Source organism: Aotus nancymaae, unplaced genomic scaffold (assembly GCF_030222135.1).
Source record: "Aotus nancymaae isolate 86718 unplaced genomic scaffold, 86718_ANA_hifiasm-v0.15.2.pri h1tg000032l_1, whole genome shotgun sequence".
NCBI classification, from domain to species: Eukaryota; Metazoa; Chordata; class Mammalia; order Primates; family Aotidae; genus Aotus; species Aotus nancymaae.
In genome coordinates, this window is record NW_026988446.1 from 159,810 (window position 1) to 222,920 (window position 63,111).

A 63,111-nucleotide genomic window follows, 5' to 3' on the forward strand; every position below is an offset into this window, starting at 1 on the left:
CCCCATCTTACCCCACAATAGCTTTTAGCTGACCCTTCTCACCTCCCCTCACCACAGCCCGCAAGATTAACAAGATAATGCACCTAATAAAAGCGTGTGGAGCCCAGAGCTCAGGGCTAACGTGGTCCCTGCTCTCGTGTTGGTCCCCTGGACCCTCCTGTGGAACTCAACCCTTATCTTTATCACCCCTCGTCACTGCCAGGACTAAGGGCACCCACGTACAGGGCTGGGCTGGCACCCAACAGTTACTCTTTTGTAATTGTGTTTACAATTCCGTGGAGATGAGTAAATAGATCAGCACTGAACACACACACAACCCACGTATTTCTGAGAAGATTAAGGGATTTTAAAATTGCTTATCTAGGTAATGCAAATCCTGGATACGCTGGAGTCTCTGCTGATGACAAAAAAGAAACTGATGGTTGGGAAACCCGCACTGGTTACTGCAGAGATGTTCACCGTGAACAGGGTGGGATTATTTAAAAAGAACCCAAAGCCAAAAGAGACAGCGCAAAAAGATACAAAGGCAATCACTAGAAAACAAGATGGTTTTGGTAGCCTGGATTCAGGGAGGGATCCAGGGAGACATGAGTCCGTGTATGTCCTGGACCTGTTCACTGTGCCTGTAGAGATGAAAACCATGAAGCCACTGGCCCAGGGCATGATCCTCAAGCACAAAACACCAGGGAATGGCGACAATGCTGCCTGTGGCATTCAGGTTGCGTCAGGATAAACAGAACAGTATCCCAAATATTTTGTTTCTGTGTGATGTTACTTTGTTTGCTAGTCAAGTACACAGAAAAAAAAGTATCAAAATTTGGAGCATCTACCACAGACATATGTACTCAGGGGCTTTCACATTAAGCTCTGCCCATGGGGAGTTCCTGGTACTGATCGGGGTCACCTGGAAGACACTGAAGAGACAGGTGATGCCAGTAAACAGCCGCGCTCACTCCGCGAGCAGGTCAGCATCTGAAATCACCGAGGAAATGTTTCCATCCCAAATCTGTCACTGTCTGCGGAACTCCTCCAGAGAGGAGTAAGGAGGTGACTACAGTCAGGCGCTTGGTAATCAGCTCTGTGGAACTTAACCTGCACCCAGTGAAATACAGGAAGAGACAATGGTAAAGGGACAAAAATTCTCCAGGAGGCCAAGTGCCACCTGTGCTAAGACTATTCCTAGTGTCAAGTCCTTGGCAGCCATTCTGTCAGTTCCCGCAGACTGACACTCACCCTCAGAGCCACGGGATCCTGCAGGACAACAGGAGACATGAGCTACATTTAAAATGTCAAAGTCCAACGTTCTGCGCTGACCAGTTTCACCATTAGAAATGTCACTTGATGTTTTTCAATGAGTAAAAGGTTTCCAATATGTAAATGTACACATTTAAAGTGTCCCTGCAATGTACTCAGCACTTATGATGAGCACCCACGTGCTAACTTTCTATTCTCCACAAATCTAGGAGGTAGGTGCTGCCATTATCATGCTGAGAACTTAATCATCGAGACGGTAAGTGATTTGTCTAAATTCAGACACTGGATGAGAGTGGGGACTTGATCCTGTCTGAAGCCAAGGAGTGCCTTTAAATGACGTGCTCCATCATGATTTGTGAATCATCTGCTATTAGGTTTTCAGACGCGAGCACATCACATACTGTTTCCTTTCTCACTGTAAAAATTACCTTATAACATTTTAGATTTCTACGTATGTAAAGTTACAGGTTTCAGGTGCTATCTCTACCTGGTAACAGGCAGTGTTGACTATCTGTGTGGTTAAGGGAAAGTGTTAAGAAACCCAGCAACTCACAGTAAAAAAGACCACTTGAGCCTACAGTGAGTGCAACTAAACCATGCTGACGTTAGCGTCCATATGAATCCGGGAAAGGGAAGCAGAAATTAAATTATTCTTCTATAAGCAAACTTCCCTGAGTCCTTCCCCCTCCTGTGGAATGGTATCCTGCTTTACAAGTTTTGTAAGTTTATAAATTCTCATTTTCCATAGCTGATAACTCTTAAGTTTCTGTAACACAGCAAAGATCATGACAAATGCCTAAACAGACCAACTCCCGCCTTCTAGGCACTGTAATGGAGCGCAGCAGGTAAGGCCCGTGTTAGAACCCGTGAGCTCTGCACATAAGCATCAGTGCTGCACAGCAAAAGTCACATGGAAGCCCGTTATGTGCCTGTCATTGCTTAATAAGCTGTCTTTGTTCTGCACCTGCAAACTTGTTTTCCCATCACTGTGTACTTCATGTATAAAAGGCGAAGCCCTGTCTTTGTTCAGCACTCAGCCATTTTGGATTCGAATCCGAGCTGAGCCGGTGTGCACCCTAAAATTAAATCCTTCTGCAACCTCACTGGTCTCTTCGGTCTCTTGAATTCTGCAACAATATGACGGTCATATTGTCTAAGTTCATCAAGCCTTGTGATCACAGGATTTTATCTCTAGCTTGCCGGTAAGCAGTAATGCTGAGGAAAGCCCACTCTGGCTAGGAGTTTTGCGTTGGGGAGGGGATAATATAAAATGATTATTTCCCTTCTCTTTGCTCATCTGCACCTAAACCGTGAGGATCTATGGATATGCACCTCATTAGAAGAGTGCACATAACAGCAGCAAGAAAAAAAGTCCCATAGAAAACACAAGGATACTGTTTCCTACACAACAGTCACTTGTCAGGCAACTGTGTAAGATTCCCAATTCTCTCCAGAATGGAAGTCTCCTTGCGCGCACACACACGTGCACACGCGCACACACACACACACAAACACACCGTGTCCTCACCCAAATCTCACCGACTTGTAATAATCCCCATGTGTCAAGGGCAAGACCAGGTGGAGGTAACTGAATCATGGGGGCGATTTCCCCCATGCGGTTCTCATGATAATGAGTCTCATGAGATCTGATGGTTTTATAAGCATCTGGCATTTCCCCTGCTTGAACTTCTTCCTGCCACCTTATGAAGGTACCTTGCGTTCCCTTCACCTTCTGCCAGAATTTTAAATTTCCTGAGGCCTCCTCAGCCATGCTGAACTGTGAGTCAATTAAGCCTCTTCCCTTTATAAATTGCCCAGTCTCAAAAATTTCTTCATGGAGTGAGAATGAACTAATACACTGTATATATACAAAATAACACTATATATTATGCAGCACTATAAACGAACTAGGGTACCCAAATTTCTTTCAACATAGATGCAAAAAGTCTCAAAAGATACAAAACTGAATTTACCAATATATAAAAAAAGTATTTTTCATTACCAAAAGAGATTTAACCCCCCAAAAAAGCAATGTTGTTTTTGCATATAAAGTCAATTTGACTGGGCACAGCGGCTCACATCTGTAATCACAACACTTTGAGAGGCCAAGGCAGGAGAATCACTGGAGCCCAGGAGTTTGAGACCAGCCTGGGTGACAAAGTTAGATGCCATCTCTTATTTAAAAAGTCAGTTAATGTAATATACCATGTTCACAGAATAAATTTCAAAACCACAAGATCAAATAGATGCACAGAAGCCAAGAGACAAACTTCAACACTTGACAATAAAATATTCAATAAATAACGAACAGCAGAAAACTTTCTCAAACCCTCAGCTAACATCATACATAATGGGAAGACTGGATGCTTTCCTTCTCAGATTAGACACAAGACACTCATCACAGGTCTCTCTCCTTAAGCAAATATGACCTGTGCAAATCGCCAAAAATAATGACACTGTAAAGAACATGAAAATAATTCATGAGAATATACTCTATAATAAACTTTACACACTTACAAATTGACAGCAACTCTTTATTAGCAAAGAAAATAAACTTTTTTTTTTACACCAAGAGAATAGTTATTGTCAACTAAAGTATGGAACATATATATAGTGGTTGAAAATATACAAATCCTGCCATATAAATCCAGTAAAAAAATCTCAGCAATTAGCAAAGACTCATTTATCAATGTCCAATTAACCAAACAACTACACAGAAGTTAAACTTACACATCATGTTACAAATACATTTCACACACCTAATATGTAACCCACAACATTTTTTAAAAATGGCTATGCAAGAAAAAAAGGAAAAGAATGGAAAAAAGGAAAATGAACATGTCCAACACACTTTAAAATAGGTAGAAAAATAAAATTTATTTACTAGCTTTAAAATAAAAACACATATTTAACTCTTTACCTCTATGTTTGTTTGCAAAGTGAAAATCTATATTCTAGAGACTCTCTTTAAAAATGAACAATTGATAAATTCAACTTATTTATACACATTTATATGTATAATAAAAATACATATTTAACTCTTGTAGTATTGCTTGAAAAGTACTTACAGAAGTCTCACCTCTCTGTCTGCAAAGTAAGTGAAAATCTATATTCTAGAGACTCTCTTTAAAAATGAGCAATTGATAAATTCAACTTATTTATAGCTCCTAAAACATCTCATTCATGTAGTGAATTTTCTTGAGAATTGTACTATAATTAATTTGCATAAGGCTTTCCATATTACTTATATTTACAGAATTTATTTCCAGCAGGACTTTTCACATGACTTTTAAAGTAACCGTTAAAATTCACAATTTTCTGTATTTCCCAAGCTACTAGGGTTTCAATCTGTGGGCATTCGTTTATTTATAAGGCCAATGTGGAGTATGTGTTACCATAGGTCTTTGAGTGAGTTACAGGATAAATGCAGGCATTCCCACATTCAAGACATTCATAAAGTTTTTCTCTAGAATGCAGGCGTTTTTATACCATCAAACGCCTGCATTACCACATTTTATACATTCATAAGGATTTCCTTCAGTGTGAGTCCTTTCAAGTTTTTAGAAAGAAATGGAAAAACTGAAGGCTTTACCATACTGCTTGTAGGGTCACAGGGTTTATCTCCAGTTTGATTCCTTTCATGTATTTGAAGAAGTCTGGGAATGTTAAGTATTGTCCTACACCTTACATTCAGAGTTTCTCTCAAGCATGTGATCGTTCATGTTTTTGACAAGAACTGTAATGACTGAAACCTTCACGTTTTTTTACATTTATAGGGCTTTTCTCTAATATGAGTTTTTTTATGTCTCCAAAGGGTACTAGCACGACTAAAGGCTTTACCACATTTCTGACATTCATAGGGTTTCTCTCCAGTATGAGTTCTTTCATGGTTACGAAGGTAACTAGAACATCTGTAGACTTTACCACAATTCTTACACACATAGGGTTTCTGTGCAGTATGAGTTTTTTCATGTTTCTGAAGGGAACTGGAATATCTGAAGGCTTTCCCACATTTCTTACATGCATAGGGTTCTTCACCAGCATGAGCCTTTATATGTCCCTGCAAGGAACTGAGACAACGTAATGCTTTGCCACACTCCACACACACATAAGGTTTCTCTACAGTGTGGGTTCTTTCATGGTAGTGAAGGCCACTGGAATAGCGGAAGGTTTTCCCACACTGCTTACATTCATAGGGTCTCTCTCCAGTATGAGTTCTGTCATGGTCATGAAGGTGATTGGAACGACTGAAGGCTCTACCACATTTCTTACATTCATAGGGTTTTTCTCCAGTGTGAATCCTTTTATGTCTATTAAGAGAACGGGAAAACCCGAAGGCTTTCCCACATTCCATACATTCATTGGGTTTCTGTCCAGTGTGATTTCTCTGATGTATTTGAAATAAACTGGGAATATTAAAAACTTTCTCACATATTTTACAGCTATAAGGTCCATTTCCAGTGTGCACTACCATGTTTCTCTGAACCCTTGTGACAGAAAGGGAAGTTTTCTGACAATGTTTACATGTACATGGCTTCTCTCCGCATTCCTCACACCTATGTGGGTTGTTTCCAGAGTGAGATATGATGTGCCTATGAAGGGATGAATGACATGAAGAATTCTTCACACACATTGCATTCACGGGGTTTTACTCCAGTAGACACTTTTTCATTCAGGTTAAAATCTGGCATCTGGCTGAAGGTTTTTCTACACTAATTTATTTAATTTTACACAGTATCTCTATCAAATGACTTCTACAGAAAATGACAACCCCATCATTAATGGTTTATTATTTTCCTTTATTACTAAATCTGAACTGACATTGCTACCAATCAGAGAAAGTGCAAGTTTTCCACCATAAACAAACTGAACATAAATGGATTGATTAGTCTGCAACATGGCTCCCTCCCTTATAGCTATTAACAAAACAGTAATATTCTTATATGCAGTTTCTTACTATTGAACACAGTTTGGGTATCTACTCCCTTCAAATTTCATCCTGAAAGTTGATCCTAATGTTGGAGGTGTGACCTAGTGTGAGGTCTTTGGGTCATGGGAGCAGATTCCACATAAGTGGCACTGTTGTGGTCACAGTGACTTCTTACTCATGTAAGTGGCACTGTTGTGGTCATAGTGACTTCTTACTCACATAAGTGGTACTGTTGTGGTCATAGTGACTTCTTACATAAGTGGCACTGTTGTGGTCATAGTGACTTCTTATTCACGTAAGTGGCACTGTTGTGGTCATAGTGACTTCTTACTCACATAAGTGGCACTGTTGTGGTCATAGTGACTTCTTACATGTGGCACTGTTGTGGTCATAGTGACTTCTTACGTAAGTGGCACTGTTGTGGTCATAGTGACTTCTTACTCACATAAGTGGCACTGTTGTGGTCATAGTGACTTCTTACTCACGTAAGTGGCACTGTTGTGGTCATAGTGACTTCTTACATAAGTGGCACTGTTGTGGTCATAGTGACTTCTTACTCCATTAGTTCCTAAAAGATCAGATTGTTTAAAAAAAAAAAAAATGGCCGGCACAGTGGCTCATATCCGTAATCCCAGCATCTTGGGAGGCTGAGGTGGGTGGATCACTTGAGGTCAGGAGTTTGAGACCAGCCTGGCCAACATGGCAAAACCTCATTTCTACTAAAAATACAAAAATTAGCCAGGCATGGTGGCGTGTGCCTGTAATCCCAGCTACTTGAAAGGCTGAGGCAGGAGAATTGCCTGAACCTGGGAAGCAGAGGTTGCAGTGAGCTGAGACCACACCACTGCACTCCAGCCTGGATGACAGAGTGAGACTGTGTCTCAGAAAAAAAAAAAAAAAAATTTGGCACTTCCTCTCTCTTGCTCCTTCTCTCCTGATGGTGACATGTCATCTCCCCTTCCCCTTCTACCATGACTGGAAGCTGTCTGAGGTCCTCAGCAGAAGCAGACGTGGGTTCTATGCTGATAAAGCCTGGAGAACCATTAGCCAAATAAAACTCTTCATTATAAATTACTCAGCCTAGGTATTTTTTTATAGCAATGCAAGTAGACTAAAAACAGTTTCCAAGTGAACTATTTTGCAAACACTTATAACCCACATTACATTGAAGTAAGTGTTTTGGTAAAAACTTTGAGAATAAATTGATGTTCTCCTTGTTTGCTTCCCTCCCCGCACTCCCCAGACGGTGTTTTGGGGAGTTTCCCAGGCTGGAGTGCAATGATGCAACCTTGGCTCACTGCAACCTCTGCCTCGCAGATTCAAGCGATTCTCCTGCCTCAGCCTCCCAAGTAGCTGGGATTACAGGCATGCACCACCACGCCTGGCCTTGTTTGCTTGTTTTAAACATATGATTACAACACTACAATTGCCCCCAAGGCAGACTGCTGCTTCTTGTGAGTACAAATTACCTTAGATTTCTCCAGGACTTTTTGTACCGATCTTCAAATCTCTGGTCTTCCCCTTTGTTTCCTAAAATGTAGACCCAGAAATATATTACAAATTATTTGAAATTATAGAAAAGTTACTAGATTCTAGGTGCTATGGTGGGGATATGGTTTTTACCCACCAAAAGGAATGCTGTAATTTGGTCACCAATATGTCAACATCATTTGCGTTATGGGTACAGAGTCCTTATTAATAATTAATGTCCTTGCTTGGGAGTGAATGTTTTCTCTTACTCTTGCAAGACTGAATTAGTTACCAGAGGGCAGGCTGTCACAAAGGCAAGTTTAGCTTCCTAGAACTGCTCTTACTTTCTCGCCATGTGATCCCTTTGCACACGCCCACTCCCTTCTGCTTCATGTCATGAGGTCCTTTCCAGATGCAGCCTTAGACTTTCTAGCCACTAGAATCATAAAACAATATGAAATTATTTTTGTAAATTACGCAGGATCAGGTATTCTGCTATAACAATTAAAAATAGACTAAGAAACAAGAGTCCCTGCACGCTGGGTCCGTGCCTTATTCATTTACCAAAGTGTCCCCTTTGTACATTCCAAATACTGGAACAACACTGAAAACCATGAAACATCTACTCTCTGATTGACTAAAGAAATATTGTGATTCTTACCTATAGAAGCCAGGTTCCTGAAGGTTTCCTGCATCACATCTCTATAGAGATTCTTCTGAGAAAGATCCAACAAAGCCCACTCCTCCTGGGTGAAGTTCACAGCCACATCCTCAAAGGCAACAGAGTTCTAGAACAGTCCAGATTTTGGTAGGAGGATGGATGAGACTGAAAGCACTGGAAATCTACAGTCAATTCATAAGATGTTCACCTGCCTGTGGTAAACATGTATTTACTCCACAGCTTAGTCCTGAGAACCACGACTCTGTCTACATTACTTTCTCCACACAGCAGGTTAAAGTTGGACTAATCGGCAAGGCAGCAGCAAAGGAATACCCTTTTCGTTGGTGGATCCAGGGAGTAATATTTGCTGTTATAATTTTTCTTTATAGAATATACCTGTAGTACATATTACAACAAAGTCTTAGTATCTGGTATGTATAAGAGAGTTAATATAGCAGTCACGAGACTACTTCTCCTTAGAAATACCTGCTACAAAGTTCAACCTTTGCTGGTATCAAGGGAACTTAACCATCCCGACAACCTAAGTGATAACTGTGGCTCACTGTGGCTGAATAGTTTATCTGAGCAATCTGGTATTTGCTGAACTCCTATTTTCCTTCCAAAAGTCTATTATTTTGTTTTATTTTAGCAGTGGTGCCTAGGGGATCAGCCTCAATAAATAAACAAAAACACACTCTGAGCACCGAACATCTGACGAGCTTCCCTGTAGACAGCAGTTCATATATGATGTCACAACTTTTTAATTGGGAAATTGAGCCCGATCCACGTGGTTACACCAAGAGAAAACATGTACAAGCTTGCAGGTGGTTCACTCAAGACCAAATCTAACCAAGAGGTAATTAAAACTAATATTCAATAATCCCAAAAATCATTATTTTACAATTTCTACTGAAAAATGTCAAAGCAGAACAGACTAAGTGAAAAGTAAGCAAGTGTTCCGAGCAGAAACTCAGTGTCATCTAGATGTCACCTCTTACAGAAGATATTCATGTAAACTTTCAGAGATGCCTGAAACAGACTTTCCAGCAGTTCAGCAAAAACTACTTTTCGAAACCTACAAAAATAACAAATGTCTAACAACCATCACAGCCTTCTGAATAACAGTGGGATGGCCTGCCTAACACCCATCAATGATTTTCAAATATAATATTCAGGGCAGTGTAGCATAAGTAGAGAGATAAAGAAACAGGCCAAGAGAAAAGACTCTGGTCTTTAACGAGCTGGAATTGACATGGAAAGCTGACTAGTAACAGAGGAGGCACTGCAAAATAGTGAAGGACGTATCAAGGACTTTAAACACGGAATCAAGCTAACTGGTACTTAATTGAAAAAAAATGGATTGTACTGCCCTCTATCAGGTGGACAATTAGCACTCTGTTGTATATTCAAATATAAAAAGCACAGTTAGACCATTTGCAGAAGTCACAGACAAGGTTTTTTTTTGACAAATAGGAGAAAAGTAAACAACAGAGACTGACAAATTCAAATATATTAAAATTAGGGGAATTAAAACAAAAAATAGTAAAAAACCTGCAATACATGCAATATAAAAAAATTAGTAGGCAGAGTAAAAATGAATAAAATACGATTTAAAATGGGAAAATCAGCAAAAGATACATAAAAGGGAAAAAAGAAATCTCTTTCTATGGAAAGAGATCCATTTCCTTGGTAACGAAATAGCCAAATAATATGGCATGTAGATTACAGTTCACATTCTTTAGAAGAACGAAAATCAGAGAATCTCAAGTGGTGATCACCATACCAAGTAAACACACAGAAATTGAGGCAAAGGCAGCGGATATGCCCCACTGCTATTTCTAGTAATTTGAACTTTACCACAATCTACAGTCCAGGAATTTTTCTCTCATGTCCAGAAAATTTATTGTGCATTTTTGTAGAGTGGCATATAATGACAGAAGCAGTATTTTCCTCCAAAACAAAAAAAAAACAAACAAAAATCCTGAAAAAGCACAACCCACTGAAATGGATGAGTGAACGTGGACGGCAACAGCCTCAGATACTAACGTGTAAAACACACGGAGGCAAGGAAACCACGGACAAACACGTTTATTTTAATTTCATTGATATTTATTGAAAGTTCAAAGGCAAAACTAAAAACAAATGAATTGAAAAAATCTGAAAAACAGCCAAAGAATCAGTAGGGTAGTCATTTGAGAGGCAAGGGAGGTGACCAACGGTAAACTCTAAAGATTGTGCAAGGCTCAGGTATAATCATGATGACAATTCAGTGATTTATAAACCATGACGATAATTTCAACGATTTTTTTTTTGAGACAAGGTCTTGCTCTGTTGCCCACGTTGGAGTGTAGTGGCACGACCAGGGCTCAGTCCTGCCTCTCCTTCTCAGGCTCAAGCTATCCTCCCACCTTAGCCCCCAAAGTAGCTGGGACTACAGGCATGTGCCACCATTCCTGGCTAATTTTTTTACTTTTGTTGTAGAGATGAGATGTCACTACTTTGCCCAGGATGGTCTTAAACTCCTAGACTCAAGCAATCCTCCCATCTCAGTGTCCCAAAGTGCAGATGTTTCTAATTACTAAAAATTACGAAAAAGTTGTATTCATTCTTTCTTATATTTCATAAAAACTTGAATTGTTTTAAAAAACAACACTATTACAAACAGTGTCCTGTAATGTGGCAATCTGAGTTTTAACTCACGGATTTGGCACAAAGAAAGAAACAGAGCAAGGCGACACAACACTCCTCAGCAGGCAGTAGGTCAAGTGCACACTGGACATCTGGCGGCAGAGCAGGCTGCTAAGTCAGAGCGAAGGACGCAGATCTACAGGGTGACGGGCAATGTCTGGACATCCTGCTTCCGGTACCAACTGTTACGGTCACCTGCAGAGATGTGGCTTTGACTCTTACGGGGAGAGTAGCAGGCCTCTCAAGGTGGTTAAGTGAGGAAGAAAAAAGGCCAGGCACCGGTGTTTTTATTGAGGTTAGGTAAGAAGCTAGGATCAGAATTCACTTTTATGGGCAGGAGTTTGCATGGTTAAATCTGCTCCTGCCATTAAAGGAGGAAGCACTTAAGTTTTATTTTTTTTCTTAGCCAGATGTGGGTCCACAGGTGGAAGAAAAAGCGTTCAGTATCAAAATCTGTCAGCAGTTAGCCATTAAAAATTGGAGAGACACTTCCGGTTTCCAACCTCACAGATGAAGACATGGAAGGTGACGTTCACATCCGCAAAAGTAACAAGCAAACAAACTATAAACAAATCACTCTTAGGTTCATCTGAGAATCGAATTCACAGGCAAGCCATCCTCTCAAATTTGAGACATAGATGAATCCAGACAATCACAACTTACTAAACCAGAAAATCCTAAGAAATCCCTGTGGGAAGCAGTTCGTGTGTATCAAAACTAAACTGCAAGTGGTGAGTTGCTGAAGAATGAGACTTACAATCTCCAGGGTAGCCAGTCTTAGGCGTTCCTAAAAGTTTGTGAGTTTTACTTCCAAAAACTCTACTAGGCTCTTACAGTGAAGATCACAGAAAAATTGTTTTATGCTTCCAGCAAAAGAAAAATGTACTTGTTTGCAAATATGCCTGTAGAAGTATCTTCTTTTTAATAGTTCTGCCATAAGCAGAAATTACTTCTCAAAAGGCTAACCAGCTGAGATTTTTACTGGAGCCAAACCTCCAGGGTAAAGGAAATGCCCAATTCCATTACCCCTCTAACCTCCTGCTTCAATAACAGAGGGCTAAAAACAGAGAAGTGCTTGTAAAAGTCATAACCGAGGCACACAAAGGCTTTCTAAAAATGAAACTAAATCCTAAGTCAATGAAATGCTTCTCCTCACACCACACCTTACCAGCCCATCGATAAAAACAGAATATGTCAAGATGACTGACCAGATGCAGCCAAGAGGGACATCCATCACCGAGACCGGGACGCTGGGAAGACTGGTGTCTTCTGAGCAGATGTTCAGAAGGCAGGCCTTGAGAGTGGATGGAAGGAAACAGATGCTGGACTGAAGGGGACGGAAGCTGGGAACCCTGCCCAGGGCTACTGCACGGAAGCTCGTTCACGGCCCCAGTGACCCCTGAGGAGGGAGGAAGGTAAACAGGTAAGGAGTGAGCCACTCTCATCATGGGCTCCCGGAATCCTGGCAGCAGGGGACCCCAGGAACACCTGAGCTGGCATCACGAACTGCTTAGAGAGGTGGCAGGGCAGGACTCTAGGTTGCGCAGAACCCAGAGAGTCTGTGTCAAACACTGGCAGCAGAGCATGGCCAGGGCTGGCCATCCCTTAATACTGACCATGCACCTCTAGGGGACGTTAGTCTTAGGGGAACTGTTGCACCTGACAGAACAGGGCAGTCTTGCTCATGAGACAGGACCAGTCTGATCTCAGAGGCGTCCTGTCTGTGGTGCTCCCCGGGGACCCCCACCTGGCCATGCCCACTTGCAGTATAGCCTCAGACGCTCAACTGGGGTGCATCCTGGGGGCCCTTACCATAGCTTCTTCACTGGCAAACTGCACTGATCTTGCAGAGCTAAAGCAGAGCAGACCCCACTGACACAGCCCACCCGCAGCCTGTCCCCACCACACCCACCTCCAAGCTGTTTTGCCAGCACACACCTGCCCATGGCCACGCCCCCCAGCTTGCCGGCACACGCGTGTGGACCACTGCCCTCCCCTGCTGGCGTGTGCACGTGCACCTCACCATGCCCCTGCTGCCCACATAAGCATACTCCCTCTTGGCCATTCTGCCAATGCTGGTGCAAATTTATGCATGGGCACTGGCAAACCGAGCCCCCTGCACTTGCATGCAGCCACTCTGCCAGTGTGAATGCACACAGAGGCTGGCAGCCCCAGGCCCATCGGCGTACCACTCCCACCACTGCTGCTGATGTGATCACGGGCAGAAATTCTGCAGCCCCACTGCCACCAGTATCCCACCCAACACGCATGCACCCTGCCTCGTGGCTGCTGCTGCTGCTGGCACGTGTGGGTGAGCACGGGTCCTGCTGCCACCACTGGGTGAAGCACTTTGGCCAACACTACCCACTGAAGTGCCGTGCCCCATGCTCCAGGAACACGCCGGCCTCCGCTACCCACTGGAGTGCCGTGCCCCGTGCTCCAGGAACACGCCGGCCTCCGCTACCCACTGGAGTGCCGTGCCCCGTGCTCCAGGAACACGCCGGCCTCCGCTACCCACTGGAGTGCCGTGCCCCGTGCTCCAGGAACACGCCGGCCTCCACTACCCACTGGAGTGCCGTGCCCCGTGCTCCAGGAACACGCCGGCCTCCGCTACCCACTGGAGTGCCGTGCCCCGTGCTCCAGGAACACGCCGGCCTCTGCTACCCACTGGAGTGCTGTACCCCGTGCTCCAGGAACACGCCGGCCTCTGCAGTGCAGCAGGTTCCTAATCTCAAGGGGCCAGAGAACAAAGCCGGGGCCCGATACCAGCCCAGGAGTGGTAAACTGAGCCTTGGCTCCCAATCCAGGGATTCTAAGAAATATAATAAAATGATACAAAAGGCAGAAGATAAAATGGCCATTTTAAGAAAGAATAAAACTGGTCTGATAGGGCTGAAAATCTCATTTCAAGAATTTCGGAATACAATCACAAGTATCAGCAACAAAATCGACCAAGCTGGGGAAAGAATTTCACAGCTCAAAGACCGGTTCTCCAAAATAACTGAGAAAAAAATAAAGAAAAAATATTAAACAAGAATGAACAAAACCCCAGATAAATACAGGATCATGTAGGGTGACTGAATCTACATCTCGTTAGCATTCCTGAAAAAGAAAGGGAGAAAAAGCAAGCAGCCTGGAAGACATATTTGAGGATATCATCAATTAAAATTTTTGCAAGCTCACTAGAGAGGCCAACATGCAAATTCAGGAATTCCACAACCCCTCTGAGACGCAAGACAAAGTGACCCCAAGACACACAGTCAGACTCTGAGGCTGAAATAAAAGAAAAAATGTTAAAAGCAGTTAGAGAGAAGGGCTAGCCACCTATAAAGGGAAACTTATTTTGAATAACTTAAGGATAAGAAATTCCAACCATAAATTTCTTATCCGTAAGTTATCCAAAATAAGTTTCATAAGCAAAAGAGAAATAAGAGCATTTTCAGACAAGTAACTGCTAAGAGAATTTGTTACCACTAGATCTGCCTTATAAGAGGTCTTAAAGGGAGTGCTAACTACAGAAACAAAAGACCGTCACCAGCCACCACAAAAACATGCTTAAGTACACAGACCAGTGACACGGAAGCAACCACAGAAACAAGTCTGCATAACCAGCTAACAACACAGTAACAGATCAAATCCACACATGGAAACGGTAACCGTGAATGCAAACGGGCTAAATGGCCCAATTAAAAGGTGAATTGACAAGTTGGCTAGAGAAGCAAAATCCAATAGTATGCTGTCTTCAAGAGACACATCTCACATGCACTGACACCCACACGTTCCAAGTGAAGAGATACAGAAAATCTACAGCACAAATGGAAAAGTGAAAAGAGCAAATCTAGGAGCAACAGGCCACACCATACAGCCTAGGTGTGTAGGACATTATGCCATCTAGGTTTGCCTAAGTACATGCCATGATGTTAATCGCTTAATGTCTGCCTAACAACACATTAAGTAAAGATAATTACACAGAAATATATTAACCCTTAGCAATAAAAAAAAAAGAAGCAGGGGTTGCTACTCAAATTTCAGACAAAACAGACTTTAAACCAAAAACAATCAAAAAAGACAAAGAAGGGCATTACATAATGGTAAACGGTTCAATCCAACAAGCAGACCTAACTATCATAAATATGCATGCGCCCAACACAAGGGCACCCAGATTCATACAGCAAATTCTTACGCACCTACAAAGAGACTTAATCACACAGTAACAGTAGGAGGCTTCAATGCCCCACTGATGGTATTGTATCGTCAAGGCAGAAATAACAAAGATATTTGAGATCTGAACTCAGTGCTTCAGCAAATGGACCTACCAGACATCACAGAACTCTCCACCAAAAACAACAGAATAGACATTCCTCTCACCTGCACACGGCATGTACTCTAAAACCAACCACACCATCAGCCACAAAACAATCCTCAACAAATCCAAAGGGAAAAAAATGAAATTAAGGGAGAAATCAAGAAATTATTTGAAACTCATGAGAACAAAGCTACAGCACATGAGAATCTCTGGAACTGCTAAGGCAGTGCTAAGAGGAGAGTTCAGAGCACTAAATGGCCACATCAGAAACTGGAAGATCTGAAATTAGCAGCCTAACACTACACTTACAGGAACTAAAGAAACAAGAATGAACCAATCCCAAGGCCAACGGAAGACAAAAAAAACGAAATTAGAGATGAAATTTAAAAAGTGAGACCAAAAAAATGCAAAAGGTCAACAAGTTCAGGAGTCACTTTTCTGAAATAATAAAATAGACGGATTGCTAGCTAGACTAATAAAGGAAAGAAAAAGAGAGAAGATCCATATAAACACAATCAGAAGTGACAAAAAGGATGTCACCACCAGCCTCACAAAAACTTTTTTTAAAAACCCTTAGAGGCTATTACAAACTTCTCAATGCATACAGGCTAGAAAACCTAGAAAAATAAATTCCTGGAAACACAAAACCTCCCAAGATTGAACCAGGAAGAAACAGAATCCCTGAACAGAACATTTAATCAGTAGGCCAGGCATGGTAGCTGGCCGGGCACACTGGCTCACGCCTATAATCCCAGCACTTTGGGAGGTCAAGGTGGGCAGATCACCTGAAGTCAGGAGTTCAAGACCAGCCTGATCAACATGGAGAAACCCTGTCTCTACTAAAAATACAAAATTAGCCGGGTGTGGTGGCGCATGCCTGTAATCCCAGCTTCTCAGGAAACTGAGGCAGGAAAACTGCTTGAACCCGGGAGGCAGAGGTTTGCAGTGAGCTGAGGTTGCACCATTGCACTCCAGCCTGGGCAACAAGAGCGAAACTCTATCTCAAAAAAAAAAAAAAATTTTGATCAGTAATAATAAACCTATCAAACAGAGAAGCCAGGACCAGATGGTTTCACAGTTAAATTCTACCATATGTATTAAGAAGAGTCTACCAGGTGTATTAAGAAGTAATACATTTCTTCTGAAACTATTTCAAGAAACTAAAGAGGAGAAACTCCTTCCTCACTCATTCTATGAGACCAGCATCATCCTGAAATCAAAATGTGGCAGGCATATAACAAGGAAAAAGAAAACTTCAGGCCAATATCCTTGATGAACATAGATGTGAAAGTTCACAGAAGCAAAATACTAGCAAACCAAACCCAGCAACAAACCAAAAAGCTAATCCACACCATGATTAAGTAGGCATTGTCCCTGGGATGTAACAGTGCAGTATACGAAAGTCAGTAAATGTGATTCACAACATAAACAGAACTAAAAACAAAACCACATGTTCATCTCAATAGATGTAAAAAAAGCTCCTGATAAAATTTAACATCCCTTCATGTTAACCCTCAACAAACTAGGCATTGCAGAAGCATACTTCAAAATAGTAAGAGCTATATATGAAAAATGTTGGGGGGAGCAGCAGTGGAGGAAGGGTTTCCAGTGAGCCTACGTAAACTGGTTATAAGTAACGTATGAAAGAAATCAGGAACGATAAACTGCAGAAGCCACAGGAGGCCTCTGGGGAGGAAGGCCTCTCTACTGCCAGCATGTCCCCAGGAACAGAGTGACCTAAGCTCTGATATTCTAAACACAGTGCCCAAGGACATAACAGTCCCCTGAAGCACTGGAATACCAGGCATGTAGGCTCCTTGCTAAGCCCCTCCCACCAGCTGCACTGTCTATTGATAAGCATACGCTTTTAGTTCTTGAGAAACTCACAGAAACCACCACTGCTATCGATCTTATGTTTGATGCACAGCCTCCCTTTCACTGATTCACCCTGCCACCTAAGTGATTGTGTTCAACAAATATTGTAGAAACCAGAGCTCAGGGCCTTTGCAGCCTCCTTTTTGTGCTGGCCCCTGGTCCCACTTTATGCACTCTTAACCTCTTTTGGCTCATTCCTTTGTCACCACTGGACTCGAGGTACCCACGGGTGGAGAGTGGGGGCTGGCACCCTACAGAAAAATCTACAGCCAACATCACAGTGAATAGGCAATAGCTGGAAACATTCCTCTTGAAAACTGGAACACGGCAAGGATGCCCTCTTCTACCACTCCTAAAACATAGTGCTGAAAGTCTTAGCCAAAGCAATCAAGGAAGAGAAAAAAATCGAATAGAAGGAGAGGAAATCAAACTTCTCTGTTTGCAAATGATATGATCCTAAACCCCAAAAGACTCCACAGTCTCTGTTGAAAAGCTCCTGATAAATGACTTTGCCAAAGTTTCAGGATAAAAAAATTAATGTACAAAAATTAGTAGCATTTCTATACACCAACAATATCCATGCTGAGAGCCAAATCAGGAAGGCAATCCCATTCACAACAGCCACAAAAAGAATAAAATATCTAGGAATACAGCTATCCAGGAGATGAAAGATCTCTACAAGTTACAAGATGCTGCTGGAAAAAAAAAAAATCAGAGATGATATAAATGAATGGAAAAATATTCCATGCTCATTGATAGGAAGAATTAATATTGCTAAAATGGTCCAACTACCCAAAGCAATTTAGATTCAATGCTATTCCTATCAAACTACCAATGACACTGTTCACCAAATTAGATAAAACTATTTTAAAATTCATGTGGAACCAGTAAAGATCCTGCATAGCCAAGCAAAAAGAACTAAGTCTGGAGGCATCATATTAACCAACTTCAAACTATACTACAAAGCCACTGTAACCAAAACAGCACGGTACTGGTACAAAAACAGACACATAGACTGATGGAGCAGAATGGAAAGCCCAGAAATAATGCCACACACCTACAACCATCTGATCTTTGACAAACTCAACAAAAACAAGCAATGACGAAAGGACTCCCTATTTGATAATGGTGCTAGGATAACTGGCTAGCCATATGTAGCAGATTGAAACTGGACTCTTTACATCATATACAAATGTAAATTTAAGATGAATTAAAGACTTAAATGTAAAACCTAAAGATATAAAAACCCTGGAAGATAACCTAGGAAATACCATTCTGGACATAGGACCTGGCAAGTATCTCATGATGAAGATGCCTAAAGCAATTGCAACAAAAGAAAAAATTGACAAACAGGACCTAATAAAACTAAAGAACTTCTGCACAGCAAAAGAAACTAACAGAATAAATAGACAATCTACAAAGTGAGAGAAAATATCTGCAAACTATGCATCTTAACAAGGGTCTAATATCTAGAATATATAAGAAACTTAAATAAACAAGCAAAAAAAACCAAAAATGAAACATTAAAAAGTGGGCAAAGGACACAAACAGACACTTTTCAAAAGATATACAGCCAACAAACATGAAAAAAATAAACATTATCACTAAAGAAATGCAAATTAAAACCACGATGAGATACCAGCTCATACCAGTCAGAATGGCTATTACTGAAAACAAAAAATAGCCTGGGCATGGTGGTTCATGCCTGTAATCCCAGCAGTTAAGGAAGTTGAGGCAGGAGGATTAGCCCAGGAGTTCGAGACCAGCTTGGGCAATATAGTGAGACCCTGTCTCTACAAAACAATGAAAAAATTTGCTGGGCCCTGTTAGCTCACGCCCATAGTCCCAGCTACTCCTGAGGCTGAGGTGGGATGACTGCTTGAGCCCAGGAGACAGAGGCTGCAGTAAGCCAAGAAAATGCCACTGCACTCCATCCAGTCTGGGTAACAGAGCAAGACACTGCCTCAAAAAAAGTAATAAAGTTAAACAAAAACAAAATACAGATGCTGGTGAGGTTGTGGAGAAAAGGCTTGCAACAAAAGAAAAAATCAACAAATGGGACCTAATTAAACTAAAAAACTTCTGCACAGCAAAAGAAACTGAGTAAATGGACAACCTACCAAGTGAGAGAAAACATCTGCAAACTATGCATCTGACAAGGGTCTAATATCCCTAATGCTATACACTGCTGGCGGGAATTTAATTCACTCATTTTGGAAAGCAGCATGGCGATTTCACAAAGAAACTAAAACAGAACTACCATTCAACCCAGCAATCCCATTATTGAGTACATAGTCAAATAGAAATAGAAATCATTCGACCAAAAAGAAACACGCACGCACAGGTCCACTGCAGTGTACATACCACATTTTCTTTATCCAGTCTACTGCTGATGGGCATTTAGGTCAATTCCATGTGCTTGGTATTGTGTACAAGCACCCCTGAACTGAAGGTAAACATTTACAAGACAAGCGGAAGACACACACAATAAAGTAAAACACATATAAAAGAAATCTGTGTCTTAAATCTTATGTAAAAAGTCTCTGGCCAGCCGCGGTGGCTCACACTTGTAATCCCAGCACTTTGGGAGGCCAAGGCAAATGGATCACTTGAGGTCAGGAGTTGGAAACCAGCCTGGCCAACACAGTGAAACTCCATCTCTACGAAAAATACACAACAATTAGCTGGGCATGGTGGCGTGCACCTGTAATCCCAGCTACTTGGGAGGCTGAGGCAGGAGCACTGCTTGAACTGGGAGGTGGAGGTTGCAGTGAGCCGAGATCGCACCTCTGCACTCCAACCTGGGTGACGGAGCAAGGTTCCATCTCAAAAAAAAAAAAAAAAGTCTCTAAGGGCACATCAGCAAGTTGAGTAACACTGATGAGGTGAACAAATGTCTAGAAACACACAGTGACCAAGACTGAGTTATGAAGAATTAGAAAATATAAACAGACTTAGTTATATGACTTTGATGTAGTAATCAGAACCCCTAAATTATAAAAACCCAAGATCTGTTTTACTGACATCTACCCAACATTAAAAAAATTAACACCAAGCCTCTTCAAACTCTGCCAAAAAAAAAATGAAGAGAAAGGAATACTTCCAAACTCATTCTATGAGGCCAAAAAAATTTCACTTACACTAAAGACGGACAAGCCAGTACAAGAAAACAAGCTACAAATCTTCTTTATAACTGCTAACACAGAAATCCTCACTCAAGTACTAACGAACATATTTAGCAGCATAAAAGGATTACACACCAAAACCAAGTAAGATTTATCCCTAAAATGAAAGAATGGCTCAATATATGAAAATCAATCAATGTAATACATGACATTAGCAAAATGACTGAAACATCATAACCATTGCAACTGATGCAGAAAGTTTTCTGGCAAGTTATTAAGACCCACTCATGATAAGAACACAACAAACTAGGACTAAAAGGAAACTACAACATGAAAAAGGTTGTATGTGAAAAACCAACAATGGTGAAATGCCAAAACCGACAAACGAAACCCTCCTCCCAAGATCAGGAAGAGCTGTAGAGTACCTGCTTTTATCACGCCATTCAACACAGTATCGGAAATCCTAGCCACAGCGATCTGGTAAGGTTGTTTACAGATTTAGCATTAATGTGCGAAATGCAGATAACAGAAAATAGTGAAGACTTATCCAATCTAACAAATTATTCATCCTGCAAGAAAAAAACTGACGTTTTGGTGAATTTCTGTAATTCACCAATTTATATATACCGCACTTTCTTGTGTGGAAATGTCTGTTTTGTTTTGTTTTATAAAATGGGCTGTGGAGTTTTTAAATGCTATAGCCCAGGCCTGCAGCGTTGGAGGCAGCATCTGAGGGGAGGGGGATGTCCCACCAGGCTTGGGGCGCTTCTCCCCACTCCAGGGACTCCCTTTGCTCTAGCTCCTCCCCTTTTTCTAAGTGAAATTAAAATGCTGTAACTTTTTGGAACCTCAATTTCTTCGTGTTTTTGGGGGGTAGGTTTGAGGCTCTGGGCCATTTTTCACCCCGTGGGGAAAATAAGATGAGGGAGAAAGGAAAAGGGAGGAAACGTCTCCTCTCCCATCTTCAGCTTCAGCTTCTTAAAAATGGGCCCCTGTGGAATAAATTTGCCAGTTTTTATTTAAAAAAAAAACAAAAAAAAACAGATTGAGGAGAGAAAATCTGACTGTCCAAGACATTAGCTTCTTAAATGAAGGGCACAGCAGCTCCGAGGCATCCAGGTGATCCCCAGTGAGGCTCCACTCCGCCACCTAGCCTGTCCTCGGAGATGACGCGAGGCCTGACTTCACTGGATGCCTCACGAGTCATGGCCACTGTGGGCACGTGGGTCACGGCCAGGCAGTTCTGAAGCCCAGGACCATGAAAAGACAGAAGGGTGGTTTGGCTCTATCACCGTGTGAAAGCAACCCTCAACCCAAAGACATTCTGAAAAAGTATCTGCACTTAGTGAAGATGAAAGGAAGAAAGGCAAGTAGATCACCTTACAGACGAAGGGTGGGAGACGATTCTCCCTTCCCCATCACGTGCAACGTTCACAGCCAAAACACAGGCTTAAAACATGACATCCACGGCCAGGCGCGGTGGCTCACGCCTGTAATCCCAGCACTTTGGGAGGCCGAGGCGGGTGGATCACGAGGTCAGGAGTTCGAGACCAGCCTGGCCAACGTAGTGAAACCCCGTCTCTACTAGAAACAAAAATCAGCTGGTCATGTTGGCACACACCTGTAGTCCCAGCTACTCGGGAGGCTGAGGCAGGAGAATCACTTGAACCCAGGAGGTGGAGGCTGCAGTGAGCTGAGATCGCGCCACTGCACTTCAGACTGAGCAAGAGTGAGAAGACATCTCAAAAAAAAAAAAAAAAAAAAAAGGACATCCACTACTTATTGAAAAAATATTAAAACTATGTGTATGTTTGAAATGTATAATAAAGGACAAATAGTGGATAATGTGAGGTAATGAAGTCTAACTCAAATGCAACTCTTGTCAATAACTCACAAGAAAATACAGGTTTAACCAACCACAAACTTTCAATTAATCTCTGATTACATAACAAGAAAATCCCTAGGGAATGGTCCAAATAAGAGGACTATGTAACTGCAACCAATTGTTCAATTTCGTTTCTTTTTCTCATCCACTCTACAAAAGTCTTTCCATCAAGCCCTCACGTGGGCCTTCAAATCACAAACCATGGCAGGGTGCTCCCCGATTCAGGAATCACCATGTTCAAATAAACTCTTCACAATTTATAGGTGCCTCTGTTTAATTTTTAACAGTAGGGAGGACTGGGAAACGCAGGAACCACAAGCTCCTCCTGCATGAACACCCCTTCCCCAGCAAGTAGGAACTCTCCCGATGACCCTTCTGTTGTCCCTGCAGGATGCCTGGGTCCCAACTGCAGACCCAGTCCCACCCTACAGCCAGAGGGTGCTGCGGGCCAGGCTGCACCAGCTAGGACGAGGGGCTGCAGACTCCAGAGCTGACAGCAGGTGACCTGGGTCCTGCCAAAGCTGTTTCCAGCAGGTTTTACCCACACCTCACCCACTTCTTGGAAGGCTGGGCCCTGCACACTTCTGGCTCCTGGGGTATCCTAAATTTCTTCCTAGGGATCTGCCAGTACCTGCACGTCACAAGGTGACAGAGACCGCAGCAGTCACCTGGGGCCTCCTAGAGCCGAGGAAACAGCCATGGAGATCAGACCACAAGCTCAGTGGGTAGGCACAGAGACAGTGCCCAGATAGATCGTGGCAGGCCACCTCCTCATGACTGTGCAGCTGACTGGATTTGCCAACTCAGTGCCCCTGATTGTACAGGACTCCCAGCCCTGTCCCCTCCATCTGTGAGTGAGAGGGGATTCTACCAACCATGTGACTAAATCAGGTCAGAATCACAGGGTTTTGGCTACAGCCCTGTTCAGGCACAGCTCCGCCCAGAGAGCTGGGGGAAGGGCCCCCCGGGTGACATCTGCACAAAAGCCAAACTTGGTCTTGGCTTTCCACAGTGGGCCTTGTTGTCTTCCTGCAGTCCTTAAACTCTTCCCGCGTCTTCCTCCTGAACACAGGATCACAAATTTGCAAGGGGAAGTACAGACTCTGTGACCTAAGAAAAGGAGGGTTGCCCAGACCAGGCTTTGTAATCCGGGAGGAGGCTGTTGGCCCATAGCCACGGCTTCCTCAAACCCTATTCCTCAATCTACTCATATTCAACCAAAAAAATAAACACACACCGACAAAGAACTAAATTTATCAAATATATGGAAAAACTCCAGTTACATGGCAGCAACAGTCTATACAGAAAGTAAAAGAGAAGAAAAGCAAACGTTTAAACTGGCAGGAGAGGAGCCTGCTTCACCCACAGTTCACAATGAAAACCCACATTCGAAAAGTTAAATATAGTCCAGGCCTGGGAGCCAGACTCTGACTCCTGAAATACAGCTCCACTGGGGATTCGTCCCCGGTGATGAGACAGGGGACCCTGAGAGTTAACTCTGTGAGCTCAACATGCCCTCCTGCCTATCAGGTTCTTATGTGAGAAAATAAAGCAGCAAAGAAAAGACTGACAGGTTCAACAGTTCTAAAATTAAGAACTGTCCATCAACTTGTAGATTGCAGTGAAAAAACACAACCTGGAAGAAAATATTTACAGTCTTTACAAATGAATACGGATTAGCGCTTGGAGTATGTTTTACAAAACATATACACACACGAAGAGCTAAAGCAATAAACACGCAAACAGGTAAAATGTGAGAAAGCAATGAAAAACTATTTCAAAGAAGACGAAAGACCACACACAAAAACATGCTCAAAGCTAACGGTCATCAGTAAAAAGCAACATATAATCACACAGAAATAAACAAGAACAAGTTTTTTTTTTTAAAGATATCGGTGGCCGGGCGCGGTGGCTCACGCCTGTAATCCCAGCACTTTGGGAGGCCGAGGTGGGTGGATCACGAGGTCAAAAGATCGAGACTATCCTGGTCAACATGGTGAAACCCTGTCTCTACTAAAAATACAAAAAATTAGCTGGGCACGGTGGCACCTGCCTGTAATCCCAGCTACTCGGGAGGCTGAGGCAGGAGAATTGCCTGAACCCAGGAGGTGGAGCAGTTGCGGTGAGCCGAGACCGCGCCATTGCACTCCAGCCTGGGTAACAAGAGCGAAACTCCGTCTCAAAAAAAAAAATTAAAATAAAAATAAAGATAAGGTGTCTCTGTCACCCAGGATGGAATGCAGTGGCCCCTTTAAAGCTCGCTGTAACCTCCTAGACCCCAGGAGTCCTCCTCCTCAGCCGCCCAGTGGCTACCCACGCACAGCCATGCCCAACTGTTTTTTTGTAGAGATAGGGGTCTTGCTGTGTTGCCAGGCTGGTATCAAACTCCTGGCCTCGAGTGATCCTCCTACCTCAGTCTCCCAAAGCACTGAGGGGACAGGTGTGAGCCACCCCATGTAGCCTGAATAAATACTGAACAGTAAAGCAGCAAATCCATACATTCCCAGTAAATCTGAATTTATCCATCATCTACAACCCAGCAATGTTTTCCCGATAAGTAATAAATTTATAAACCGTTGGCACTTGGGGACAAAACCAGGAATGACATCATCAACCGCATCAAAAACAAACGAAACAGCTCGAGTCCTGCAAGCAGCAGAATGGGTGAGTGAACCGGGGGGCAGCACCCCGCACCACCAACCGCAGAAGCAGCACGTGTGCGACAGACTGAGGCAAAGAAAACATGAAATACAAAGAATAAATACAGAGGCCAGGTGCGATGGCTCATGCCTAGAGTCCCAGCACTTTGGGAGGCCAAGCCGGTGTATCACTTAAGGTCAGGAGTTCAAGACCAGCTTACCAACTTGGTGAAACCCCCAAAAATGCGCCAGACGTGGTGGCGGGCGCCTGTACTCTATGCTAGTCGGAGGCTGAAGCAGGAGAATTGTTTGAACCCAGGAGGTGCAGGTTGCAGTGAGCCAAGATCACACCACTGCCGTCCAGCCTGGGTGACAGAGCAAGACTCCCTCTCAAAAAAAAAAAAAAAGGAATCAGGACCATGATGACCTCCGTGGGCAGAAGACAGATGAGGTCGGGGAGGCACAGCAGAACTGCCCACGGCCTCTTTCTTCCCCTGCGTGGTAAATCCACGACTGTTCATATTCTTATTATTTGAATTTAGCAAAAAATAATTTATTTCCACAATTATCTTTGCTTTTTCAGATCACATCTATTAACCTGGATTTTCAAAGAAGAAAATAGGAATCTTATATTCAAAACACGGAATCAAATTCTCAAACACTCGGGCAAACTAGTTACACGGTAGCGAGAATTCATAAAAACAAAACAAAAACCAGCAGCTCAGCAAACAGCCTGTTTCATGCACAAGGACTCCACACTCAGCAACGGAAACACGCTCACAAGCTCAGGGATCGCCGTCACCGTGACGAGGTGGCTCGCTCCTATGTAGTGAAAGAAGAGAACCTCAGCAGCCAGGACGTTTAATTCTGGGAGCTCCACGCTCCTGACTGTCCCCCTCACAGGGTGAAACCTCCCCGTCCTCCAGGGTCTCAGTTCTCACCAGTGACCAGTCACTGGGGTCAGTCTGAGGTTCTGACATGTGATATCTCTTTCTCTGACACCAGATGTGTGGAGTTTGCTCAACACCAACCAATTCTCCAACACACCTGAACATACAACTCAATTCGGAACCACTGGGGTCAGAGCAGACGCCACATGTTCGGGGCTCAGTCCCACAACGCTGCCCCCGATACAGATGCTCGTCCCAAGCCCCGGGGCCATCTGTACCTCCGAGCAACTACCTCTGAACTACAGACTCCATAACCCCTCCTCAAGCTTAATAATTTGACAGAACTACTCACAGAACTCAGCAAATCACTTTATGTTTACCAGTTTATTACAAAGGATACAACTCAGAAACAGCCAGAGGGAAAAAATGCAAAGGGTGAGCAAAGTGGCTGGGAAAGGCAGGTGGGCGGTAACCCTGGCAAGCAGCTGTGATTAAAGAAATCCCCTGTCATCTGTGAGTATCAAGAGCAGCTCACTGCAGAGAAACTTCCTTTTCATTGTGACTTAAATGGTGCTTTCTTTTTTACCTCTCACAAAACCAGACACAAACTCTGCAAATTCTCATTTTTTTGCCTCTTAAACAATTAGGTGAGCACTTTTCTCTTCAGCAGTCAGAAGAAAATATCTGTTATTCAACTTTGCTTAAGTTTCTCTCCTTCCCTCAGGCTCCCGAACTCTGACTCACACTCAGCCTCAGCGGACATACGACCCCTAAGAACAGGGCCACCTGGAGGTGAAACGGTCTCTGATCCAGGATCTGATTTTGCCACCTCCATCCTGCTGTCTCCCTCCCAGCTCCTTTCTATCATGTCTGCTCCTCCCTATGAAGGAAAGCCCTTTTCTGCCTAAGCTTTGAGATGCTTACGGATCTCATATTTGGTCCTTTCCTATTGCAATACTCCTTTAGAATAAAGTTACTTTTAACCTAAATTTGAAATTATTTGATAAATAGTAATAATGTTGTAAACTGGAGAAGGGAAGTTGGAGTTTGAGTGTGTGAGGAAGTAACTGGAAATTCAGAATTTTCCTGCAATAGTCCCAGGACAATCCCAATTACACCCTTAGAAAGGGCATCACAATCCGCCTCCTATCCCAAGAGCAGCCACGTCGGCCTGTGGATCCTCAGCTCTCCAGGGCCTTGTAGCTTGTTGGTAAAAAGGGCTCCTTTCACGGCTGGTGTGAGCAGGACAGGCTCCCCAGGAAGAGCTAACAGGCTCTTCAATAGCCTCCTCCCACAGGCTCAAGGTTGGCCTCAGCTGTAAGTCACTAGGCTCATGTTTCTGCTTTCTAGTCAAGGTTATTCATTTTTTAAAACCATAATAATCATATTAATTATATTTAATATATTATTAAATCAATATTTATTATATTAATTATTTTAAAAGAGTAATTATGAGCCAGGCACAGTGGCTCACTCCTGTAATCCTAGCACTCTGGGAGCAGAGGTGGGCAGATCACATGGGCAGGAGTTCGATCCCAGCCTGACCAACATGGTGAAACCCTGCCTCTACTAAAAATACAAAAATTAGCTGGGCATGGTAGCAGGCACCTGCAATCCCAACTACTCAGGAGGCTGAGGCAGGAGAATCGCTTGAACCCAGGAAGCAGAGGTTGCAGTGAACCAAGATCACGTCTCTAGACTCCAGCCTGGGTGACACAGCAAGACTCCATGTCAAAAAAAAAAAAAAAAAAGGGCCGGGCGTGGTGGCTCACGCCTGTAATCCAAGCACTTTGGAGGCCAAGGCAGGTGGATCACCTGAGGTCGGGAGTTCAAGACCAGCCTGACCAACATGGTAAAACCCCGTCTTTATTAAAAAAAAAAAAAAAAAAAAGTATCATTTAAAATAATTGGTATTATTATTCTATTATTACTGTTATTACTATTTTTTTTTTTGAAGAGGAGTTTCAGTCTTGTTGCCCAGGCTGGAGTGCAATGGCACAATCTCAGCTCACCGCAACCTCTGCCTCCTGGGTTCAAGCGATTCTCTTGCCTCAGCCTCCTGAGTAGCTGGGATGACAGGCCTGCACCACCACGCCCAGCTAATTTTGTATTTTTAGTAGAGACAGGGTTTCTCCATGTTAGTCAGGCTGGCCTTGAACTCCCTACCTCAGGTGATCCGCCCGCCTCAGCCTCCCAAAGTGCTGGGATTACAGGTGTGAGTCACCACGCCCGGCCTATTACTATTATTCTTGAGACAGGGTTTCACCATCACCTAAACTGGATTGCAGTGGTGCAATCATGGCTCACTGCAACCTCAACCTCCTGGACCCAAGCAATCCTCCCACCTCAGCCTTCCAAGTAGCTGGGACTACACTCGTACGCCACCAAACCTGGCTTCTTTTCTACTTTTTGTAGAGACAGAATCTTGCTATGTTGCCTAGGCTGGTCTCAAACTCCTGGACTCAAGTGATCACTGCCTCAGCCTCCCAAAGTGGTAGGATTACGGGCATGAGCAACTACACCCAGCCCACATTTTATTCATTTTATTTTACTGAGACAGAGTCTTTCTTTGTCACCTAGGCTGGAGTGCAGTGTCACAATCTCACTGCACCCTTCGCCTCCAGGGTTCAAGTGATTTTCCTGCTTCAGACTCCCAAGTAGCTGGGATTACAGGCGTGTACCTTCACATTGGGCTAATTTTTGTATTTTTGGTAGAGACGGGGTTTCACCATGTTGGCCAGGCTGGTCTCGAACTCCTGACAAGTGATCTGCCCACCTTGGCCTCCCAAAGTGCTGGGATTACAGGCATGACCCACTGTGCCCGGCTCCCACTTTTAAATGCAAAAATAATCAGCAAAATCACACAAACTCAGTTTTTATGTTTATAGGATGGAATAAAATTGTAAGGCACGTTTCATACCCAACACGAAAAGCAGAAGTATTCCTTTCATCCAATAAACATGTCACTTAATTACTTCCATAACAAATTATTTCATAAGGAAATTATCTAAAAATGCCAAGTCCCACCTACGGAATTTACCATTAAACTCGGACATCCAGGTAACAGGGTCATCCACTGTCACAAAATCTCCGCTCTGCACACAGGTGGAACTGATGTTTTAGCGAGTCTTTGTTATTCACTAATTTATCTACCATACTTTCTTGTGAAAATGTATTTTTCTGCACCCATAATGGAAGACAGTGTCCCTATTTTGCCCTGGTAGCATTCCCAAAGCTAAGCCCTGGAATTAGGGTTGAAACCACTCCCAGAAAAGAACCAACCTGTGAAACTTATTACACTTCCTCTGGGGAAGAAAAAAATATAAGAATTTTTAATACATGAAATAGTTATCTAATATTTTTCTGATATACACCTCTTTCTTACACTTTAGAAAATATTTTCTTATCTCTCAAGTTGTACAGATAAAACATACTTTTCAATCAATGGAAAACTGAAGTTAAAATAAGTGATATTTTCAAGGTGACAAACACAAGGAGTAGCAGTACTGTGAGCAAGGACACGTCCGACTCGAGTGTCACGCCAGGCCATCTAATCACCTGAATCCTCCCACCCCCACCCGCTCGCCGAAGGACTCAGCGCCCAACGACTGCGCTGTGTCCTCACTGTGCCCCAAAGGCATTTCGCTTCTCAGGTTCCTGCCTCACTGTAGGGGGGGTTTCCTTGTTCTTTGAATAGCTGTTCTCCCTTCACAAGTATGAGAGAACGCAGAGGGCAGAAATTCCTTCTCCCCTCAATGCCAGTATCTGATTGCCCCAACAGCATTTTGTCTCTAAGGAGCGGCGACAGGGGTGAGAGAAAAAAATCTAAGTTCCAACTGCAGCAGGACAAGCCGCAGGCGAAACCTCCCGGACACCGGATTATTTAAAGGAAGTGGCTTTGTTCGGACGGGAGCGTCAGCAGACTTGCATCTCAAGAACCGAGCTTCCCAACAAAGAAAATCCTAGCCCTTTTAAAGGCTTACAGTTCTAGAAAGTACGTGAGAGGGTCATGAGGGATGAGGTAGGCGTGGGGCACGTGGCCAGGTGGGGCTCTGAGCGAGAACGGAGGGCGATTCTCCGCGTTACGCCTGCGATCTACAGAGGAGTGCGGTTACGGGTGGGGGTTAATCTTCAGCCTCCAGGCCTCATCAGCGGCGCCAGCCGACCTCGCCACTGACCTCATGCCTACTAGGTCTCAACTTTCATCTCCTCCTCCTCTGAGACACGAGACAGGAAAGAGGGGTCTCCTCCCCCACAATGGGTTAGCGTTTTAGAGGAAGGGGACAGAGGCGTATTCCAGGAGACTCAGTCCCAGGGGGTTCATCCATCCAGCTGCTCCTGAGAGGCTCCACCCCTAAACCTCACCTTGTCTTCTGGGAGAAGGGACCCAAGGGCTGACAATCACTATTTATGACACTCCCAGAGACACGGCCACTGTGGGCACATTGCGTCATCCTCAAACAGTTTTGAACCCAGGCCCCAGAAAAAGCAGGAGGGTGTCTGAGGACACATCACCATTTAAAGGTTCCAAAGGGAAACCTCCACTCAAAGGCTTTCTGCTAAAGTGCGTGAGCCTGGGGAGGCACAAAGAAGGTTCTACATGGACGAGGTCAGGTGATTATGCTTTCCCCTCAGGTTAAATGTTCAGAAGCAGCTGTCACTGCTCAATGAAAACATGATAAACAATTAAAATACTGCATCTGTTTCAAATGTACAATAAAGAACCAATAATCATGTAAATTGGAGAGAGGAGGTTGGGGTTTGAGAGCGTGAGGAAGAAACTTGAAATTTGGAATTTTACTCAAGTTTTAGAAGACTTAGGGTCATGGATTTGAGACCCTGCTTGCCACCCATCTGGAAAGTGCAGGGAAAACCGGCACCGCTGCGGAAATCACTCAACAGGAAGACACGTGGTGCCGAGCTCCTCGCCAAGAAAACCCAAATGTACGTCACGCCTTTCTTGTAAAGTCATAACTTGAACGCAAAGAAAACTTAACCCCAAATCAGCAATTTACTTCTGATTACATAACCGGGAACCAACCACCTAAATAGTCCGAATAACAGAACTACATAATTAACACTAATCAAGTATTCAATTGGGGTTGCTTTGGGCTGGGCGGGGTAATCCCAGCACACTGCGGGGCTGAGGCGGGAGCCTAAGACCAGGAGTTCAAGACCAGCCTGGGCAACATAGGGAGCCCCCTCCCCCATCACTAAAAGAAAAAATAAGTTTGCTTTGCTTCCCTACGCACTTTATAAAAGCCTTTCCACCGGGCCCGTCTGGTGGCCCGCAAACCAAAAACCAAAACCGTGGCTGGGTGCTCCCTACTCGTGAATCGCTGTTTGCGCAAACCGTAACGCTTTAATGAAACCTGAGTTTAATTTTTAACAAGATTAAAGAGGGGCCGGAAACGGCAGCGGCCACGGCGCCTCCTCTCCCCTGGGGACCCTCGGGTCTCGCCGCAGGACCCCGGGGAGCCGCGGGGAGGCGGGCGCCGGGCTGGGGAGGGCGGGTCTCGAGCAGGGCGGAAGTCGCCCGCAGACCCGGGACGGGAGCCCGGGGTGCCCCTGCCCGCCCAGCGCTGCCCGGCGCCAGAGGGGAGCGAGGGCCGCGCCGCGTAGGCAAAACCCGGTCCGCCCTCGGGAACCGACCGCGGGGAGCCCGAGTCCCGGCCGCCACAGCCCCCGCCCCTTCTCCAGACCCCCGGCGGCGCGACTCACCATCTCCCGGCTTCCGGGGCGTCCCCCAGCACATGCAGGTCACAGGAGGCCCCGGGCTGCGGCCGAGCCTCCTGCACCCCCGGGAGAGAAGGCGAAGGGCAGCGGCGACCGGCCGACCCGCGCACGTGCGGACGGGAGAGACAAAGGCCCGGCACACCCGGAAGCGGCCTCGGCTTCTCTGGCGGAGCGCCTGATGGGCAGTCCCCGCCCCGGTCCCCCTGATTGGATAGGGCTTCAGGCCCCGCCCCCTCCGGCACTGAGTGACAGGTGACACGCTCCCACGTGTGTCTGAATGAGGCAGCGTTTTGGCTCCAACTCTTCTCTGGGAGGGTTTCCTCTCCGGGTTGGGACCTAGCCTTGCCTAGGGGACATTCATTTGTATACTCTTTTTTTTTTTTTAAATTAAGATGGGGTTTCACCATTTTGGCCAGGCTGGTCTTGAACTCCTGACCTCAGGTGATCCACCCACCTCGGCCTCCCAAAGTGCTAGAATTACAGGCGTGTGCCACCGCGCCCGGCTCATTTATATACCCTTAACCTTGCATGTAACGTTCCATTCCTTTGTGAATAATATATATGATATTTAAAATAGGAAACAATATAATAATTCTTTCAAAATTTCAGACTTATTACCTTTCATGGCCTCTGGTCTTCCGGGGAAGCAGTCCGAGCAGGCTGAGGTTTGAAAAGGGAAGCAAGCCTCTAAGGCAGCAACTTCCATAGAAATCACCTGCGAGCCACAGGTGTCATTTAAAAATTTCTAGCAGCAACAGAAAAGAGAAGTAAACAGATAAAATTGATTATAATAAATTAACTCATATCAACAATGTTATGATTTAAATATATAATCAATATAATATTAATGAAGGATTTTTTGTTCTTTGTTTTTTGGTACTAAATCTTTCAAAGTCACTGTTTTAAACTTCCAGCACATACCAATTCAGACCAGCCACATTCTAGGTGCTAAGTAGATCCCTGTGGGCAATGGCTCTCACTCTGAAGTGCAGTTTTGAGGGCTCTGACTCCCCTGACCTCAGGGAAGTGAAGGGCCCAAACCCCTCTTTTCTTTTCTTTTATTTTTTTTCAAAAAATTAATATTTGTTTTGTCTTTTAGTTTAAAATTTTTTTTTTTTTTTTTTTTTTTTTTTTTTTGAGACGGAGTTTCGCTCTTGTTACCCAGGCTGGAGTGCAATGGCGCGATCTCGGCTCACCGCAACCTCCGCCTCCTGGGTTCAGGCAATTCTCCTGCCTCAGCCTCCTGAGTAGCTGGGATTACAGGCACGCGCCACCGTGCCCAGCTAATTTTTTGTATTTTTAGTAGAGACGGGGTTTCACCATGTTGACCAGGATGGTCTCGATCTCTTGACCTCGTGATCCACCCGCCTCGGCCTCCCAAAGTGCTGGGATTACAGGCATGAGCCACCGCGCCCGGCACAAAAATTTTTTTTTTTAAAGATGGGGTTTCACCATGTTGGTTAGGCTGGTCTTGAACTCCCGACCTCAGGTGATCCGCCCGCCTTGGCCTCCAAAGTGCTTGGATTACAGGCATGAGCCACCATGCCTGGCCTCGAACCCCTCTTTTCTGCTAGCGGTGAGGGAATGCCCTCTTTCTGCAAGCATCTCTCTTTGGACCCAAGTGTGGCAGAGACGGTGCCCAGAGAGAGAAGTGGGCTGCAATAAAGAAGTATCTAAGAGGCCAAGCACGGTGGCTCACACTGTAATCCCAACACTTTGGGAGGCCGAGGCAGGTGGATCACCTGAGATCAGGAGTTCAAGACCAGCCTGACCAATATGATGAAACCCCTTCTCTACTAAAAATACAAAAATTAGTCAGGTGTGGTGGTACGCACCTGTAGTCCCAGCTACTCGGGAGGCTGAGAGGGGAAAATCGCTTGAACCCGGGAGGCAGAGTTTGCAGTGAGCCGAGATCACACCACTGCACTCCAGCCTGGGCAACAAGCGCAGAACTCCATCTCAAAAAAAAAAAAAAGTATCTAGGGGGAGTCTACTGCTTCCCACCTGCTCTTGCCAGGGGCCCAGGCTCTTCTAAAGACAGTGGAAAAAAGATGAGGGGCCCCAGGAGTAGAAAACCCATGTCTTCAGATTTGTCTGCAGCCTTAACCTCAGAGTTTAGATGTGAAGGGAATATTTTAAAGACAAACTTTTCATTTTGCAATTTGGCTTCGGCCCTAAGGGTCAGGCTGTGGTTTTCTGCTTCCTCCTGTGGTGTGGAGTTTAAGTGTGTGAGATTAAGCACAATCACACGCATGCACGTCTACATGCACTTCTGTATAGCTCAACACCGTCTAACCAGAGATCCAACTTTACATAAAGGGAAAAGGGAATCAGTACTTAGAGGTGCCTTCTGTCTGGTAACTTGTAATCAACATGTCATTGAATCCTGGCATCCTGTCTGCGCTAGGTGTACGTATCAGCTATCGCTTCATAGTAAAACTCCCCAAAACTTATTAGATTGAGCTGGTCCACCTTTTAGGCTGTGCTCAGATGAGCCATTCTTTGGGTCTCAGCCAGGCCCTTCGGCTTCTGGTTGACCAGGCAACGCTGCTTCTGCGGGCGAGCTGCCTGTCAACTGTGGCACTTTGGTTTTCCTCCCTGTAATATCTCATCCTCTAGCAGGCTCACACGGACTTGTTATCATGGAGATGCCAGGGTTCCGAAATAAAACGCAGAAGCACTGAAGAGCTCTTGTGCCTAAGCCCCAAACTGGCACACGGTCATGGTCACAGCTTTCTATTGGCCAGAGCAAGTAAGGCCAATGAGATTCAAGGTTGGGGAAACAGATTCTGCCTCTCAATGAGAGCAGCTATAAAAGCACATCACAAAGGGCATAAAATGAATTGGTGTCATTTTTGCAATCAGTATCATACCTTTTCTTGCAGATGAGGTTTATATAACTTTCCAAGACAAGAAACTTGTCCAAAGTCCCACAGCTACTAAGAGGCTGGGCTGAGACTCAGGATTAACTTTTCCTGACTCCAAAGCTCATGCACCTCTGTAAACCACACGAATCAAGCAGCTTCTCCAAACCTTGGAAGTCCTGGAAAGTAACTCTTCTGCGGTAGAAGCAAGAATCCTGTGAGATTCCGATGCATCCAGCACTCTTCACCACTTGGAACACCTGCCTCCAGAGAACGCTTCTGAAGCATCTTGGAAGAACTTGGGATAATTTAAGGAAATGTTGATTTCCTAGTTTAGGAAAGCAGTGCTCAGTGTTATATATATTTTATTTCGTTTCACAGGATAAATTTAAAAGCATATATGATGCACTCCATATGAATGCAAATTCTATTCATCCCTTTTTGTTATCTGTAGGCTATTTATGATTTTCAACAAAGACGAAATCAAACTACTTTGTCTGAAATAACCTCTTACTCTGAAAGCAAGTAACATAAAAATAGACTTGCTGAGAAAAAATTCTTTCTGCTGCGATTTAGCCAAACAGCTGAATACAATTTGAAGCCATCCTTTGGTTTTTTAACAAGGCAAGGTTGTTTTCCAAGACCTCAAATAGATCACGTGAGTGTCAACGCTACTATATTGACTCAGAAGGTGGACCGGATCCTAGGTCTGGAGATGGAGTGGTGAGAGGGCCTGCACCAGCAGGTGAAGACCATGAGTTCATCGGTGAGATCCATTCATCAGGTGTGGGGGTTTGAGGTCCTGATGTTCATAACAAAAGTTATGTGTATACTAAAAGTAAATTGCAGAACATTACAAATAATCATACATGAACCCAAAATGTCAACAACTACAATTACTGTTGTTCGTCGTTATTCTAAGTATTTTACCACAATTAGAAGTAGTAGCTGTTGCTGCTGCTGCTTCTGCTGTTGTAGGAACGTGAGGAAACGTGGAAGAAGGTCTGCTGCCCGCCCATGCCGCTGCCCCGACGGCTGCAGACTCGCTAGTTCTGTGCAGACTTTAGACCTCTGTTGCGAAGCTTTAACTCAAGAGACTTTCAGTGCTCTGCTGCGGCAGAAACAAAGTTTGAGTCAAGACAGAACAACAATTCTATGAATTTGAAGGTGGAGAGTAGGATGTTTCTGGGGTGCAGTTGAAGGGGAAGAAGCATACAGCCCTTAATGAACAGATGGAAGCCTATGGTGAATGGCAGGGTTTGGCCACGAAGCAAATCACGTTTGGATTTTACGGCTGGTCACTCAGTGAAACTGACACACCTGCAGAGCTGGAAATGGAGAATAAATAAGTGTGTTCCAGCGGCAGACGGGAGTGTCTTCTAGAAACACACCTGCTGCCTTGCCCGGAACCTCTCCCTACAGCTGAAGCAGACACTCTCGTGTAGAAAACCACGATGTGACTTCACCACGTTCTGGCTGGTACAGCATCTTTTTCTCCATTCTTTTATTTTCCCCTTCGCCATTCCGTTGGGTAGGCACACAGGCATGTTGCTGTTTTTGCTTGCTAAATGACATGTGTTGTTGAGCTTCCAAATGAGATGGGGCAGAATAATACTGGTCCTGTGAAGACTCCCCCACCAGGGGCCACCACTCAGCCCTTATCTCTGTATTTCAGGACTTCAACAACAATAACAAAAAACCGTAATACCCTTGCATAGATTGTTTAATGAGTTAATTTTAATGTTTTTAAATATAGAATTGTAAAACCAAAACAATTTCATGACTTTTCTTCTACATAGTTCATACACAGGGTGAATCTGTTCCTACACAGGACGAATCTGTTCATACACGGGACGAATCTGTTCCTACACAGGGCGAATCTGTTCCTACACAGGGCGAATCTGTTCCTACACAGGGCGAATCTGTTCTTACACAGGGCAAATCTGTTCCTACACAGGGCGAAATGACATCGAAAGAAAAGAATGAATATAAAGTATTTTCCCTTCAACTCCAGTGTCTGAGTGTTTAAATAGGCATCTTATGTAAAATGAAATATATATATATATATATATATAAATTAAAATGTAAAGTTTAACTCACCACCCAGTATATCAGTTGGACCAAAAATGAGGAAAAAGAGGCATCTGTCTGCAGAAAGTTCTAAATTCTCCTGGGAGCCCCAGACCACTTGTACCTCCGATGGGGACCCTGTCCTTGTCCTGTTGCCACTGGCAGTGCATCCCGGTGAGGTGCCCAAGTCTTGACCCAGGAGGCGCAGGGAGGGTAGAAGGTTGTCTGTCTCAGAGCCAGGCCAACATCCCTGACCCAGGGCCCTCTGAAAGAAGATTCCCAGGGTCTCCTTCAGCTGCCAGAAGGGTGATGCCATTCTAGAGAAATTATAAATGTTCTTGGGGGTTGATCCGTAGGTGGGCTGGGCACCCTGTGCTCCTGGGAGCTGGAGCAGGCAGGACCCCACCCTCCTGGGCGCAGCTGTCACAGCTGCAGACCCAGGCATCTCTGCACTCTCGAGGGCCCAAGAAGGTCCCCACACCCCCACTGGCTTGGAAGTGCTTGCTCCAAGCTGTCTGACTTCTCCTCTCTGTCGGCATCTGCTCTAAGCACAGAGAAAAGCCGAGTCTGAGCTCGTGCACATTCACAACTGGCTGGGTGTGTGCACACTTGGGGCAGTGCTGACATGCCAGCAACCTGCCACCTCGGCCCCCTCCAGACTTTGGGCACCAACGAACATGGGAGGGAGGCCAAGGGGGGCTGAGGGCAGCTTGGCACTGGTCTGCAGATACCCCTTGGCACAAACAGCCTGGGCACCGTGAATGACAGCAGGAGTCAGGCTCCCAGGCGGAAGGGTACGGGTCCCCAGTGAAGCCCCACCTTCCCACTGGGGAGGGCCTGAAGTCTGGGGTTCCACAGACTAAAGTGGTAGCTGGCGGTGGTTTCTCCGAGCCCACCCATAGCCACCCACGGACCAATCGGCACGGACTTTCTCCCCTCTGAAGCATGTAAAAACTGGGCCTCAGACTCAGCAAGACTCAAGGAGATGATGGGATGACCAGCTGCAGAGAGGAGCTACCCACCCAGGGTCTCCTCTCTGCTAAAAGCTGAACACTCATTGGGACACCCTGGCTGTGGAAAGAAGCTACACCCTGCGAATCTTCTCTGCGCTGTTCTGTCACTCAGTAAAACTCATCCACTTGTCTGCATATCTCATTCTTCCTGGTCTCAGGATGAGAACTTGGGACCTGCCAAATGATGGGGCTAAAAGAGCTGGAACACAGGTAAGGCAGGAACACACCATTGCTGGCCATGTTGCAGGTGACGAGAAGAGAGGAGGAGATAACCGTGACCCTTCGGGGAACCCAGACATGAGCGCTCCCCAGCCCAAGGCTGCGACACCCTCATTAGGCTCCGCAGTTCCTGGTGTCTCCAAGCTTCTGGGCACCACCGTGTTCCCTGGTTCCAGCCATGGAAGCTGCTTAGACTCACAGGCAGCTGCTTAGACTACAGGGCCCAGCCGTGACTCACAGGGAGCCAGTGCCATGCCAGCACCCGGAGCCGCCCGTCCCCCCGCAGTCCGTGCGCCTGCATGTGCGATGGCTGGACTCTGTGCTCGCTCACTCACACACCCTTTGCCGCCCCTCTTGCCCTTGGCAGGCATGGGATCCACGCTGGTAGCACAAGCTGAGCACAGCCTGGCAGGCCAGGCGGGCCCAATGGGCCCGAGCAAAACCCGGCCAAGGCACCGCTGGACACAGAGGTTTCTGGCTGGCAAAGGTCCCATAACAATACAGTACTTTTATTTTCCGCTTTTGTATGAACATCCATGTTTTCCTGGATGGCTGTTCTTCTTTACGTTCCTGCCAACAGTGGATGAGAGTTCCCTTTTCTCCACGTTCTCACCAACACTTATCAGTGTCTTTTTGGTAAGAGCCATTCTAACAAGCCTGAGGCAAGAGCATTGACACTACTTTCTCTCATCTCAATTCAGTGGCCCAAGTATTACATGTTTTGCCTGTAAGTGGGCTCAAAGTCTCCCACTGAAAAACATTTCTATCGCATAAGCCAAATTTCAAACTACTCATCAGAACCAACAGAGCACTGTGCTGTGTGAGATGACACGGGGTGGGGAAAGGAGCAGACACAATGCAGCAGAGGAGGAGAAGGGCTGGGAGGCACGTGGAGCTGGTGGCCGAAACTGAGGGACAGGAATAAGCCCACTCGTGCAGTGTGGGAAGAGGTGGCCTCTCTCCACTTGCAGAAGCAATGCCATGTCTTCACCTGGAAGATACACTCTCACTCCAATAGGACCGTTTATTCTTCAGGTAATTGAGGATGGTTCAAAGCAGTATGAGCAGCATGTCACTGGCAGATGTGGCTTTCCCCAGCAGGCCATCTCGTCATGTTCCATCTGAGTTAGAAATTCCTCTTTCATATTCTGCATGTAGTATTTCTTACTGACATCTGACTTTGACATACCATCTTTAAAAGACCATTCTGAATCATGAACCCGGATGGGCAGGCCACACTCTAGGTCTGGAAGGTGCATCTGAAAGACATTTTTCAATTTGCCGCAGGCTTCACGTACTTGAGTTTTCCCGAAATCCATGTGGACCTCAGGGCACTAGTGAACAGTGTGAATGGCCTGGCACAGATTTCGTATTCCTTCTCATGTTTTTCTTTGGTCATTCAGATACATGAGTTCTCTGTGAAACGTGTCTGGCACAAAATGGGAACGTCCCTCCCAGTTCTTGCTGTGGGCCTTAGAACCCAGAGAGGTTACCATCTTGAGATTATGAGAACTTCCGAAGAACCTGAGAGCTTGTGAGGCAGGAGGGAAGACTGCCATGACCCCATCAGGCCCAACCATGCAAAGAGAAAGAACTGGTATTTTACCTACCAGACTGAACCAGGCCCAGTCAGGAAACACCCTTGTTCATTAACCTAAGCTTTGGGACTTTGGTTACATCAGCCTCATCCCCTCAAGGTGGCACCTAATTTAGCATTTGATTGGATAAATGGGAGAGGATGTCCCATCTAAAATAGACAGCACCAGGCCTAGAGAGATTCTCTAGTGGATTCTACCCAACATTTATTTTATAATTGACAAATAATAATTCCATATATATATTATGTGGTCCAATGTAATGTTTTGATATCTTTACATTGTGGAATGATTAAGTCGAGCTGATTAGCAAATCCATCATCTCCAATATTTATAGTTTTTTATGGTGAAAACATTTTAAATCTAGTCATTTGGCAATTTTGAAAGATACAATGCAATGTTGTTTATTATAGGCATCACTTTGTCTAATAGATTAAGCTTAATCTTTTTGTCCAGAGTGGTAGAATCCTATCTTAAATTCATTAGTTTGAATTTTTAGCCAAAAATATTGATGTAAAGGGCCACGTCCGGTTCTATAATATTTATCAGATACAGCCCATAGTTGAAGAGAAATACATAGACCAGCAATAGCTCATTCTCTCTGAAGCCCAATGATGCCTAGAGTCAGAAGTTTTGAAGAGAAAGTCCTACTTTTACTGAACAAAGGGAGTAAAACAATGCTAACAGTTATTCTATTTTATTTTTTGAGATAGGGTCTCATTTTGTTACCCAGGTTGGAGTACAGTGGTCAACCACAGCTCACTGCAGCCTGGAACTCCCAGCCTCAAGTGATCCTGTGACCTCAGCTTCCCAAGTACCTAGCACTACAGGGACACGTGACCACGCCCAGGCTATTTTCTGAGAAATTTTTTTTTTTTTTTTTTTTTTTTTTTTTTGAGATGGAGTTTCGCTCTTGTTACCCAGGCGGGACTGCAATGGCGCGATCTCGGCTCACCGCAACCTCCGCCTCCCGGGTTCAGGCAATTCTCCTGCCTCGGCCTCTCAAAGTGCTGGGATTACAGGCGTGAGCCACCGCGCCCGACCCTTCTGAGAAATTTTTGTAGAGACAAAATTACTGCTTCTCTACACCACTGAGATTTACCTGAATTCAAATGTTTGGCTTCAGTCACCATGCTTCCTCATTAGCGTTTCCCTGAATCCATGAAAAAAATCTGAGTCTTCCATTTGAACCATAAATTAATTTTTAAAATTTCAATGGAGTTTTCATGTGGTCAGACAGTACTTGCTGGTTACATTTTAGACAATAATTTCGACTGTAATTTACAATGTTCAGAAAATATGACCTGCTGGGTTTCTGCAGTAATAAATTCAATGACATATTTTAGGCCTAAAACTTTACCACTTAAAATATTATATCTGATATTTGAAAATAATGGGCATCCTTTGCTTACTGGCAAAAATAGCTGCCATTTATTCCTATGCCTAATTAGTATAATTTTCCAACAAAGTTAATATTATTTATGTTCATTTAGTTGTTGGATACCAAAAAGGTAATTTCCATAATGAGCTTAATGTTATCTAACGTGAATGAAAATGTGAGAGGCTAGGAGATGGCGTGAATAAAGAGAGGAGAAATGTTCTTCGAAGTGTGCCAAGTTTCAATTAGAAGAAATAAGATTTAATGATCAATTGCATAGAATGGAGACTACAATAAATGTGTATTTCAAAATTGCCATAATGACTATTTTCAATGTTTTTAACCAAAAAAATTGTATGTGAGGTGATAACACTAACTGGATTTAATCATTTTACAATGCAAACATATATCAAAATATTACATTTTAGACAGATATATACAACTATTATTTTTCAATTAAAAATATAATTTTTTAATATTCAATTTTTCTTTTTCAATGAATCTTTGATTTCTTCACTTTAAACTCTTAGGTAGTAAACAAAGAAATGTTTAATGGCTTAGAATAGTACTTAACACATTGTATGTGCCAAATACTACTTCGTTCAAATTATCTTTTTTCACAGCATTCTTCAAATACAAGATTATTCTGTATATCTTGCATTCTTCAAATACAAGATTATTCTGTATATCTTGTTAAAATTTATTTTTCCATCTTATCCAAATATTGATAAAAATAGGAGGTAGGGCATTTGTCCACTTCATACATTCCAAAATCAAAGGGCAGTTTTACTAATTATTTTTTATATTCAGTAACTCATTTGTCTCACACAGTAAACATAAATATTCTGTAACAGAACTACATTGATATTCTTCATCCTAAAAATAGAGAAAATTTTGAGTTGGTTCGAGTACAGGACTCATTCTATATTTTCATTTCTTTTTTTTTCTTTTTTTTTTTGAGACGGAGTTTCGCTCCTGATACCCAGGCTGGAGTGCAATGGCGCGATCTTGGCTCAATGCAACCTCCGCCTCCTGGGTTCAGGCAATTCTCCCGCCTCAGCCTCCTGAGTAGCTGGGATTACAGGCGCGCGCCACCGTGCCCAGCTAATTTTTTGTATTAGTAGAGACGGGGTTTCACCATGTTGACCAGGATGGTCTCGATCTCTTGACCTCGTGATCCACCCGCCTCGGCCTCCCAAAGTGCTGGGATTACAGGCTTGAGCCACCGCGCCCGGCCAATATTTTCATTTCAAATTACTCCATGTCAAGTGCCTAGAATAATTTTTCATGACATACTATGAAACAAAAATTATTAATAGGGATGGATTACAAAAGTGAAGAAACATTCTATGAATTGTTTCATTATTTATATAAAATAAATATTTATATCCCTATAGCAAAAAAATTAAATATTTTTAGATAGAATAGCTGTTATAAACTGCTTAAGTTGTAAATTTAATGAACTTTTTTTTTTTTTTAATTGAGACGGGGTCTCGCTCTGTTGCCCAGGCTGGAGTACAGTGGCATGGTCTTAGCTCACTGCAACCTCCGCCTCTGGGGGTTCAAGCAATTCTTCTGCCTCAGCCTCCCGAGTAGCTGGGATTACAGGCATGTGCCACCACACCCAGCTAATTTTTCGTATTTTTAGTAGAGATGGGGTTTCACCATGTAGGCCAGACTGGACTCGAACTCCTGACCTCATGATCCACCTGCCTTGATGTCCCAAAGTGCTGGGATTACAGCATGAGCCACCGCGCCCAGCCAATTTCATCAACATTTAATGAAAAATACCAATTTTCTCAAAAAAACTTCAAGCAGTATTAGAGGTAACATTTCTTAATTCATCTGTTAGCCAGTATTACCATAATACCAAAATGAGGTAAAAGAATCACAAGATGACTAAGAAACATCCTAATTCTAGACACAAATTCTCAGAAATATTAAAAAAATACAAAAACATATAAAAATGATCACATACCATGACTAAGATATTTTCACAATGCAATATTGATTACACAATATTAGTTGAACTAAAAATGTAGTAATTTAAATAGAAGTCTGACATATTCAACACCTACGAATGATAGAACAGCAAGAAAACTATTAGAAGAAAACTTTTGAGACCTGCTAATCAGCCAGGTACAGTGGCTTACACCTGTGACCCAGAACTTAGGAGGCCAAGGTGGAGAGACTGCATAAAGCCAGGAGTTAAAGACCATTCTGGACAACATAGGGAGACCCCATCTTGAAAAATTTAGAAGAAAAATATCAGGGCATGCTGGTGGTGCATGCTCGTCCCAGCTATTCAGTTGGCTGAGGTGGGAGGATCACTTGAGCTTAAAAGGTTGAGGCTGCAGTGAGCCAAGAAGAAAAACCCCACACCAAACGCTAATATACTTAATGGTGAATGACTGGCAGCTTTATCTCTAAGTTTGAAAACAGGATGAGAATTTCTACTTTTACCACTATTCACCATTGTACTGGAGGTATCAGCCAGAAAGTTATACTAAAAAAATCAGTAAAATGCAACAGATTAGAAAAGAATAGTCTTTTATTGCCATAATCTTGTATTTTTTTTTTTTTTTTTTTGAGACGGAGTTTCACTGTTGTTGCCCAAGCTGGAGTGCAATGGCGTGATCTCAGCTCACTGCAACCTCTGCCTCCTGAGTTCAAGTGATTCTCCTACCTCAGCCTGAGTAGCTCAGATCACAGGCATGTACCACCACACCTGGCTAATTTTGTGCGTCTGTATTTTTAGTAGAGATGAGGTTTCACCATATTGGCCAGGCTGATCTTGATCTCCTGACCTTGTGATACGCCCACTTCGGTCTCCCAAAGTGTTGGGATTACAGGCATGAGACACTGCACCTGGTCCCTTTTTTTTTTCTTTTTTGAGACAGTCTTGCTCTGTCACCCAGGCTGGAGTGCAGTGGCATGATCTCAGCTCACTGCAGCCTCCACTTCCCAGGTTCAAGCGATTCTCCTACCTCAGCCTCCCAAGTAGCTGGGATTATAGGCACATACCACGAGGCCCAGCTAATTTTTTGCATTTTTACCAGAGAAGGGGTTTCATCATGTTGGTCAGACTGCTCTCGAACTCCTGACTTCATGATCTGCCCGCCTTGGCCTCCCAAAGTGCTGGAATTACAGGAATGAAATGTTGTATTTTAAAGGTGTAACAAATTCATTAAAAACCTATTTGATAGGCCGGGCACAGTGGCTCAAGCCTGTAATCCCAGCACTTTGGGAGGCCGAGGCGGGTGGATCACGAGGTCAAGAGATCGAGACCATCCTGGTCAACATGGTGAAACCCCGTCTCTACTAATACAAAAAATTAGCTGGGCATGGTGGTGCGTGCCTGTAATCCCAGCTACTCAGGAGGCTGAGGCAGGAGAATTGCCTGAACCCAGGAAGCGGAGGTTGCGGTGAGCCGAGATCGCGCCATTGCACTCCAGCCTGGGTAACAAGAGCGAAACTCCGTCTCAAAAAAAAAAACCTATTTGAGGCCAGGTGTGGTGGCTCACACCTGTAATCTCAGCACTGAGGCCAAGGTGGGTGGATCCCGAGGTCAGGAGTTCAAGACCGGTCTGGCCAACACAGTGAAACCCTATTTCTACTAAAGATACAAAAAATTAGCCGAGTGTGGTGGTATCTGCCTGTAATCCCAGCTACTTGGGAGGCTGAGGCAGGAGAATCATGTGAACCCAGAAGGCAGACGTTAGAGTGAGCAGAGATTGCACCATTGCACTCCAGCCCGGGTGAAAGTGTGAGACCCCATCTCAAAAAAACAAAACAAAACAAAGCAAACAAACAAACAAAAAATCAACTTGAGCTAATAAGGAAGTTCATCAATGCCACAAGATCAACATACAAGGTTGGATAATACTTTTATATTATAGCAATAAACAAAAGAATTACATTAAAATTTCACTAATAGTATCATAGAAAACAATTATAAATTTAACAAAATAAATGTACATACTATACACTGAAAATTTTTAAATGCTGAAAAAATCAAAGAGCTGAATAAACTGAGATAATATCCAATATTCGAAGATAATAATACTGAATATGAAGATCAAAATACCCAACAAATTTATCTACAGATTCAATGCAAATTCCAATGCAGCTTTTCTTTAATATAAATTGACAAGCTCTTCCTAAAATCTATATAAACATGCAAAGTAAATCAAACTCACAAGAATTCTGAAAAAATAATAACAAAATTCAGTAGCTTACACTTGATAAAAATGCTTACTACGATGTTACAATAATTAAATAATATGGTACTGGTATAAAGGCAGATTTGTGTAGACCAAAAAAACAGAATTAAAGGTCCATTAATGAACAAATTAACTTGTGGTAAAATTATTTTTTCTGTGAAAGGTGTTTTGACAGGCATTATATTTATAATGCTTTAGTTCAGTATGAACTCTGATCCTGAGTAAGACATGAGCAGCTATTAAAGGCTTTGCCACATTTTTTATGTTTGTAGGATTTTTCTCAGGTATGAATTTTCTCATGTACATTAAGGTGTGAGCAGTGGTTAAAGGTTTTGTCACATTCTTCAGATTTGTAGCATTTCTCTTTTGTATGAATTCTCTTATGGTTTGAAAGGCTTGAACAAGATATAAAGACTTTACCACATTCTTCACATTTATAGGGCTTCTCTCCAGTATGAATTCTTTTATGTTCAATAAGGTGTGAGCACCGGTTAAAAGCTTTGCCACATTCTTCACATTTGTAGGGTTTCTCTCCAGTATGAATCCGCTTATGTTTAGTGAGGTTTGAACACTGGTTAAAGGCTTTGCCACATTCATCACATTTGTAGGGCTTCTCTCCAGTATGAATTCTCTTATGTAGAGTTAGGTATGAGAACCAGTTAAAAGCTTTGCCACATTCTTCACATTTATGGGGTTTGTCTCCAGTGTGAATTTTCCTATGTTTGGCATGGTTTGAACTGTGGTTAAAAGCTTTACCACATTCTTCACATTTATAGAGTTTCTGTCCAGTATGAATTACAATGTGATTAGAAAGGCCTGAGAAGGATTTAAAGACTTTCCCACATTCTTTACATTTGTAATGTTTCTCTTCATTATGAGCTGTCTTATGTTCAATAAAGCATGAGCAGTGCTTAAAGGCTTTCCCACATTCTTTACACTTGTAGAATTTCTCTGCAGTGTGGATTCTCTGAAGTGGAGTTAGAACTGAGGATATGTAAAAGGAATTGTTACATTCTTTACAGTTGGAAGGTATCTCTCCAGTACGTCTTACCTTATGTCTATTTAGATTTGACAACTTACTGAAGACTTTCCCGTGTTTACTGCACTGAAAGACTCTGGTGTAGGTAGCTGATAAAGACTGGTTAAGTCCACTGTAACCTTCTCTCTGCACGTTAGATTCACCCGCACTTCCCCAGTCTTGCTGTAAGTGTAAATTCTCAAAGCCACAGCTTCCAGATCTTCTCAGTATCACTTTTTGAAATGAATCTTTTATGCCTTGCTCTGGCAAGAGGTCTTGGGTGAAATGAGAAGAAATAGCTGAAAAAAATAAACATAAATTATCCAACTTACCAGACTTAGGTGAATATAATTTAAAAAGCTAATCTATACAATTACACCAAACACATTAGCAAGACAGCATTATAAAGATAGCCCTAATTTTTTCATGAATATAATATAACAACACTATACTGAACAGAATGGCTTTGTGAGAACTCTAGAAACCATGTTAAAAGCTATAGAGAAGGGGAAGGAACGCTTGTTACGTTTACCCACAATTCCTTCTTCCCCTCAACACACCGTAATGACTTCAGGAATAAACTCCCAACTCCTAGCTTCTCCTTCAAGACAGACAGTAGAAGGCCGGGCGTGGTGGCTCAAGCCTATAATCTCAGCACTTTGGGAGGCCGAGGCAGGTGGATCACGAGGTCAAGAGATCGAGACCATCCTGGTCAACATGGTGAAACCCCGTCTCTACTAATGCAAAAAATTAGCTGGGCATGGTGGTGCGTGCCTGTAATCCCAGCTACTCAGGAGGCTGAGGCAGAAGAATTGCCTGAACCCAGGAGGCGGAGGTTGCGGTGAGCCGAGATCGCGCCATTGCACTCCAGCCTGGGTAACAAGAGCGAAACTCCGTCTCAAAAAAAAAAAGACAGACAGTAGTGGCACCTATGTCCATACTTTTGATGGAATTTTCAAAGACTAGCTTCTGCCTCCCACGACACAGAGTGCTGAAAGGAACAGTGGTAGAACAGAACCAACCTTAGAATGACAGGTTGGTTCTGCTGAGACCAAAGGTAAATAATTGTTACAGCAGCAAAGAGGCTGCAGTACCACAGACAGACAACAGATTTAGCAAATAACTGACTACAGAAGAAGAAAGCAGCAGCAGCATGGGTAAACCTCTTTAACTGGAAATTAAGCATAAAATTCCAGAGAACATACATCCTGTGAACAGGTTTGAGAGGCTCATGGAAACCCTAGCTCCAGTCAACTGGTGTCAGACTACCCAGGACAAGGCCATTTTATGAAGATTGCGACAGGTGACTTTTAGTGACCAAATCTCAACCAAAGATCGCAACATATACATTAGGGTAACATGGCTCAATCAAAAAAGTAAGTAAATAAATAAACAAATATCCAGAAATCAACCTAAGGTAGCAAGTGAAAATATCCGCTTAGCACTGCTTTAAGCTACCCAAATACATGGCATATTTAAGAAATCTATGGTTTGGCTGTGCCCCACCCAAATCTCAACTTGAATTGTGTCTCCCAGAATTCCCATGTGCTGTGGGAGGGACCCAGGGGGAAGTTACTGAATCACTGCGGCCGGTCTTCCCCGTGCTATTCTCATGATAGTGAATTAGTCTCACGAGATCTGATGGCTTTCTCAGGGGTTTCCGCTTTTGCTTCTTCCTCATTTTTTCTTGCTGCTTGCATGTAAGAAGTGCCTTTCACCTCTCACCATGATTCTGAGGCCTCCCCAGCCATGTGGAACCAGTAAGTCCAATTAAACCTCTTTCTGTTCCCAGTCTCAGGTACGTCTCTGTCAGCAGTGTGAAAAAGGACTAATACGAAGTGAGCAGATACACTAAACTACACTACAGTTGAGAATGCTGGGCAGAGTTTAAAATACCAATCCCAGTTTATATAAAACAACAAATGTTTAATTAAAAAAATAACAGTTTCTTGGGCCGGGCGCAGTGGCTCACGCCTGTAATCCCAGCACTTTGGGAGGCTGAGGCGGGTGGATCACGAGGTCAAGAGATAGAGACCATCCTGGTCAACATGGTGAAACCTCGTCTCTACTAAAAATACAAAAAATTATCTGGGCACGGTGGCGCGCGCCTGTAATCCCAGCTACTCAGGAGGCTGAGGCAGGAGAATTGCCTGAACCCAGGAGGCGGAGGTTGCAGTGAGCCGAGATCGCGCCATTGCACTCCAGCCTGGGTAACAAGAGCGAAACTCCGTCTCAAAAAAAAAAACCAAAAAACCAGTTTCTTATATTTAGGGAGATGTCTAATGTTCTCATAAAATCACTGAGTAGGCGGGCGGGTCACGAGGTCAAGAGATCGAGACCATCCTGGTCAACATGGTGAAACCCCATCTCTACTAAAAATACAAAAAATTAGCTGGGTGCGGTGGTGCATGCCTGTAATCCCAGCTACTCAGGAGGCTGAGGCAGGAGAATTGCCTGAACCCAGGAGGCGGAGGTTGCTGTGAGCCGAGATTGCACCATTGCACTCCAGCCTGGGTAATAAGAGTGAAACTCCGTCTCAAAGAAAAAAAAAAAAATCACTGAGTATACATTTCTATAGAACAACATTTAAAACCTCTATAGAATGGGAAATCACAAAGTAGAACATACATAATATCTGTTCTGGTGTTCCTAGGATTCTAAGCCAAATCCCATCTCACACATCTCAGACATAGTGCAAAAAGGGAACTTAAAACAGGTTAACAAAGGGCTTCTAAAAAATACAGATACTCCTGTGTCCCCAAAGCAATGGAAGAACAAGCAGGTCATACGGTGTGTTACGAGCTGTGAGAGGACTTTGGCTCTCACTGTAATCTTGAAGAAAGATCACTGAAGGAACGTAGAGCCCCGAAAGGATTTAAGAGCGTGGGACAGAGGCGCTCCTGTGTGAGAGCAAGGGAAAGAGACTCAGGCTTCTAGGAAACCATTTCCATTGGAGCAGAGCTTCCAAAACCACATTTTAAGGTCTGGCTTCCTCCCTGATCTCTGAACCTCTCATCTGTATCATCCATTTAATTTCCTCCTACTTACCTGGTTGTTTGGCTACTGTCTCACGTTTCTCCACACTCCACGGCTCATTCCTTTGCTCTAGACAGGTGATCAGGTCCGGCTTACAGATAGCAATACCTGTTTCATTTAAAAAAAAAAAAAAGGACCTGTTTTATTTTTTAAAAAGTAGCATGACTCTTGCTTGGATTCTCCAATTAACAACCTAGTACGGTGTTCACTAGAGAAACGAGGACATGACAGAAGATTCTAGAAAATAAATCCCAAAATACTGTTTCCTGACAGAACCTTTAGAATATTTAGAAAGTATTTTAAACTTACGAGTCCCTAGCTTCACTACCTAATACAACTGAGTCAAGAATTGCCAGCGGCAGCTAGGTTTTTAGGGTGTGGGCAACGCTATTTTATGCCACCAAATTTCTGAAGTTACCACTAATCTAGAGAATGCACATCACTTCAAGAAAGGAAGGTTAATGTCAAGATAAAATACCTTGAAGATTATTTTTTTCTATACCAACAAATCCCCAAGTTTTCCTTGAAAGCAGAAATCTGAAATTCATTCATGCAAAGCAGAAATTCCCCAAAGTATTCTACAATGAAGGAAATAAAATCCTTCGTGTAAAGTAGAAATTATGCAATGACGTCATCCTCACCCAGGGAGACCAGGTTTCTGTAGTTCTCTAACATCACATCCCTATACAGATTCTGCTGAACAGGGTTCAGACAGCTCCACTCTTCAGGAGAGAATTCTATGGCCACATCCCTGAATATCAACAGTCCCTGGAAGAAAGAAAACACATACTTATCAAGTGTCCACGGGTAGAGTTCTTAATTTGATTTCAGGCACAAAGAGAGACAGAGAGAATTGGTTCTTACTTATAGAAGAGACTGAAATTATCAAATAACTGTAAACACAGAAATGTTCTCTAATGTAGTCTCTAACTCCTAAGAAAGAGGATGGCATAAGATGCACATAACCAGTAGAGATGATCTACTTTTGTGAATAATACAGTATAAAATTAAGAGCATCAACACAGGCATATATATTTTTTCCTGCTATATTTATACCACACAGGGTAAGTTGTAAATATTTCTCATATGTAGAAGTCATGATTCATCAGAAGGTACCCCTCAAATTTTAATGTGTACACAGTAAACTAGAAATCTTCTGAAAATGCAGGTTCTGATTCAGAAGACCTAGGGTGAAGCCTGAGTTTCTCAATTTCTAGTGAGCTATACAGTGATGCCAATGTCTGGCCCAAGGAAAATATTTTTTCAAACATACAGGAAGTGGCAGAGCCTGTGTTTGTTTCAGTTTCAGTTTAACCAGTAAACAAACATGAGAGCCTTCATTTTCCAAAGCAAGCTATAAACAAGCAGAATCTAAAAAGAAAGAAGAGCTTCCTAATTAAATGTGATTGATGGCTTAGAAACATCAGTCAGTAAATCTCCCAAGGTACTAAATAATAATGAGAAAAATAACTCTAAAGTGGGAAAATCTGATCAACTATAATAGGATAAACTGCTATCAAGGATCACACACAGGAGGACACAAAATCACCGCTCTAATAGTATTGGCCACAAAAGTAGTAAATTACAATCTGAATCTAATCATGTAGCAACACCTGGTTTTTTTCTTTTGTTTTTTGAGACAGAGCCTTGCTCTGTTGCCCAGGCTGTAGTGCAATGGTGCAATCTCCACTCACTGCAACCTCTGCCTCCTCGGTTCAAGTGATTCTCCCACCTCAGTCTCCCAAGTAGCTGGGATTACAGGTGTGTGCCACTATGCCCAGCTAATTTTTGCATTTTTGGTAGAGATGGGGTTTCACCATGTTAGGAAGGCTGGTCTTGAACTCCTGACCTCAAGTGATCTGCCCACCTCGGCTTCCCAAAGTGCTGGGATTACAGGCGTGAGCCATAGTGCCTGACCAGAAACATCAGTTTTATGCAGAGTTAAGCGATAGATATTTCCCAGGTTCTTTAATCTCTAACAGTGTATTTCAAAAGTGTTTCTTTATATCCTAAACAGGAGTGTCTTCTAATCATTCTCTTTTTAGAACTTTAAGTTCTTCCAGGCAATTAATGCCATCCTCTTTAAATGTCCCTTTTCTTTTTTGTTTTGTTTTTTTTTTTTTTTTTTTTGAGACGGAGTTTCGCTCTTGATACCCAGGCTGGAGTGCAATGGCGCGATCTCGGCTCACCGCAACCTCCGCCTCCTGGGTTCAGGCAATTCTCCTGCCTCAGCCTCCTGAGTAGCTGGGATTACAGGCACGCGCCACCGTGCCCAGCTAATTTTTTGTATTAGTAGAGACGGGGTTTCACCATGTTGACCAGGATGGTCTCGATCTCTTGACCTCGTGATCCACCCGCCTCGGCCTCCCAAAGTGCTGGGATTACAGGCTTGAGCCACCGCGCCCGGCCTAAATGTCCCTTTTCTTAATTCTGTTCTGCATAGAGCTGATGGAGCACGTGGATGAAATCTAAACAGTACACAGTCCCCTCTTCACTGATACCCAAGACCCAACCCCATCCCCAGTGGGAATCTTCGGCATCCACACTTTCCCATGTTGACCTGTCACAGAACATTTTGAATTCTGCCCATCGTACACTGATGGTGAGATATGGTCATGACATACAAGAAGCCTGGATGGAGAGAATGCAGAGAAGACTCTGGTATACAGGAGGAAGGATTTTAGAGAGCTCCTTGATTAACAATCTTGAGAAAAAGCAAAGGGGAAAAGTAGTTGGAACAAACGTACTAGGCAGGTTCATCAGAGTCCAGAAATAAAGGTTTGCAAGTGCTCAACACATGACATTCCAGAAGAAAAAGAGAACACATCCCCTGAACCCGGACACATTCACCTGAGAACCAGCCATTTCTTCCTCTTCTTCCTTCTTCTCTGGGATTCCTTCTCAGATGAGATTATCTGGACAAATCACACCTGCATTTGAGAAAATGCCTTTAAAGGTGTCAGCACAACCTTTCCACCTGCAACCAGCACACCTACAGGCAGAAGGCCCTGAGGCACAGAAGAGGGCACACTCCCTTATTCTTTGTCACAGGAGGGAGAAAAGATGAGCTTCCACACAAAGACCAAAACTTTCCTGCCTTCAGGTGATCTCCCTTGCCATGAACTCCCACAATTAAGGAAATATGGACCTTGGTGACCTACCCCTACCAAACCCAAGTAGAACAGGTCCTCTGACCTCCTTTTGGAACTAAAGTCCCGTGACTATATCTGGGAGCCCTCAAGCTTGACTCTGATCTCACCTTAGAACCATGGGCGGGAGGGCACTTACTTAAAACAACAATGATGCCTCCGTCCAGACCACAGACAGGATCTTTGGAGAGGGCACACATGATGGTAGTTCTCTAAACTGGCAACTGATTCTAACCGGAAGCCTGGGCTGAGAACCACACAGCTGAGCACTGTCTCTCAGGCTTCAATGTACACAGAAATAATCTGGTATTCTAATTTGAGATTCCAGGCCCCACTCTAAGTAATGTTTCTGCAGGTGTGAAAGGGGTCTGTGAATTGGCTTCTTTATCAAGTCTTCTGACACCGTTCCCCTTGGACTCCTTATCGGCAGCACTCAGCTAGAGAAGGCAAACGCAGCACAGAGTCCTTCCCAACACGGTATCACAACACAAACGCTTCCGACTGCAAGTGAGGACCACCAACTGCCATCCTGAAAAACGGCATTCTCTGCTGAACCGTTAACGTTTGCTATCGTCTAGGGAAGGCAGCAATGTCTGAGCAAGTCTGCGCTGGGAAAACAACACGGACACGAGCATTAACGCAACGTTTATGGAACACATACGACATGCTCAAAAGTGTGTTACAGAGGACAGTGCCGAAACCCTAGTAACAAGTGAGGTAACTCCTCTAACACCCAGGGAGGTGGGTACTCAGTGTTCCGTAATCCCCAGGATTTACATGAAGGGCCCAGCTTTTCTTTTCCTGTTTCTCCATCACTGATTTTTAGAAAAAAAATGTATAGAGTCATTTTTTTTCTAGAGACGGAATCTGCTCTGCCACCCAGGCTGGGCTGCAGTGGTGTGATCTTGGCTCACTGCAACCTCTGCCTCTGGGTTCAAGCGATTCTCCTGCCTCAGTCCCCAGAGTAGCTGGGATTACAGGCGCCTGCCACCATGCCCAGCTAATTTTTTGTATTTTTAGTAGAGATGGGGTTTCACTGTGTTGGCCAGGCCGGTCTTGAACATCTGACCTTGTGATCCACCTGCCTTGGCCTCCCAAAGGGCTAGGATTACAAGGGTAAGCGACCATGCCCGGCCAGAGCAGCAGACTCTTAACCCAGAGGAGGTATCACCTGTCCCTAAATCTTGAGTCAGAGAAAGGACACTAGTGCTTCCATATTGACTTTAGATGGGTGTGGCTGTGACCCTGGCTCTGCATATTTTGTGGCCCTGACTTTCCACTGCTGAGGTTCTTGTTTACATTTACGGATTCTGTCACCAGGCTCTGGTTATACCAGGAGCTTCTCACACAACGTTAACAGGTCCCTGGATTTGGGAAACTCAAAGGGTGCCACTCTGAAAACGGGGCTTTAAGACGTCTATGTTGGCCAGGCACAGTGGCTCATGCCTGTAATCCCAGCACTTGGGAGGCCAAGGCGAGGACAGCATGAAGCCAGGAGTTCGAGACCATCCAGGGCAACACAAGTGACAGAAAAAAATAAAATAAAAAATAAAATTTGCCAAGTGGTGGGGTTTATCCCTGTAGTTCTCGCTGCTGAGGAAGGAGGATCACTTGAGTTCAGGAGTTTGAGGCTGTGGTAAGCTATGAATGTGCCATTGCACTCTGGCCTGAGTGAAAAGTGAAACCGTAACTCAACAAGTAAAGTTAATAAAAGCTTTAAAAAAGGGGAGAAGAGCAAAATTGATTCTCTTATTTTCTGTCGGGGAATTAAGCCTCTTATTTCTAGCTCCTTTCATACTTGGGGTGTGCAGACGCCTGCAGGGAGAGCCTCCCCAGGAAGAACTAACTGGGCTTCAATGACCTACCACAGCCAAGTCAAGTTCAAATCTCCATGGTCTTGAACTCATGGATATTTGAATTTCAGCAGGTCTGGATTCAGGTACTCGAGGGGGAGCCCTGGACAAACTGTGCATATCAAAGAGGGTTTGTGGGAAAGCAAAAGCAGAGAAGTGCTATCACGTACCCATGTTAAGTACTCAGTACTGTTAAGACCTCAGTACAGGGTCAGCAAAGCAGCGCTTTGTGCTACAGACACTGGCCCAGGTGGGGTATGCTCCAGCTTGTTCCTGTGTCCATGGAGGCAGATGAGATTACAGTCATATAGTCCAAAAGCCGGGTGGGGGCGGGGTGGAGGGATCAGGTTGCTGGGGGTGGGGATAGGCCAGGAGTCTTCTAGGCACCCATGTGGGTTTTTTACGGAAAACTCTCAAAGCAAAGGTGTTGTGATGGGACCCCTGAGGGTGAAGCCTTGTCCTGGAAGGGACATGGCCATGCCAGTGACTAGTGGGTATGTTTACAAGTAGGTGAAAATCATGTAATGGCAGCAGAGTGAAGAAAGGGGTGTGTCCGCAGAAGTCTTTGCTTCTAAGTCCTCAGTCCTCTCTGACCCTGAGAGGAGAACTGGAATCAGAGAACGTGCAACGTGCGTGCAGGAGAACAGAACCTCCCATTCCTGAGACACCTCCAGCCCAGGCCACCGTGACGTCTTTTTTCTGACACCAAATGTGTGGAGTTGCTGAACACCAACAGGGTGTCCAACAACTCAATTCTGACACCACCCAAAGTCAGCACAGATGCCACAGTTTCAGGACTCAGTTCCACAACACTGCCGCCACTGCAAAGGCCAGTCACATGTCCCCGGGGCCCACCAACACTTCTAGGCTACTGCCTATATATCAGAAACTCCCAGAGCCGGGCGCGGCGGCTCACAACTATAATGCCAGCACTTTGGGAGGCCATGGCGGGCAGATCACCTGAGGTCAGGCGTTTGAGACCAGTCTGGCCAACATGGAGAAACCCAATCTCTTAAAAAAAAAAAAAGGAAAAGAAACTCCCATCACCCGCTCCTCAAGTTCAATAATTCGACAGAGCTATTCACAGAACTCAGGAAAACACTCTACTTATGCTTACCAGTTTATTATAAAAGATACAATTCAGGAACAGTCAAATGGAAGAGCTGGATACGGCAAGGGAAACTGGTGGGGAAAGACGGCGGGTAAACAGCTGTGATTAATGAAATCCTTCAGCTCTGTGTTCTCCAAGAACAGCTTAACACAAAGCAACACCCCTCTCATTATAACGTAGACGATGCTCCCTCTTACACCTATCACAAAGCCAGGCACAGACAATTCCCATTTTTTTCCCTATAACCAGTCAGCTCAACAATTTTGTCTTCAGTTGTTAGAACAAAACACTTATTAACCAAACTGCTTAAGATTCTCTCCTTTCTCCCAGGCCCCTGAATCTGTACCACCCTCTGCTTGAGCTAACATAGAACTCCTATTTATGACCCTCCTAAGAACAGGCCACTTTGGGAGTAAACCTTTTCTCATCAGGGTCTGATCTGCCACCCTGCATCTGGTCCTCTCACTCACCTCCCTTCCTGGGTTGTTCCTCCGTATGAAAGCAAGCCCTTGTCTGCTAAGCGCTGAGATCCTGGAAGACACCACAGTCGGTGCTTTCCCTCTGTTGTCACACTGCTTTAGAATTAAGTAACTTCTCACCTAAATGGGAATTTGTTTTATTTGACGAAGTCTAGAAACAGCCCCAGAACAGTAACAATTCCATCCTCAGAAAGAGCCCCTGACTCCACTTCCATTCCGACTCGACGGCACCCGCCTGTGGATCCCAGCTCTCCAGGGCTCTGCAGCTTCTCTCCGTATCAAGGGCTCCTTTCATGCTGGGGTGTGCAGCCTGGGACACCTGCAGGGGAGGCTCCCCAGCAAGAACTAACCGGGCCTTCAGTGACCTTCTTTTGCAGGCTCAAGATTGGCCTTAACTTAAAGTCACTGGGCTCAGACTTCTATTTTCCAGTCAGGGTTATTCACTTAGTTTTAATGAGAAAATGCCCAGTGTTTGAAGAATCCAGCAAAACCACTCAAACAGCGTTTATCTAACAGAATAAAATTATAAGGCACTTTTTTATACCTCAATAGAGAGAGCAAAAGTGTCTATTAGTTTCAGACAATAAACACGTCAAATTATTTCCGTAATTCAAATCACTTAGTAAACACACATATGAACATATCTAGGAGATGCCAAGTCCCATCCTCTAAAATTCAGTATTAAACCCACACATCTAAATAACAGAGATAGCAACTCCACAAATTCTCCACCCTTTAAAAAAGAACTAATATTTTGATGAATCAGTGTAATTCGCCAATTAATCTACTACATTTATTTTGTGGAAATGTATTCATTCCCTACAGCCATACTGGAAGAGAGATTTTCCCTATCACTTTCCCTGGTAGCATTCCCACAGCTAAGCCCTGGGATTGTTTACAATCACCCTCCAAAAAAGAACAGGCCTGACAAACTTACTACGCTCACTCTAGTGAAGAAAAAGGTAAATCAGTGAATATCTGACTATATATTCAATGTCTTTTCTGAAATCCACCTCTTAAACATGTTCTTACTTTTGAAACTCTACTGTTAAAACGCAATAGACAGTTAATAAAAAAAACTAAGGTTGAATTAAGTGAAAAAAGTTTTCGAGGTGTAAAACCCACGAAGTGGCGATGCTGACTGGAACACAGACAACTCTGACTCCAGTGCCAAGTCAGGTCATCCTGTCACTCGGGACGTTCTTGTTTCCCCAGTGCCCGCTGAACTGCTCAATGTCCACCTTCCCTGGTGTCCCACTGTGTGCCCCAAGTGGTTTGGCTTTGCAGATTCTTGCACCACCTCACTGGAGTGGGTTTTCCTTGTCCTTTGGAACAGTTTTTTCCCCTTCACAAGTCTGAGAGGATCCAGATGTCAGAAATCATTTCTGTCTTTTCCTCTCAATATCGGCATCCAACTGGCTGACCAGCAATGTGTCTCCAAGGAACAGAGAAGCTGGAGTTGGGTGAAGACAATCTTAACTTCCCGGGGTTAGCTTTGTAAACTAAGGGTGGAAGGAGATTTCTCTCAGCCCCAGGGCATCCAGCTGCTCCCTAAAGAGGCTCCACCTCCATCACTGAGGTTGTCCTCTGGGAGGAAAGGAACAAGGGGTTAATATCCACTAAACATTCCCTGAGACAGGACTGCTGGGGGCATCGTGGGTCACACCCAGACAATAATGAAACCCAGGCACAGGAAAAGACTGAAGGGTGTCTGGGAACACACTACCTTGTAACATTTCCCAAGCGGAACGTCAAACCAAAGGCATTCTGATAAGGTGTCGTGCCTGGCGAAGATAAAAGAAGAGGCACAAAGGTATTTTTTTAAAAGCAGAGTGTCAGGAGATTCTTCTCTGTTCACATAAAATGTGTCCAAACAGAAAACAGATGTCTAAAAAAAGTGCCATCCAATGCTCTGTGAAAAAGTGATTAAAATGCTGTGTGTGAAACGTACAATAAAGGACAGAGAGGCTGGGAGGACAGGATGGTGAATGTGAGCCCTGCCTGCCACACATCTGGACACGCAGTGGAAACCAGTCCCGCTCCGGAGAGTTTAAAATCGTTAACGAGCAGTCAGTACTTAGACTGAAGTAGCGCTCGTGCCACCGGCTCCTAAGGAAAGAAATCTAACTCCGATACGCGTCTTGTAAATTACTGCCTTAGGGGAAAACGACGCTCGGGCTGAACCAAGCACAACCCTCCGATGAACCTCTCCGTACGAAGCAGGAAACTTCCGCCTGGACGGTCCCAGCGAGGCGCCTCCGAACTGCACCGGGCTCTGAACGCGGTTCGCCGCCTCCCGCAGCCCACGGAGCCTTCGCTCCAGGCACCCGCAGTCCCGGCTGCGCGCTCCGCACCGATCAACGGTTCCTCGCTCAAATGAACTCTTTATCCTTTAAACCGCGGCTCCCTTTTCACGTTCACAGGGACCCACAGCGCCCCCACGAAGTGGACCCTCCCGGGTCGGGGCTCCCCCAGGCCCCTCCCGCCGCCGTCGCACAGCCGCGGGCGCGCAGCCGCCGGCGAGGGCCCGGCCGGGCGGAAGTCGCGCACTGAGGCGGACCGGACGCCGGGGGCGGCCGGCGGCGCAGCCCACATCACGTCCCGCGGCCAGGGGAGGCCGAGCGCCGCGCGGGCCCAGCGGGGCATCGGGTCCGCAGCCTCCGCAGGGAGCCGCGGGGAGGCCTGGGCCGTCCAGCCCTTTCCATCAGCCCCGCCCCCACCTCGGGACCCCGTGCATACACCCACCATTTCCCGGCTTCCCGGCCATCAGGCCTCTTAGCTACGGATCTCCTGATACCTGCGGGGCTCAGGGCAAGGGCTGTGGCGGCCACCCGGGTCGCCGAGCGGAGCACGCGGAGCACAGAAGACGACCGCGCGGGGACTAGGCGAGACGAAGGCCCCGCCACATCCCGGAAGCCGCGCCCTTCTGTCCGGCTGCGCGCCTGATTGGACCGTTCCCACGTCAGCGTCCCTGATTGGCTAGGGCTCCAGTCCCCGCCCCCTCAGGCTCTGACTGACGGAGGGTGTGATCAGACGCTGGGCTGACGGCAACAAAGTAGCCGGTTCTTGGCTGCAGCCTTTTCATGCAGGGCTTCCTCGTTGCCCTGGGCCTCGCCCAGCCCAGGGAGTATTTTCCTTTAACGTTTGTATAAGGTTATATTCATTTATAAATAATATATATATGTTATTCGCAAATGAAAACAATATAGTCGCAAGGACTTTAACTTCAGATTTTAGGACCTTTCTGGCTGGCCTCTGGTAATTTGATCAGGCAGCCTGAAATTTCATAAAGGAGACAATCCTTTAAGAAATAAAATGTAAGCCACGTGGGAATTTTAAATTTCCTAGTAGCCACCTTTAAAACATTAAAAATAACAGGTGAAATTGATTGTCATTTAACCCAATATATTCAAAATATTATTTAAATATATAATCAATATATGAATGAACTATATAATTTTCGGTAGTCCATCTGTGAAACTCACTCTGTATTTCGTCAAACCTTTCCAGCACGTCTCAGTGCAGCCACATTCCAGGCCCTCACTACCCACACACGGCCAGTGGTTGGCACACTGAGCGCAGCTCTGAGGGAGGTGAAGGGCCTGAACCTTCATTTCCTTCCAGAAGAGAAAGATCAGTGCCTCCTTATCAACATCTCTCCCCAGGCCAAAGGCTGAAGGGACAGGGCCCTAGAGAGAGCAAGGGCTGCAAAAAGAGAGTGTCCACAGGTAGACCACTGCTGCCCCCCTGCTGTCCATCTTCCTTCCAAAGATCAGACAGTGAAAAAAGAACAGTGGAGCCCCAGGAGGACCTAATACCAAGTTGTTAGGTCTGTCCACAGCTTTGACTTCCAAAGTTTAGATATAGAGAAAATAGATTAAACAAACTTCTTATATTGGTATTTGGCCTTGGCCCTAATGAACAGGCTATGGTTGTATTTTTCCTCCTATGGTGTGGGAGCCTGGGTGAGTTTACCAATCACATGTACACATAGACATGTGGACATATGTATCTCTACATAACTCATCACTGTCTAACGAGATCCAAATTTAAATAAAGGGAAAAGAAAATCAATACCTATAGGGTGCCTACTGTTTGCACATAACTAGTAATCAGTCTCTCATTGAATATTGACATCCTGTCTGTATTGGGTGTATGTATTAGTGATGTATAACAAACCACGTAAAACTTACTAGCTCATGATTCAGCTGGTCAGCAATTTAAGCTAAGCTCAGCTGGGCAATGCTTTTGTTCTCAGCTGGGATCCTTCAGACGTGTGGTCAGATGCTGATTGTAACTGTTTCTAGGGGTGTGTTGCCTGTTAACTGGGGCACCTTCACTCTTCTCCATGTGGTATCTCATCCCCCAGAAGGTTAATGTGAGCTTATTAACATAGAGGTAACAGGATTCTGAAAGAAAAACAAAAGCGCTCAAGGCTTTTTGAGCCTAGGTCCCAAACGAGCACACTGTTTGTTATATGTTCAACTTTCTGTTGACTGGATCAAATAAGACCAGCCAGATCTAAAAGTTTTGAAGTACAGATTTTGCTTCTTGAAGGGAGCAGCTATAAAAGCACATTGCAAAGGGCACGTATGCAGGGAGGAATGAAGAATTTTTGCAATCAGAATCATTATGCCTTTTCTTGCAGATGAGGTTTATATAACTGTTCCAAGGCAAAATACAGACTCAACTCTGACTGACTCCAAAGCGTATGTACCTCCATAGACCGACCACATTACTCATGCAACTTCCCTGGTTCTTCAAGGTTCTAGAGAGTTACACTTCTGCAGTAGAAGCAGAATCCTTTTGATATTTGTGCCCATATAGTACTGTTTATCGTTGGCATAACCCCTCAAGAAACTGCAGAAGCATCTTGGAAGGATATGGAATATTTAGGAAAATAGCTGGGGAATGAATTTAGGAAATCAAAGCCAAATAACATATTTATTTTTCATCACAGGAGACTTTGAAAACATATAATGTATTCCATATATCTGCAAATTCTTTTCATTTTTGGGTATTTTTAGGCTGCTTATGTTTTTTTTTTTTTGAGACGGAGTTTCGCTCTTGTTACCCAGGCTGGAGTGCAATGGCGCGATCTTGGCTCACCGCAACCTCTGCCTCCTGGGTTCAGGCAATTCTCCTGCCTCAGCCTCCTGAGTAGCTGGGATTACAGGCACGCACCACTATGCCCAGCTAATTTTCTGTATTTTTAGTAGGGACGGGGTTTCACCATGTTGACGAGGATGGTCTCGATCTCTTGACCTTGTGATCCACCCGCCTCGGCCTCCCAAAGTGCTGGGATTACAGGCTTGAGCCACCGCGCCCGGCCCTGCTTATGATTTTTAACACAGACTAAAACTACTGTGCCTGAAATAACCTCTTATTCTGGAAGCAACTGACATAAAGATAGGTCTGCTGATAAAGACATTTTCTCCTGCTGCAATTTAGCAAAATATCTGAGTACATCTTCGAGTTATCCTTAGAGTTTTAACAGGGCCAATTCATAGGCAATAGCTCAGAAGCATATATGGGCCCCCAGGGCTTGTGACTGGCATCTGGGTTGTTAAGACTGCTTTTTTATTTTCACTGACAGTTCTTTATCAACGACGCCTTTTGCAATGGTTAGTTTCATTCAGCAGCTTGTCTTTTCCTTGTCTTAACAGCATCTTTTGCAAAACAAGACTAAAGTCCAGTTCATCAGTTTTGCCATTCATGACTCACGCTTTTGGTGTTGCATCTGAAACCTTGTTGTCAAACCCAAGGTATCCTAGAGTTTCTGTTGTCTTATTTATTTATTTATTTATTTATTTTGAGACGGAGTTTCACTCTTGTTACCCAGGCTGGAGTGCAATGGCGTGATCTCGGCTCACCGCAACCTCCGCCTCCTGGGTTCAGGCAATTCTCCTGCCTCAGCCTCCTGAGTAGCTGGGATTACAGGCACGTGCCACCACGCCCAGCTAATTTTTTGTATTTTTAGCAGAGACGGGGTTTCACCATGTTGACCAGGATGGTCTCGATCTCTTGACCTCGTGATTCACCCGCCTCGGCCTCCCAAAGTGCTGGGATTACAGGCGTGAGCCACCGCGCCCGGCCCCTGATTTTTACTTCTTATAAAGGTGCTTTTTTTGTGTAGTTAGCTGTTAAATTGGTGTCCTTGCAGGGAGAATGATTAGCGGAGCCTTCTATTCTGCCATCTTGCTCTGCTCCTCCCTTAATTTTGCTTCATACTTAATTTTTACTTAGGGTTACTTATATTCAGTTTCACTACACTTAATGTGACTTATGCTTAATATTAATATTCAGATTAGTTTAAAAACTCTATGTAGTCGAATATATTAATATCTTCCTTCATTGTTTCAGGATTTGAGACATAGTGAGAAAGTTTTCCATGCTCCCATTTATACAGTGATTCATTTGTGCATTTTCTTCTGGCATTTTTTTTAAAACTAGAATTGAATATATGGAACCTTTGCTATTTGTACTCATTTACTTTTATGGTTTATAAAATTTTTTAAGCTTTATTCTTGACCATATTGCTGTCTAGTTATTCCCACATAACTTGTCTTAATATGTCTTCCTTCATTACTTTAGATATCACCATACATTTATTCATTTTCAACTGGATCTATTTTCATTTTTCTAGATGGGTTAATCTCTTCCACTGGAAAGTCTATTATTTTTCATAAGCTCCTGGTTTACATTTATAATATTTTATAAAAGGTTTTTCCATTTATGTTAATAGATATGAATGATCTGCTGTTTTTTCCTTTTGATACCATTTTTGTTAGTATTTGGTACCAATGCCTTATTTACTTCATAAAACATATATGGAATTTGATTATATAAATATATCCAATTATCATATGTACCCCAAAAATATATATATTATATATCAATAAAAGGTAATTCTTTAAAAAGTTTGGAAGTTTTCCTTTTTTTGTCAAAAAGACCAGACAATTATACAATATTGATATTTTTGAAGCAAGGATTTCTTTATGACTAATATTTAATCTATTCTAAAAGTATTTTGTGCTACATAAAAATCATTTTATTTTTGTTTTATTTACACTTATTCATTTGATATTAACAATTACAATTATGCCTTTGAAATTTTGTAATGTCTAAAAAGTATTATTTAGCCAAATATATCCATCAGTCTTTAGGGGTATGGGCTAAATTTTCTCCCATAGGCAAAAATGTGGATGATTCACATGAAGAAAAGCAGCTCATAACAGTTAACAAATAATGGTAGTGACATGGAAGAGGACTCCTTCAAGGGAGATATGCAGTTGGCAGGCAAGCTTATGAGGACCACACTGAAAAGGACTCAGCAGCTGGGCACGGTGGCTCGCGCCTGTAATTCCAGCACTTTGGGAGGCTGAGGTGGGTGGATCATGAGGTCAGGGGTTCGAGACCAGCCTGGCCAACATGGTGAAACCCCATCTCTACTTAAAAATACAAAAATTATCCAGGCGTGGTGGTGTGCACCTGTAATCCCAGCTACTCAGGAGGCTGAGGGAGGAGAATTGCTTAAACCTGGGAGGTGGAGGGTGCGGTGAGCCGAAAGTGTGCCACTGCACTCCCGCCTGGGTGACAGAGTGAGACTCTGTCTCAAAACAAAACAAAACAACGGCCCACCAG

At 44.1% G+C, this 63,111-nt stretch overlaps 2 protein-coding genes across 4 annotated transcripts; both read right to left on the reverse strand.

Moving 5' to 3' along the window:
* Positions 1-3,774: 3,774 nt before the first annotated feature.
* Positions 3,775-35,846, reverse strand: ZNF124 (zinc finger protein 124). The gene is made up of 8 exons (XM_021666936.2): positions 35,715-35,846; positions 35,254-35,394; positions 32,078-32,204; positions 31,445-31,732; positions 12,212-12,402; positions 8,316-8,442; positions 7,654-7,714; positions 3,775-5,846 (listed from the first exon to the last, which is right to left on the reverse strand). Exons 1-8 carry the CDS (start codon positions 35,844-35,846, stop codon positions 5,009-5,011), a joined length of 1,905 nt encoding a protein of 634 aa, XP_021522611.2. The 3' UTR covers positions 3,775-5,008.
* Positions 35,847-44,466: 8,620 nt separating this feature from the next.
* On the reverse strand, positions 44,467-58,292 carry LOC105731100 (zinc finger protein 682). Of its 3 annotated transcripts, XM_012472696.3 has the most exons (5): positions 58,213-58,292; positions 51,726-51,805; positions 49,517-49,643; positions 48,888-48,983; positions 44,467-46,138 (listed from the first exon to the last, which is right to left on the reverse strand). In XM_012472696.3, exons 2-5 carry the CDS (start codon positions 51,738-51,740, stop codon positions 45,102-45,104), a joined length of 1,275 nt encoding a protein of 424 aa, XP_012328119.1. In that variant the 5' UTR covers positions 51,741-51,805; positions 58,213-58,292; the 3' UTR covers positions 44,467-45,101. The 3 variants fall into 3 exon arrangements, with proteins under 3 accessions (XP_012328119.1, XP_012328118.1, XP_012328123.1); XM_012472695.3 differs by lacking the exon at positions 58,213-58,292 and having other exon boundaries at positions 51,726-54,133; XM_012472700.3 differs by lacking the exons at positions 44,467-46,138; positions 58,213-58,292 and having other exon boundaries at positions 48,880-48,983; positions 51,726-54,158.
* Positions 58,293-63,111: the final 4,819 nt, after the last annotated feature.

Coding starts and splice junctions, on each gene's coding strand:
- ZNF124 (XM_021666936.2), bottom strand. CDS start 35,846: ATGGCGAAGGGGAAAATAAAAGAATGGAGAAAAAGATGCTGTACCAGC. Junction 32,205..35,253: donor AGCTACTACTTCTAATTGTG/GTAAAATACTTA, acceptor TGTTGCTGCTAG/AAATTTTTAAATGACACCTG. Junction 7,715..8,315: donor CAGGAACCTGGCTTCTATAG/GTAAGAATCACA, acceptor TCTACATTTTAG/GAAACAAAGGGGAAGACCAG.
- LOC105731100 (XM_012472696.3), bottom strand. Junction 48,984..49,516: donor CAGAAACCTGGTCTCCCTGG/GTGAGGATGACG, acceptor TAAATGAAACAG/GTATTGCTATCTGTAAGCCG. Junction 46,139..48,887: donor GACAGTAGCCAAACAACCAG/GTAAGTAGGAGG, acceptor TATTTTTTTCAG/CTATTTCTTCTCATTTCACC.